This window comes from Magnolia sinica, chromosome 1 (assembly GCF_029962835.1).
Source record: "Magnolia sinica isolate HGM2019 chromosome 1, MsV1, whole genome shotgun sequence".
Classification (NCBI taxonomy): Eukaryota; Viridiplantae; Streptophyta; class Magnoliopsida; order Magnoliales; family Magnoliaceae; genus Magnolia; species Magnolia sinica.
Window position 1 is genome coordinate 135,399,114 of NC_080573.1, and position 57,944 is coordinate 135,457,057.

Below are 57,944 nucleotides of genomic sequence, written 5' to 3' on the forward strand. Positions count from 1 at the left end.
ATTGGGTATGATAATGGTGTGAAAGGTTACAGGTTATTCAAGAAGGTCACACGTAAGGTCATTACTAGCTGTGACGTCAGATTCGATGAAAGTTTCCTATTTCGCAAGAATGATCAAAAGGAGCAAGAGGAACCAAAAAGGGTGATCGTAGATGTTCAGATTGATACAGATGATACATAGGCAGAGACAGATGCGAAGACATAAGTATAATGTCAGGTGGAGCAGCCACCTGTGAGAAGGAACTCACCACATGATCGCAAGTTACCGGCAAGATACAGGGACGACTCTAATATTGCATATGCCCTCATTACAGATGAGGGGGACCCGTCTACTATTCAAGAGGCTCTTGATAAGCTTAATGCAAAAAAGTAGAAGGCGGCTATGGACGATAAGATGGACTCGTTACACAAATATCACACATGGAAACTGGTAGAGCTTCCTGTGGGCCGAAAAGTAATCGGATGCAAGTGGTTGTTCAAAAGAAAATAGGATAGATATAAAAGCAAGGTTGGTAGCGAAGGGTTATGCTCAGAGAGAAGGAATCGACTTCACAGAGATATTCGCGCCAGTAGTTAAGCAAGTATCTATCAGATTCGTGTTGGCGCTGGTTACCCAATACGATATTGAGTTGGAACAAATGAATGTGAAGACTGCATTCCTGCACGGGAAATTGAAAGAGCAGATCTACATGAAGCAACCGGAGGGCTACGAAGTTAAAAGAGCAGAGAAAAAGGTTTGCAGGTTAATGAGGTCGTTGTACGGGCTGAAACAGTCGCCTAGGCAGTGGTATAAAAAATTTGATTCTTTCATGATGAGTCAGAAATATACTCGGAGTGAATACGATCACTGTGTCTATTACAAGACACTGAGTGATGGAAAGTTCATCATCCTAGTATTGTATGTTGATAATATGTTGATCAACTATCATGATATATCTGAAATCAACGTACTGAAGACTCAGTTATCAGGGACATTTGAGATGAAATATCTGGGGGCTGCAAAAAGGGTTCTCAGCATAGATATTCATAGAGACAGAAAGAGGAGTAGGCTTTGGTTATCACAGGCAGAATACCTTGAAAAGGTATTGATCAAGTATGGGATGGATCAGGCAAAGCCGATGAGCGTTCCCCACACGACTCACTTCAAGCTTTCCTCAGAACAATGTCCTAAATCTAATGAGGAAAAGCAGATTATGTCTCATATGCCCTATTCGAATGCGATTGGCAGTTTAATGTATGTCATGGTCTGTACGAGACCGGATATTTCACAGGCAGTCGGTGTTGTGAGCAGATACATGTCAAACCCTGGTAAGCAATATTAGGAAGCGATGAAATGGCTACTTCGATACATTCAAGGTAAAAGGACTACGTCTTAACTTTTGAGAAAACAGGGACAAAGTTGATTGGGTATGTAGATTCCGATTACATAGGCAGTATAGATTCCGAAAAATCTACTTCAGGATACCCGTTTGTACTAGCGGGTGGAGCAATCAATTGGATGTCGAAGCTTCAGTCCGTGGTGGCTCTTTCCACGACCGAAGCAGAATATATGGCAGTGATGAAAGCGTTTAAAAAAGGTGTTTGGCTCAAAAGCATGATAAATCAATTGGGACTTCAACAGGAGGTCGTGCTTGTTAACTGTGATAATGAGAGCGCTATCAATTTAGCTAAAAATTCTATTTATCACTCACATACTAAACACATTGATGTTCGTCACCACTTTATCCGACAGATACTTGAGGAAGGAGGCGTCACAATGGAAAATATTCACACTAGTGTGAATCCAGCAGACATGCTCACCAAGGTCGTTCCTATAGAGAAGTTTAAGTTCTATGCAACTTCTCTGGGCTTAGCGATGATATAAAAGAAGGACGGAGTGTACACGAGAAGCGTTGATTGAAGCTATAATGCAATACAGAAATAGGAGAAGAGGTCAAGCAGCTACACGGCTGAAGATTAAAGACTTGGTGGAGATCGTTGTCAGAAAAGCCTTCAATTTTTAAAGTTTTAGGTTGCACGACCAGTCGTGGCCCTTGCACTATCGATCGTGGGAGCGGCTCGACTAGTTGAGCATTACACGACTCAAAGTCCAGCGAACTCAGTTTTTTGGTGTCCGGGATGCTCGACCGGTCGAGGGGATGTCACAACCGGTCAAGGGGGTCCCTCGACCAATCGTGGCTATCCTTTGACCACTCGTAGTTACGCAGATTCGATTCCGAATTTGATGCGGACTGTGGATTTTTGTGTCGCCTTTCGCAAGGGTACGAAAGGGAAGTTGCCTATGCTATAAATAGGTGTCACTAGCGCTTTTCTATTGTATGGAAAATAATTCTAAAGCACTCTAAATGGTTCTGGGGTTATCAAAGGGTGTAGCAAGGGTAGGATTCGAGGCTATTCGAATCGAGTAAGTCCTCTCTCTTGTAATTACTATTTCATAATGGATCTCTGTCGCTTTGTGCCGTGGTTTTTTCTCGTAAGAGTTTTTCACGTTAAAAACATTGTATTCTTCTGTGATTACTTGTTACTATTGAATTATTATCCTAGATCTAGATCTGTGTGATTCCGCAGCACAAATCCCCAGCAACTTTCATTTCTAACAAAGTGGGATACATAGTTTGATAGTCCGAACCATTGTTATGATACTTCTTATCGTAGATGGGCCATGGGCTATAAAAAAATCGTATAAAAGAAGATCCTAGCCACCAATCTTGGTGCATTTTTCAGCTAAATTTGGAATAATCTAGGATTATTCAGGGAATTTTTGGGATATAAACCATCCATGGTTGGACAGAATAAACCCAGGTTATTACTGAGCCGTGGGGGCATCATCCCGTGGTTAATGTTCTGAGCCAATGTGGAAGGATCATGTCACTCAATCTGAAACATTCATTCTGTTGAACATGTGGCGCCTACTTACTGTTTTTTTTAAGCCAGAGATGGGAGTACACCACTTGTACTTTGATCAATATTAATTGAAGATTTAGATAATAAATCCTAAGGATGACCAAAACCTCACGCTACAAAATGAACGACACCAAGATATCTGTAGCCCACCTGATGATCATATAACCCAATTTTGGAGTATTGCATCTACAAAGTCTTGATCTCCTGGTGAGCGGTTCGGATCTTGCACACATGTTCATCATTCCATGTGCAAGGCAAGGCAACTTGGAAATTGCACTCCATCGAATGTGCTTAACTGATCTCTAACACTGCATTAGTGGAAGCGGATTGCGTCCTGCCCCTGCCTGGACCATAATCCCTCCAGTCAGGGCTGTGTGGGCCCAACATGATGTATGGGTTTTATCCATACCATTCATCCATTTTTTCGTATCATTTTAGGATATGAACCCAAAGATGAGGCAGATTCAACGCTCAAGTACATGTCCTGTGATTTACACCAGTGATGTTGGCCGCATGGATGAGAATCCCGGATGTGCACGCAAATACAGGTTCCATTTCTTGCTTATCGAACACGCGTCAGATGTCACATGCACTGGAATCCAAAGACGTGAACAGGCGTCCACGTCTACTCTAGTTTCGTGAATATCTCTTTTTACATTTGCTTTTCCAATGATAGAACTTTTCCTAAATCAAACTTTGCTGTCAGCTGAGAAGGATTAGGTGGGATGGGATTTAAAAAACACAAAATCATTACATATGGCAGGGATTGTCTCTGGGATAAGTTTAATTCCATGTTATGTTTGTAATTAGGTGGTACATTGAATGGATATACCCACCATCATTTGAAACTATTGAGAATAATATATGTCATGTCCAAACTATTCATCTATTTTGTAACCCCATTTTATGGCACCGGCTTAAAAATGAGGCAGATCCAAAACTTCTGTGGCCCTAAAGAAGTTTTCAACCGTAGGTATCCAATCCCCGCTGCTTTCTATGGTGGGGTCAACCTGAGCTTTAGATCTACCTGATTTTTTGGCCTATGCTCTAAAATGATCTCGAAAAATGGGTGGACGGTGTAGATATAGCCCCCACATCATGGTGGGACCTACACAACCTGCTAACATTGAGTGGAATTGGCACGGGACCCAATGCAATTCTATCTAATCTAATTCCAAGCTTTTCCACTCTTTCCAAACATTGAGTGGAATTGACATGCGACCAAATGCAATTCCATCCCACCTAATCCCATCTAATACCATGTGCCAAACGTCCTCTAAAAGATATTGCTGAGGGATTTGGTTGGTAAGTTACTTGTGCCATGAGTAACTTATCTAGGTTTCAACTCATTAAGAGGGTAAGTATATTAATATACTTATCAACAAAAAGAAAAAGAAAAAGAAAAAAGAAAATCATGTTAGGTCACAAGTATTTAGTCCTCAAGTCTGCATGCTTCGTCCCCCTCATAATCACTGTTTATCATGTTGGGCCAATCTTTGATATGGATTGTTTCTTGTGTGGGCCCCACCTTTGATTTGGATCGTCTATCATGTAGGTCATTCATCATTAGGAGTCAACCTTTAATACACATTGTCCATTATATAGGACCCACCTTTGATGTTAGCCATCCATCATGTGTTACTCATCATCAATGTTATTGTTCATCAAGTGGGGCACACCTTCAATATCCACTAGCTGTCATATGGAGCTCACCTTTTATGTGGATTGTCCATCATGTGGGCTCCACCTCCGATGTGGGCCATCCATCATCCGAGGCCACCTTAGATATGCGACGCTCATCATTAGGGCCGACCTTTGACGTGAATTGTCCATCAAGTGAGGCCCACCATTATTAATTGTCCATCACACGAAGCCCGTCCTTAATTTGGGACTCACCTTCAATATGGGTTGTTTATCATATGGGGCTTGTGTAACACCCCGAAACCCAACACTCGAGTACGAAGACTCAAACCTTGTGTACTAGGGTGTTAATAGTAAAATGGTGGAGTGCATTGGCAACGACACTGACAACAAACCAATTTTCACTGCTTGAGTATGATGTTCTACCTGTGCAAACCCAAGTGTCGCTTGGGTGAATGCCACACATGAAGAAAATCTACCACAAGTGTACTTAGTCAAATTAACGCTCATCCCATAAACAAAATAAATGAAAGTAGCGTGCGGTTCATGGAAAAATCATATTTATATATGAATAACCAAAACGAAAAATGACTGACTAACATTCAAAATATAAAATACATTTTCTCAAAAGGAATCCCACAACTGAGTACTCAGAATCCACGAAAAAAACCAAATCTAAGGAAACATAAACAACAAAATGATAAATAAAATAAATATATTGACAGGCCCTAAAGCTCAACTACTACAACAAAGCTCCATGACCACTAACTCCCCAAGCTATCATAGGTCTACCATATAGTAATTGTATGATTGGTTGCAATTACACATAACAAATGATGAGTGGTCAACTCAGTGATAAATATCATCAAGATTACACAGTTGATATGTTAATCGAGTACAATTTCGAGAAAATTATGTAAATAATTTTAGTTTATATGCATCTTATTTAAATGCATGAATGCATAAAAATACTACTCACACTAGGAATTCACATTCAATCAAACAAATTGTAAAGATTGAGTCTTTAAAACGGTTAACCCATCTTAACAGTAAATTGATCATTCAAACAATGGTCTAGAAGTAAGTGAAAATACTCTATGAAACAGTGCCTGCTACCATAGCATCTAGATTAGCCACCCAATAACAGTCGCATACCATGAATGCATGATTAATTCATCTTTTATTAATCTGATTGGCAAACATTATTTAATGAGTCTTCACAAATAGTAGCCAACCTTGATCCAACAAGTTGATTTCACCATCATGATTATATAAATCCAACAAACAAATTCCTCACAACAAAAGCCACCAAGACTAGCCAATAAGTTACAAACACGATTCCACCCAAACGAAGTCAACAACATAGCCAATAAAGGCACGGGAATTCACAAAGATTATAAGCCTACAATCTAATTTCATTTAATCTATTTCAAGGCGGCCAATAGTTTAAGGTATAACTCATATATGTATTCCATTCATACAAACCACATATACATAAATGGGGGCAATGTGAACCTTCAGAAGCTATTCTCTACCTCACATACTTCCACATAGGAATTCGATTTCCACATTTCATGAATTTAATCATTTGAGCACGCACACAAGTGAATTATGTTAAAGAATATTGCAACTCGGTGCCCATATAACTAATACAAGGCAAGTAATGGATTAAAGCAAATTTAAGCATATTACAAAAAGGAATTATATGGTACCCATGGCTCTTGATCCAAACCATTGATACATTGCTTTTCATCATGGATGGACCACGCGTCAAAACAAAATCCTAGCATGGAAGATCATAGCCACTAATCTTGGTGCGACTTTCAGACGTGTATATGTAGTCATCAAAATGTTAAGATTATTCCGTAGTTTTTGGGATATGATCCATCCATGATTGGACACTATAAAACCTGTCCTAGATTACTGAGCCGTTGGGCATGGTCCTATGGTTATATGTTCTGACCCACTGTGAATGGATGGACCATATTCCTGAATTACCCCATAATGAAAGATCTTAACCGTTAATTTGGTTTTTTTTTTTTTCAGTTGAATGTGACCTTTTCTGCGTTCTTCCTCCAATCCGTGTCGATTTGGAATGTCCAATGAAGGATATTTCCACTGAGTAGTCCATCCATCGTGAGCCCTAACGAACCAATGGCCTAGATCAATTAACCAAGGGTCTCATTTATCATAACTTAAAACTAAGGATACTGCACATGCCTCGATCCCGCGTGAAAAGCAAGGAGACACTTCTCTTTCTTAGAAGAAGGAACAAGAACCTGAATGAGGAAGAGCCATCTCTTCTCTGTACACATGGAGAATTTATGCGTGATCAGGACCGCCCATTCAGTGCGCCCAATCATGATTTGTCTTTTTTCTCGAAAATCAAACCTGTCATACCCACAGTCTAGCTCTTATTTTACTTTATTTTCCATCACTTGATGTTTACCATTAGCAAGTTTCGTAATCTACAGTTGGTTTGAAGGCCACGGATCTGATTGATAGAACCATCCAATCTGTTAGCGTCTTTGAAAATTTACAATCCCTATATGACCCACACTAGATTAATGGTCCTGATTGGTACATGAACCTTCCATGTATAACATGGAGAGATGGCTGTACGATGTTCCGGTACTTCCGAATCTACCTTAACATCTCCCTCTTTTGGACATCCAGCCATGGTGGTACCAACTTCGCACATGGGTGGGCACTCAAGGTCACATGTTTTCTGAAAGAAAGAGATGATAAAGTAAGAGTACAACCACCCAAAGAAATTTCCGGTCTGTCAGTGGCCCACCCTCACATGTATCAGGACCATTTATGGAACCCAATTAGCTGTACGGATTGGACAGTTTGGCAATATTATCTCTTGGCATTGTGATTTCTAATAAGCTATGTTAAGCAGAAATAAATGCCAGGGGCTAAAAAATCAGACCAATCCAAAATTCAGGGGGCCACACCGAGAGAAAACTTTTTGTTGTATTTCTAGTGTTTCAAAATAAATAAATAAAAATTTAATAATTTGAAAAAATTTCTCTAAATTTTTAAAAAGGTTTAGTTCCGCATTGAATGTTAAAGAAGTAAATTTTAAATTTATAAAAAGAATATTTGCATAAAGCTTTCACCCCCCTTTAAAGGGGGCATATGAATTAGGTCATTTGCGAAACTCCACTATCATTCCCAATATAAACCATGCCATCAGTCCTAGTACATGTCATGAAAGTTTGTTTTATATGGAATTTTGTACATTGATTATGTCGGCGTGATGAGCCGATATTCCTGTTACACTACATGCCAAACTTTTGTCGTGCATCCAATTAAATAAATTTTCTCTCAATGAAGATTTTAAATTTTTTTACAATTAATTTTAATTTTAATTTTTCATAATTACAAATTTACTTATTGAAAAATACCTATGCTCGACGTCAATTTCACCCCTTATGAGTTTTAGAATGGCCTGATTTTTTAGTTGTCCCATCAGGATGGGTCGGGTAAATAGATTGGATGGCGTATACAAACATGTTGTAGCTCACATGCAATCAACGGTAGTGGTCTCCTCTCAATGTTCCCGTGATGTGGTCCACCTGGATTTTGGATTGGCGTGATTTTTTAGCATACGGACCAACGTGAGAGGATGGATATGATGGACCAGCAGGACGTCAGGCTTACAAAGCATGGGGCCATTTGAAGCCGTTACCACATGGTCATGTGGGTGCATGCGAAGGGTTTTGAATTGCGATAGAATGCAGGCCCCATGTGTGTGTGTGTGGCCCGTCATGTTCATTTTGCGTTACGTATTGAATGGCCTAGATTTTTGACACGCATGCCATCCAAAGGTGGAACCAGACCCGTCATGGTAGCCGTGCCACCCGCATTCTATCATAATTTAGATTTGAGATACCGCGTCAGATTTCATGATTGGAATATAGACCGTTAGGTGCACGTGTCATACGTGTGTCCAACTTGAACGGTTGACAGAAGAGTTGCGTGATCCTACATTGTTTTAAAAAATGACGGTATGTAAAGTTGACTGATAGATGCTTCGATTTGCAGTTTGCACGGCTAGCAAGTGAGCCACGTGCTTATCGTGGCTGACAATGACCGGAATTCTCTACAGCACCTGTTTTACGCAACTGTATAAAACAATCAAGTTATTTGGGGCCCACCGATTGTTTATGTAAAATCCACTCCGTCCATCAGCTTCTTATGGTCGATTGTAGGCACAAGGAATGAACATCAGCAGATCCATGATTCAGGTGGACCACACCAACCGGGAAAATGGAGATAGGCTGACAGCAGTAGGTTTTTGTGTGGGGCCACATGGTGCGCATCTTTCATGAAACCCGTTAACCAGGTGTCACTCAATTGGATATGGTAAGAAACAGATCAGCCTTATCCAAAACTTAGATGGGACCCACCATGATGTATATGTTTTATCCACACCGTCCATCCATTTTTTCCAGGCCATTTATGGTTATTAGCTGAAAAATGAGGCAGATCAAAACCTCAGGTGGACCACACCACACGAAACAATGGTGATTGAATGCTGACCGGCGACCACTAAAAACCTCGTGAGAGCCACCAGTTTTGGATCAAGCTGATATTTGTGTTTTACCTTCGTCCCGTTCTGTGTGACATAATCAACAAGTTGGGTTGCAAATAAACATTCCAGTGGGTCCTAGGAAGTTTTTAATGGTGGTCGTTCAATCACCACTGTTTTCCCCGTGGTGTGGTCCACCTGAGAATTGGATCTGCATCATTTTTTGGGTCATGCCCGAAAATAATGATCTAAAATGGATGGACAGAGTGAATAAAACAAATGCATCTTTGCGGGGCCCACAGAGCACTGTCCAGTACGGACGTAGCTACTGGCAGTGTCAGTAGCCAATCCATGTCCGTTTTAACCAGGCTGATATCTTATATGTACGGCTCAAATAAGGGTTCCTACCTGATGGACGGATGGATGTGGTGCCACCAAAACTTATGATAGCACGAGCTATTTGGGAGTCCACGTGATGTGTACAACAGATCCACTCCGTTCATTGGAGTTGTCCTTCGGTGTTAGATCATAGGAAAAATTAAAGCCCGATAAAAAAAACTAACGTGGGTCACAATACCTGAGCAGTTAGGAGGAGGCACCCAACCAATAAAACCTTCTTAACTGCTTTTGGGGATCACCTTGTTGTATACACGCCATCCAAACCATTCAACGACGCGACCCATTAGGGTGAAGGAACACCAAACATCGGGTCATTCTAAAACTTAAGTGAGCCATACCACGCAAATTTAGATGTTCCATGCATGATTTTACATTTTTTTTCATATGGTGTGGTCCACTTAATTATTGGATCCGCATGATTTTAAGGATGTACGGAGAAAATGATTGATGATGTCGATCTGATGCATACAACATGTGGGTTCCACATTAGTCCTGTACCACCACAAGTTGTGGTGGCATCGATGTCCCAACACCACTAGAGCTGTACATGAACCAGAGATGGCTCCGTTTACTTGCTCAACCTAACTTGGTTTGAAATTGGGTTCTATCGGATTTTTTAACTTTAAAAAAAATTTGAATCAAGTCAGAGTTAAACCGAGCTCGATTCAACTCAGCTCGGGACGTGACTCGGTTCATATTGTTTAGACTTGGATCAGGTCCACTTAATATAAACATTTGTAAATATTTATATATATAAAACTCTAAAACATAACATAAGCTTAGCTCGTGGGCTCAAACTCAAACTCAGCTCAAAAGATCAAGCTTAAGTTTGGTTTGAACTTGGTTTGAGCTGGTCCAAGTTGCTAATCGAGTCGAGCTAAGCTGGCCAGTTGGGCTCAATTACTGAGACAAGCTAAGTTCATGCTGGATAGTTTGCTAACCGAGCCGAGCCATGCTGGCCCAAGCTCAACTCATTTCGGCTCATGTCATGTTGGGGCTCATGAGCACCAGTAACCAGTTGCTATTAGCAGTGTCAGTAGCCAATCCGTGGACCACCTACTTGTTGTAATTTTAATAGGGCTATGAATGGGCTGGGTAGTCTTGACGGGCCTTCGGGCTTGGGCCATATTGTGCCGAGTTCGAGGTGGAGTATCAAGTCGGAAGGTCGGGTTTGAGCTTAAAGCAGGAGCCTAATTATAATTTGAGCTGAATTCAGGCTTAGCTCCCCAAAGCCCATAAATCCAACCCAGTCGATAGGTCTTTGCTAAACCTATCTTTCTCCTTTCTAAAAAAAAATAAATTTATACCTTATTTTACACATAAGGCATACCAAAATATCATTTATCCACATAGATATTCGGGGCTTGGACTTGGGCTCAGGCGAACTCAGATCGGGCTTTGTATAAATGTCCGGGGTTAAACTCCGGCTAGACTATTTCAAACCGTCACCGGCCCGGGCTGGTTTTGGGCTTAGGTTCAGAATTACAAGCCGAGCTTGGACATAACTCAGCCCGGCCCTAAACCGGCCCATTAACCGCTCTAGGTTTTAAGAAACAAGGGCGCAGTTTGGTTGGATCCATGATGCCTACCTCTGAGGCCATTGTGACGCAGGTACCTTACATCCATACCGTTCATCCATTTTGAAAGCTCATTTTAGGTCATAATACGAAAATAAAGTAGAGCCAAATATTAAGTGGACCATATCATAGGAAACAATAGTGATTGAATCCCACTATTAGAAGTTTCATGGGGTCGTTAGAATTTTTATTTTCCATCCAACCTGATGATAAGGTCACAAAGACCAGGATGAACAGACCACGAAAATATTAGCTTGATCCAAAACTTTTCCGGCCCACGATAAGTTTTCAATGGCTGATTACCACTGTTCAAAACGGATGGACGGCATAGATATAAAACACATGCATCACAGTGGGGCCCACGGTCAGGTATCCCACCCACCTCGGTGGATCCGGGGATCCACCAAAGCCCCACCTAGAAATGCGCAAGTTCAACGGTTGTGGTCATCCCAAAGACGGTGGGTGACATTTCAAGATGGCAAAATTTTAGGTTCGCATGGCGTGCACTAGCAGTCGATGCGCACGTTTCTCCGACCACGCAACTGCAGGACGCGGTTTGGCTCGTGACGCTGCCATCAGCCAGGTGGATAGTTGTCGGTGCTATTAGGACCCCACCATGATGTATGTGTTTTATCCATGCCTTTCATATATTTTGAAATATAATTTCAGGGCTTGATCCGAAACATTAGGCAGATAGAAATCCCATGTGGACCACACCATGGGAAAACAGTAGTGATTGAATGTCCACCATTAAAAACCTCCTAGGGCCCACTGTAATGGTTATTTGCCATCTAATCTGTTGATTATGTCATACAGACTTGGATAAAGGAAAATGAATATATATATATATATATATATATATATATATATATATATATATATATTATCTTGATCCAAAACTTTTGTGGCTCCCAAAAGTTTTTAATGATGGGCGTTCAATCAACACTGTGCGGTCCACTTGAGATTTGGATCAACCTCTTTTTTTGGGTTCATATCCGTAAAAATGGTTTGATGAAATGGATGAAGCACATACATCATGGTGGGGCCCACCGAGCACGGCCACTAGCCATTGTCCAGTGGCAGGTCAGGGGAGACCCGGACCTCATCCAAGATGGTGCGGCCCTTACTGTGGGGCCCACCTTGATATATGTATTCTGTATCCACGCTGTCCAACAGTTTTTTTTCAGATCACTTTAGGGCATTATACTAAAAATAAAGCACATCCAAATATCAGGTGGGCCATACCATAGAAAATAGTGGTGATCGAATGCCTTGCCATTAAAAACTTCTTAGGGAGCACACTTTAATGTTTTAGTAATATTTATTTTCCATCCAATCTGTTGAAGAAGTCACATAAGCGTGGATGAAGGGTAAAGAGCAAATATCAGCTTGATCCAGAAATTAAATGGATCCACTTCATTTTTTGGTCAATCACCACCAATTCCTACGGTATGGTCCACCTGATAAATGGATCCACTTCATTTTTTGGATAATCCCGTAAAATTATCTGGAAAAACGAATAAATGGCATGGATATACATATGTCAAGATGGGCCCATGGCAAGGGCCGCACCGCCTATGGTGAGTCTTGGTTCTCACCTAATCCGCTCCCGTACAGAACAGGAGAGATTAGCATTTGATAGAGCCTTCCAAGAATTCAGATGTTGAAAAGTTTGCTAGATGATACTCCAACGGTCCAACCGTCGTTATCGAGCGAGGATAACGTGCGCACCAACTTTCCGTACACACAGTATGCACCGAAGTTATGCCCTCTGAAAGTTTTGTTTTTTTGCTTTTACTTTATTAATGCCTTTGGATACTGCACGCGGATTTTCCTGATTTCCATTTCGCAGGAAATCAGCATTTAGATACTCGGCTTTATGGGGGCTTGATATGCATGCATCCTCCGTGCAAGTGCATGCAAAATCAACCATACATTGGAGCGGCATACGTTCACATTAGCTAGATTTGGGATTGATTTCCATCAGAAACAGCACCCTTTGTTTGGTCCGGAAAAAAAATCAGCTGGTTAACATCAAATCTTTTATGCCTAAAAAATCCCTAAATTCAAGTGGTGTCGCCAACGCAGCAACGAAATCATATAATTTTATGATAATTCTTTTATTATCGTAATCACATCAAATGAATGATTTGTCGTAGACGTCAACAATTCAACTATCACCGCGGCTAAAGCCAAAAAACCTACACAGAGCAGAGTATGTGCGCAGCGTAACAGAGAAGTTTATAAATGTAAAGAAAAATTAACCAAATAGATAATCTCATACCAACCAAGTAAACCAACCATTTTATCTTTCATCAGCGTAGCTTTAGTTTCATATGAGTACAGATAATCTTTAGTTGAAGTCTACGCTGATATGTCAGACCTATGATGAATTATAAGTATTTCCTTTGTGTGTGATTGTTTCTAATTATCTGATATATCAAAATTTCTTTCGTATGAAAGGCAAAGTGTAACCATTATTCGAAGTAAGAACTCCAAACTTTGAGAACCCATTTGACAATTGCCTAACCGTCTTATGACAATTTTGAGTGAATGGTTGAATGTGCGACTAATCTTCTCAAATCACGGTAACATATAATTGCATTGGCTGTATCTACTTATCTTGGGTTGGAAGTTAATTGGTTTAGATGGGGTTGCACAATCAATCATGGGACACTACACACACCGCACGTAACTAAAAAACACAAACAGCATGATTGAATGGTACATGAATACAACCTAGCTAAAACTAATGGTGAGTGCTCCATCCCAACTATTCCTCTGTTGTGCCCTACCCAAACTATCAGGACTTTTGGTTCGATGGTTAAAGCGTAATTATGGATGGCGTGGATTTCATGAAAGTTCAACCATAAATGGATCTCATTTCTTGAAATGAACCAGAAGAGTACCTAACCCTGAGGTACTCTCCTTCCGTTCTTTTATGGCCACCCAATGCATTTTGTCGGTTAGCTATGGCTCACATCAGTTGGCGTGGCCCATCAAGACCTAGCTTGGGACAGACGATTCTGTCAACCGTAATATATGTGTTTTTATCTAAGCTATCACTCATTTTGAAAGATTATTTTAGGGCATGAGCCCATAAAAGAGGCAAATTTAAGGATCCAGTGGACTAGCAGTGGTGACAATGACCCCACCCCCAAAACCTTCCTAAGGTCTACTGCAATATTTACTTGACATCCAACCTATTCATGAGGTCACATAAACGGGGGTGAAGGGAAAATATAAATATCAGCTTGATCCAAAACTTCTATAGCCCTAAGATGTTATTGGCAGTAGGCATTCAATCCCCACGGTTTCATCTGGTGTGGTCCACTGACAATTGATCTATCTCATTTTTGGGCTTATCACCTGAAATGATTTTTCAAAATGGACTGAGGGTGTGCATATAACACATACATCAAGTGGGGCCTAGAGAGCCCTGACAAGACTGTCGGTCTTTCGCAAGGTCAAGTGGGGGTAGTACCCAATCTCCACCCTAAGTCAGTGGGGCCACTTGGTGTGGTTTGTGTTTTAAGACGATGTGCCCTGGTTCTAAAACAAAAGGCTATGGACCCATCCTGATGTTTGTGGCATCCGCACTGTCCATTAGTTGTTAAGAAATGAGCCCAAACTCAACTGGGCCACACAACAGAGAACAATGGGAACGAGTACACATGCACATAAGGTGAGCACAACCTGGATGAAAGGGAAAACAAATTTTAACCTGATCCAAAAGTTTGGTGGGCCCTGAAAGCTTTAATGGTATGCGTTTCCATCGTCGATGCTCCTGGCAATGTTCCACTTGAGTTTTGGATTGTCTTGATGGACTCATCTCTTCATTTGATTTACCGCAAATGATGGATGGAGTGAATATCACGCCATTTGGCTCAAATTTAGTTGTATGTATTGTGTGTGAGGTGGGTATGCTAGAGCCAAATGCAACTCTAATTGAACTGGAAGCTTATGGCCCCAGGCATCGAAATAGACAAAAGAACTATGTCCATACAATTTAACCATTTATCCAACCATCAACATAAGAGATTGGCTGATTTACGAAGTAGATGGCTCGTTCTTCTAATAAGTTTTTTTTGCCTTTTAAATAAAAAAGTGTGACAACAATTATATTTTAACAATGATACAATAAGAATAAAAGTAAAACTAACTTAAAGTCGAAAGTATTTTATTAATATTTATTATAGAGATGGTTATAATCAACTAAAAAAGACACAATGATCTATTTGTCACTTGATAGAAAATTGTGATAAGACACAAGCACATAGCAAAAAAGGCCAAGGAGTGACAATGTATACAAGATTCTAGTGAGAACTAAGTTCGTGGCAATACAACCATGATTCAATTATCTACTCATTACTTCAATTAAGGAGAGTCAGGCTTTATAACCAGACAACCAACAAAATCACTTAACACATAGTGGAAAAGTCACATAAACCTCTACTAATTCAGTAGTGTGCTCTTGATCATAGGGTAGATGAATAAAAAATCTATTAAGTCGACGCTTTTTATAGCTTTAAGCTGACTAGCAATTGAGGAGTTAGATCAAAATTAAATTAAAGGTGTTCACAGGCAATGACAAATAAGTAGTATTGTGTTGTAAAGTATAGTAGTGTTGGATTGGCATAGGCTTAAAGCTTTTTGCTCTTTGCTTTATTTATAATTGTATAGGAGAGTGTTGGCATCAATTTAGAGAATTATCTCAATAAATTTTGTTTTAATCTATTAGCCAATAGGCAAATATGGTCAACAATACTTTCTTTTTAAGTTCACGTTTCACACTATTTACGTAATCAACTAGCCATCGAAAAAGTATGACTGATCATCTTTTACCATGTGTACCGAAAAGAATCAACGCTAAATAGCCTTTTGATCATGCACAGTACCATTCAAAACCATCACGCCATCTATAGCCGTTCTTGTTTGGCCACGTATCCCTAGGACAGCTGCTCACTCAAATTTACGTGTCATACGTCATTTGGCAATAATCGTCTTAACTTCCTTCTACTGATCATATTGACACAAGGATCCCATCGTCATCTTCCGTGTAATTTGTACTACCACGTGTTGGCTTTCTAGCCGTATAATCTGACAATGTTAAATCAGCTGTAAACGCAAACGGATATCACAGCTGCCTCACGAAACTTTCTATTTCACATCCTCGTAATGAGAAAAGGACACATCCATTCCTCGTAATGAGATGGCGCAGCCCTCCGTCACTCGAAAATGATAGAAAATTGCTAAATTGCAGCTACCGCCCAACTAATCTAGCTCAAAAGAATGTGTTCAGTTGATTATTATTTATAGAGAGATTGGCTAAGTCCATGAAAACTTTCAGTGCACGTAACTGTATTGGCCTCATGATATATCTAGACCGTCCATCAAGAACGCTCTACTCCCTTCCTTTCTACTAGACAAAAAATCAAAGCGACCATATGGTAGCAAGCATCCATATGATTGGACTTATCTTCTACAAACTATCTTTTCAATCCACCCTTACTGTTAATTATTGGACCATTTTTGGATCATCTGATTAATATAATTTTTTTCAAGGCAGCCTACATAAAGTGGGTTGAGCAAAACTATGGATTGTCTACATGTCCAAGCCTTTGCTTGCACTTAGCCCATGTGGCATTTGACTATGATATTCTAACAGAGTGATAGACGACCAAGAACACACTTGAAATTTACTTAGAAATTGAATACATGGTGTATAAGTAATTCAATTTAAATTATTCAAATTAGGAGTCCCAATTTAGATGTATCATGAACCAAAAGTTATGCTTATTTGATTCTCTAGTTATTAGATTGGCGAGCATTTATTAAACAATTAAGAAAAAATTTATCTGATAGTCGTATTTCAACATCAAGTAATTGGAATAACGCTTATATAATGATGATGACAACAACTATAATTAAAAGCAATCTTAATAGAAAACAATCATAATCTCTAATACATAATTACTTAACTAAATAAGAATAGCTCATTTTTAGACATCTACCAAACTTGCCCTCATGTTTCTGCTCAACTTCCCCACAACATTATGAGATAAGATTGATTGCATGTTTTCACCCATTGTTTGATAAATGGAATAGACCAGGAAAACCACTTGCACTTAGGGGTGTACATTGAGTCGAACCAAGTCGAGTTGGCCTCAGTTCGACTAGGCTCGGCCACTAGCTGACCTCAGCAAGAACTCGGCTTGGCTCGGTCCTTGAGCCTAACTAGCCAACTCGGCTCGGTTCGGTCAGCAACTCGAGCTAGTTCAGGCTAAGATCGAGCCGAGTTCGTCATTGCAACATTTTCACAAACACCTGGACTGCACCTTCAAAATCTCACTGTATTTGAGACAAGAACAATAAATTTATAGGTATTTTATCAAACACCTTCTAGGCAACATAAAAATCAAGAGAGAAAAAAAAAAAAAAAAAAGGGCATTGGTTTCATATACATACTTTCCTTGCCACCGGCCACACTTCTTTGAGTCATTTCATCAAACACTTGGTGAGCAACATCAATATCAAAGTAACTAAGTCACCAAACTGGTTCAATTCGAACTGGGTTTGATCCAAGTCGAGTCGAGCTAAGGCCAGCTCGAACTCACTTTCGAGCTCAAAAAATCAGCTCGACTCGACTCGACTCGAACTCAGCTTCGAACCAAGTCGAGTTGAGCTTTTTCGAGTCGAGTCGAGTCGAGCGAGCTAACCAAGCTATCTCGGTTCGTGTACACCTCTACTTGCACTGCATTAGAAATTTTTTATTATTTATTTTTAAAGTGAATAACTTTGATACTTTGGCCATGTGATGGATGTTGCATAGGCACCTAACAATTACTTAGATATTGCATACACACAAATAACTCAAAAGGAGTCCAAAATATGCATCCCGTGTTGGATGTAGCATGATCTAAAATTTAAGATTTCTTTTAATCTAACTTCGGGGCCTAATGAAATTTATTGTGGAAAAAATGGATCAACTAATAAGAAAATGTAAGGTCATGACCCTATTGTGCATCTCACCAGATTGAACGACAACAGTCACAACTAAAAATCCAACCCTGGCCTCATATCGAACAAGAAATGAGGTCGAGCTCGGTATCTCGTCAGCAGGTTGAAAGATACACTGATCCCCAAATTGAGTCGGAGACGAAGTTGAGCTCGGTACCTCATCGACAAATCTGAAGTTTCGCTAGTCTACCCGGCGTGGAAAAAGCTCAACTGCTTGCTAGATGAGACAGGCGCCATAGCTCTAGATCGGCACAATTCCAGGTTGGCACAATCCACCTTCTGTCAGTTCCAATTTGATCCCAACCATGTCTATCCAAAACCATAGCCGTGAATATAAGAATTCGACTGCAATCCATATCTACCAAAGATCCAAGTCAAGAATCTAAGAAAATCCTCACAACTTGTGTAGGATCTGAATCTACAACACATAGCTGCTAAACAGGGATGTCTCTCCTATGCCACCACTACTCCTCACCTATAAATAGGAGCACCTCCAATGGTGAAAGATACGCACAATCTTTAGTCCAAAACTCCGTTTACGATTAGACCCAAATTCCCTACCTAATTTAGGCATCGGAAGGTCTCTGTATAAGCCAGGGTCTCATTTGCCCGTTTCTTGTGTAGGTACACGAAGGTTCAAGGAAGGCTAATCAGATTCTTGCATCAACAAAATTTATGGGTATAAGAAGAGTAGATATAAGAAAAAGGCTCGTCAAATAGAAATTTTTTTCTTCCGACTGTATTTCGATTATCAATAGGATAGGCAGACACTCATCAGATGGTAAAAATTGAAGAAGAAAATAAAATTCAATGGTTGTATATCAACGAACGAGAAGTAACGATTGCTCAACGAATCTGATTTTGAGACTCTGACTTAGAGATGGTAGGTTTTATAATTTAATCATTTTGTTTTTAGTTAATACATGCCATGTGCATAGTTAAAGACTGCCCGAGAATGAGGTGAGATGGGCTGACTGAGTATTACTAGCTCTGCTAAAATAAAGTAAGATGGAATAAGAGGTCATTGGAGGCCATTTGTTTTTATGGAATCCAACAAGTACAATAGAGTCATCTCACCACCAATACAGCTCGGAAATCAAGTCAATCCAACCATCGTGTGGGCCACCACGTGTATTTGGAGATCTTTGAGTGGTTCTCAATTGTCAATTGTTTACTGTGGTGGGCCCATCTAATGGTTGGCTGGCTTGATTTTGGGGAAGCCGATCATCACGATGGGGCTCACCTAATGTGTAGGTTAAAGGGCACAGAAACAACAAAAGGTCCCCACATGGGCAAGAGTACGTAAGCACGGCAACGAATAATTCGCAGAAAAAGCCAATCGCATGGGGATCCGTACAGCAATCAATCTCATAAAGTAAAGGGATTTTTACTGCAATTTTATTTAGAATGCCATTTTACTGCTTCAAGGGGTGAAATGTACAAAATGCGCGAGAAATTAACGACTGTAAGACCCATTTATGGCCCATTTAGGAGACTAAACCCACCTCATTTTCCCTTGCGAGAATACGCCCCAGTTGTACGGATGGCTTGCCAAAGGTCGAAAATGCCCCTGCTTGTTCCGTCAAGCGGATCGTTGGTGCTCGAAGACGAGCGCTGACACTCCTCGAACTCCGAGTTGTACGAACGGTTCAAAAGATATCAAAGTTACATGGGCCCCACAGTTACGTATTTATTATATCCACAACGTTCATCCATATTTCGAGATCATTTGGGAGCATTATCATTAAAAAAATCATATCCAAAGATCAACTGGACCACACCACAAAGAGTAATGGGAAAATTGATTTTCACCGTTAAAAGTTTTGTAGGGCCCACCATAACATTTATTTTCCATCCAATTTATTAATAAGGTCACAAAAGCCTGGATGAAGAGGGGAAAAAAATTTCATAATGATCCAAAACTTCTGTGACCCCTAAAAGGTTTTCAATGGTAGACGTTCAATCCTCCACAACCATTTACAGAGTGGTCCACAATTTTGATATATAAGATGATATTACCAATAGCTACTGATTATAACCATAGCCATAAGCGTAGTGCCTGTTTTGTTTATGATTTTTATTTTTTTTATTTTTTTTTTTATTTTTTATTTTTTTACATAGATAAATTTATTCAACGTACAATTTTCTCTAATACATATTTATATAAATATGTATATATAAGCATATAAAAAAATTTCTCTCTTTTTTTCATTTATTTCTTTATTCATTTAACAAGAATATCTCCTAAACCAAAATTAGTTACTTGACGTACCCTATATGATTTTGGGGTAGGAGAAGCTACTTTAGCCAACCAACCTAGTTATTTTTCAAGATTCCATAAAGTTTATATTCGAAAATTCAATTCATTCACTTCGCAATCAATTTCAATCATTGCGTCAATTTCATTCATTTCATTTACTTGCGACCAATTCATGCATTTGGCCAATCCAATCCGTGATTAGTTCTTGATTCACGGCATTTCCATGCATTTCATAGTCAATTCCCTTCACTTCACTTGGCATTTGCATGCATTTCGCGGCCAAATCGCTTAAACAATGATCATTCCCATGCATTTCATGGTCATCCCAAACTATTCCGTGTTGATTCACGTCGTTTGAGGCATTTCGCGATCAATTCCCTTCACTTCACGATCATGTGCTTTGCGGGCAATTCGCTTCAAACCATGATCATTCTCATGAATTTCACGGTCATCCCAAACAATTCCGTGTTGATTCACGGTCATTTCGAGGCATTTCCGGCAATTCCCTTCACTTCACTGGCCATTTCATGCATTTCGCGATCAAATCGCTTCAAACCATGATCATTCCCATGCATTTCGCGGTCATCCCAAACAATTCCGTGTTGATTCATGGTCGTTTCGAGGCATTTCGCGATCAATTCCCTTCACTTCACGGTCATTTGCATGCATTTCGCGGTCAAATCGCTTCAAACCATGATCATTCCCATGCATTTCACGGTCGTCCCAAACAATTCCATGTTGATTCACGGTCGTTTCGAGGCATTTCGCGGTCAATTCCCTTCACTTCACGGTCATTTGCATGCATTTCGCAGTCAAATCGCTTCAAACCATGATCATTCCCATGCATTTCACGGTCATCCCAAACAATTCTGTGTTGATTCACGGTCGTTTCGAGGCATTTCGCGGTCAATTCCCTTCACTTCACGGTCATTTGCATGCATTTCGCGGTCAAATCGCTTCAAACCATGATCATTCCCATGCATTTCGCGGTCATCCCAAACAATTCCGTGTTGATTCATAGTCATTTTGAGGCATTTCACAGTCAATTCCCTTCACTTCACGGTCCATTTCATGCATTTCATGGTCAAATCGCCTCAAACCATGATCATTCCCATGCATTTCGCGTCATCCCAAACAATTCCGTGTTGATTCACGATCGTTTCGAGGCATTTCGCGGTCAATTCCCTTTACTTCACGGTCAGTTGCATGCATTTCGCGGTTAAACGCTTCAAACCATGATCATTCCCATGCATTTCGCGATCATCCCAAACAATTCCATGTTAATTCACGGTCATTTCGAGGCATTTCGCGATCAATTCCCTTCACTTCATGGTCATTTGCATGCATTTCGCGGTCAAATCGCTTCAAACCATGATCATTCCCATGCATTTCACGGTCATCCCAAATAATTCCGTGTTCATTCACGGTCGTTTTGAGGCATTTCGCTGTCAATTCTCTTCACTTCACGATCATTTGCATGCATTTTGCGATCAATTCCCTTTATTTTTAGAGGACTGATCACCTGCAACCGAGATACATATGCACATACAAATTTCTGAAGGCAGAAACTAGGCTGTGGCGTACCACTGGTTGTAGGTGGTGATCGTTTCCCCTATTCTCTTAAGATTATAGAATAATTGTACAGATATCGATATTGGTTTCAACGGCATCACCTTAGCAAACGTTTAGTCTGACTTGAGAGAATATACACGGGGCACTTCTCTTTCAAGTATTTCAATCAATTACTATATCATTTCACGCTCATTTCCTTGCAATGTATGGTCAATTCCGACGATTCCACTTCACTTCACGGTCATTTCCATGCATTTCACGGTCAATTCCCTTCACTTCACGGTCATTTCCATGCATTTCACGGTCAATTCCCTTCACTTCACGGTCATTTCCATGCATTTCACCGTCAATTCCCTCCACTTCACGGACAATTCCATGCATTTCACGGTCAATTCCCTTCATTTCATGGACAATTCCATGCATTTCACGGTCAATTCCGACAATTCAGTGCATTCGAGTGTCCAACCTTCCGACACTTGAAAGAAATCAAAATTGTCTATGATCAACTACCTCCTGTCATCCAATGCCTTTGTTGGTTAGATTGGGAACATTTCCTTGGCTGTGCTACCACACCGTTTGTGGTTGCTAAATGTGACCCAAGTTCTTCGATCTGCTGATGATGGCCCACCTTGTCAACTTCACTTCCTGTACTAGGCAACGGTTGGGATCCTTTCCCATTTGATGTATTGAATGATGCACTCTCTCGCCCATTGACATCTCTTGTACCCCCATCTGTATGTAAACCGGGTTCCTTGCTAGGCAGATGGTAGGGAACCTCCGCCACTTGGAATCCTTCACCAGAAGATGATGGCGGCCCTTTATCTATGAATCCATGGAGTAACATACCCTCCAGTGCATTACCATTTCCTTCTGCCCCTTCATGTAAATCAAGACCCTTGATTGGTGGATGGTGGCTTCCCTCCGCTTCAAATACTTTTTGAGATGATGATAGTGGTTCGTTCTCTATCGACCCATGGAATAACACACCCTCTAAATCACTACCATCTCCTTCTCCCCCTTCATGCAAATAGATATCCTCAATTTTAAGATGGTGGCCCACCTCCTTTACTTCAGATCCTCCACCAGATGATGAAACTGGCCCTATCTCTATTGACTCATCAAATGATATATCCTCGCGTTTGTCATCATCTCATACCCCTTGTTCATGCAAATTAATCCTTTCGATCGGTGGATGGTGGTCCACTTCCACTTCAAATCCTTCACCTGATGATTTCTCTATTGACCGATGCAATATCACATCCTCCAGTCCATTATCATATCCTTCTTTGAGCACTTCGATCAATAGAGATTCTTTACCAGATGATGATGGACAATCATTCTCAATTGACCCATACAACAACATACCCTCGATTCCATCACCATCTCCTCCCCCTTCTTCATTTAAATCGAGCTTCTCGATCAGCGAATGGTGGCCCACCTCCTCCACTTGAAACCCTTCCCCAGTCAATAAGATTCTGGTTGCTGGACCATTGAGGTACATTTTCGATATATCGATATTTACTCGATATATACTTACTTCGATATATCGAAATATCGGAGATATAATCGATAATTGCACTAAAAAAGCAGTTCGACGCTGGACATTTTCTGACAATTTTCGATATATCGAAATCTAGTCGATATATCGATACCCCGATATATCGACATCTACTCGATTATATCGATAATACAATTTAAAAAGCATTTTGTCGCTGGACAGTGTGTGACCATTTTCGATCAATCAAATAATAGTCGATATATCGGTCGGTTGTAAGGATGACTTACTACTATTATATCGACTAGATTTCAATATAATCGACAACTTACTCTACCATTAATCGATTAGGTTTCAATTATATCGAAGAGTTTCGATATATCGTGTTCTATTCGATATATCGAAGTGTAATTTTTTTTTTTTTTTTCTAATGTGTTTTTTTAAAATTATTTTTATATATATTTTTTTGTTTTGCTTTTTTAGGTTAGCTTGTTAGTACACACCCATGTCGGTACACACTCCATGTTATCCAAGTTGTGTTCATAGTGTGCTTCTTCTAGTCTCTTAAGTTGCACGGTCATTTGCATGCATTTCGCGGTCAAATCGCTTCAAACCATGATCATTCTCATGCATTTCACGGTCATCCAAAACAATTCCGTGTTGATTCACAGTCGTTTCGCGGCATTTCGCGGTCAATTCCCTTCACTTCACGGTCATTTGCATGCATTTCGTGGTCAAATCGCTTCAAACCATGATCATTCCCATGCATTTCGCGGTCATCCCAAACGATTTCGTGTTGATTCACAGTCATTTCGAGGCATTTCGCGGTCAATTCCCTTCACTTCACGGTCATTTGCATGCATTTCGCGGTCAAATCGCTTCAAACCATGATCATTCTCATGCATTTCGCGGTCATCCCAAACAATTTCGTGTTGATTCACGATCATTTCGAGGCATTTCGCGGTCAATTCCCTTCACTTCACGGTCATTTACATGCATTTTGCGGTCAAATTGCTTCAAACCATGATCATTCCCATGCATTTCACAGTTGTCCCAAACAATTCCGTGTTAATTCACGGTTGTTTCGAGGCATTTCGCGGTCAATTCCCTTCACTTCACAATCATTTGCATGCATTTCGTGGTCAAATCGCTTCAAACCATGATCGTTCTCATGCATTTCACGGTCGTCCCAAACAATTCCGTGTTGATTCACGGTCGTTTCGAGGCATTTCGCGGTCAATTCCCTTCACTTCACGGTCATTTGCATGCATTTCGCGGTCAAATCGCTTCAAACCATGATCATTCCCATGCATTTCGCGGTCATCCCAAACAATTCTGTGTTGATTCATGGTCGTTTCGAGGCATTTCGCGGTCAATTCCCTTCACTTCACGGTCATTTGCATGCATTTCGCAGTCAAATCACTTCAAACCATGATCATTCCCATGCATTTCGCAGTCATCCCAAACAATTCCGTGTTTATTCACGGTCGTTTGAGGCATTTATTGTCAATTCCCTTCACTTCACTGGTCATTTGCATGCATTTCGATCAAATCGCTTCAAACCATGATCATTCCCATGCATTTAGATCATCCCAAACAATTTCGTGTTGATTCACGGTCGTTTAGAGGCATTTCGCGGTCAATTCCCTTCACTTAACCGTCAATTGCATGCATTTGCGGTCAAATCGCAAACCATGATCATTCTCATGCATTTCGTGGTCATCCCAAACAATTCGTGTTGATTCACGATCGTTTGAGGCATTTGCGGTCAATTCCCTTCACTTCACGGTCATTTGCATGTATTTCTGGTCAATTCGCTTCAAACCATGATCATTCTCATGCATTTCACGGTCGTCCCAAACAATTCCGTGTTAATTCACGGTCGTTTTGAGGCATTTCGCGGTCAATTCCCTTCACTTCACGGTCATTTGCATGCATTTCGCGGTCAAATCGCTTCAAACCATGATCATTTCCATGCATTTCACGGTCATCCCAAACAATTCGTGTTGATTCACGTCGTTTGAGGCATTTCGCGGTCAATTCCCTTCACTTCACGGCCATTTGCATGCATTTCGCGATCAATTCGCTTCAAACCATGATCATTCCCATGCATTTCGCAGTCATCCCAAACAATTCCGTGTTGATTCACGGTCCTTTTGAGGCATTTCGCGGTCAATTCCCTTCACTTCACGGTCATTTGCATGCATTTCGCGGTCAAATCGCTTCAAACCATGATCATTCCCATGCATTTCGCGGTCATTCCAAACAATTTCGTGTTGATTCACGGTCGTTTCGAGGCATTTCGCGGTCAATTCCCTTCACTTCACGGTCATTTGCATGCATTTCACGGTTAAATTGCTTCAAACCATGATCATTCCCATGCATTTCGCGGTCATCCCAAACAATTCTGTGTTGATTCACGGTCGTTTCGAGGCATTTCGCGGTCAATTTCCTTCACTTCACGGTCATTTGCATGCATTTCGCGGTCAAATCGCTTCAAACCATGATCATTCCCATGCATTTTCGCGATCATCCCAAACAATTCGTGTTGATTCACGGTCGTTTGAGGCATTTCGCGATCAATTCCTTCACTTCACGGTTAGTTTCATGCATTTCGCATTCAATTCGCTTCAAACCATGATCATTCTCATGCACTTCATGGTCGTCCCAAACAATTTCATGTTGATTCACGGTTCGTTTGACGCATTTCGCGCAATTCGCTTCAACATCCATGATCATTCGTCCCAAACAATTTCGTGTTGATTCACGGTCGTTTCGAGGCATTTCGCGGTCAACTTCCTTCACTTCACGATCATTTGCATGCATTTTGCGGTCAAATCGCTTCAAACCATGATCATTCCCATGCACTTCACGGTCGTCCCAAACAATTCCGTGTTGATTCACGGTCGTTTCGAGGCATTTTACGGTCAATTCCCTTCACTTCACGATCAGTTGCATGCATTTCGCGGTCAATTCGCTTCAAACCATGATCATTCCCATGCACTTCACGGTCGTCCCAAACAATTCCGTGTTGATTCACGGTTGTTTCGAAGCATTTCGCGATCAATTCCCTTCACTTCACGGTCATTTGCATGCATTTCACGGTCAATTCGCATCAATTCATGATCATTCTCATGCACTTCACGGTCATCCCAAACTATTCCGTGTTGATTCACGGTCGTTTAGAGGCATTTCGCGGTCAATTCCCTTCACTTCACGGTCAGTTGCATGCAAAAAAAAGAGAAATAAATAAAAATAAAAATAAAAGCATTTTTTTATATGCTTATATATATATACATATTTATATAAATATGTATTAGAGAAAATTGTAGGTAGATTAAAGTTCTCCATGTAAAAAATAAAAAATAAAAAAATAAAAAAAAATTGCATAGACTTTTACGGACTGCAGTTATAGCTATGGCTATAATCTATAGCTATATCTTCGATACATATCGAATATACTTCGATTAATCGAAAATTGCAGGATTTTTTATACAAAGTTGCTGGACAGTTTTGGACCTTTTTGTTTAATCGAAAGACATTCGATATATCGAAGTACATATCGAAAGACCTTCGATGCATAGTAGAGGACATATTTAAAAAGCATTGGCTGCGGTTATCTCTACGGTTATAATCCGTAGCCATAGATATCAGGCTTCTTTTTTTTTCCCTATTGTAATCCCCGCCGCCTTTGTGGGTCCTTTTATGAGGTATGTGTTATATCCAAACCGTCCATTTATTTGGGAAGAAAAATAAGATAGATTCAGCTATCAAGTGGACCACACTGTAAAAGGCAGTGGAAGATTGAACGTCTACCATTAAACCCTTTTAGGGGTCCCAGAAGTTTTGGATCGTTACAAAATTTATTTTTCCTCTTCATCCAGATCTTTGTGGCATTATGAATAGAGTGGATGGAAAATAAATGTTATGGTGGGCCCTACAAAAGTTTCCACGGTGATAATCAATTTTCTGCTACTCTTGTGGTGTGGTCCAGTTGCTCTTTGGATATGATTTGTTTTTGCTTGGATAATGCTCCGAAATGATCTCGAAATATGGATGAACGTTGTGGGTATAATAAATACGTAACTGTGGGCCCATGTAACTTTGATATCTTTTGAACCGTTCGTACAACTCGGAGTTCGAGGAGTGTCAGCGCTCGTCTTCGAGCACCACCTCTCCGCTCGAAGGAACAAGCAGGGGCATTTTCGACCTTTGGCAAGTTATCCGTACAGCTGGGAAAATAAGGTTGGTTTGGTCTCGTAAACAGGGCCATGAATAGGTCGTACAGTCGCAAATTACCCTTTTCTCATCTATGAGCACTGTGGGTAAAATTTCAGTTCAAGGAGCAGTGACGAATTTTGCAGTAAAATTCCTAAAAATAAAACACACTTTTAGTACCGTACATGGCATGAGGAACTATGCATGACATGGTGGGGCCCACAGCCATCGAAGGCAAAAGATAGGTGACGTGCTTGATGGTCGCTGATGCCAATAGACAACTACCAAATAAAAGTAAAATAAAATAACTAAGAGATATCTTCAAATGGAAGATCCCAGGCTTCCAATCTTGCAAACTTTTTAGTGATTTATTGTAGATCGTCTATTGACGGCCTATGATTGTCCAAATATGGGTAGTCTTGGAATATGGTCCATACACTCCCAACCCCATCAGATCCGCAGTTTGGATCCCCAACGATCAATGATACCATGTAAAAGTGGAGCTCTAGATTAGGAGAGATCCTTCCAGGCCATTGGTCTGAAAGACTTACATTATAAAGAAGCCCTAGGATTATTCAAAAAATCTAAGATTTTAGCCATCCAATCGTTGGCCACTTTTCTAAAACATTGTCTTTTTCCTAACCTTATGTTCTCAGACAATATACTAAAGCATCCAAACTAGGATATTTTTGGGCCATCTTTTATCAATGACAAGATGCATGTGTTGGACGCCCCAGAATTCGCACCCATAAGCCCCACATGGGTTCATGCCCCTATTTCAATGATAGGCAAGGAATATCTGAACATTGAGATCTCATGTTCGAATGCCTAAGTATGCGTTTGGTTGCACCAAATTTCATGATATTTCATCACTAACTAGTCTAATTGGGTGTAAATTGTAATGATATTTTATAGTATTTGGTACAACCAAATGCAACGCAGCCTAAAAATATTTAAGAAAAATAATAAATAAATAAATAAGCCCCACTTATTGCTATTGGCTTTCAAAGGAAAATGGAAAGTGAAAGAACACTAGAAAATAAATGGGCCCCACATATACTGATGTTGGCATTGGATTTATTCTGCATATTTGAATGATGGTTCCACCTTCTTTCAAAAGACAACGGAAAGCCATTGAAATTCTAGCATTTCCCAGTAATTTCATCGTTCCACGTACAGAATTTTTCCAAATGAAATTTTGTATAATAAAATATATTATATTCTCAATTATTAACAAAAGTACTTCAAATTAGTTTTATATTTCATTGACTGTTTAGGTAGCCGTCGGCCTAATGACATCACATTTTTATTAAATTTTTAGCATTGTGAGTGTTTGAAATGATCAATGAAAATTAACGATTCAAGAATTCTTTAGAGGCAAAGACTATTTAAGTGGGACCAACATGATGGACAATCAAGATCAATGAGTGAAGCAAGCTTGTAGTAATCTGGAACGTCTCTTTCATTGACTTTCATCCAAATAAATTAATTGGGCAAGTAATGAGATGAGGCAGATTCAACCAGTTATTTGACTCTCTTAACCAGTCAATCGATGGATAGGATATGGGTACGTGGTCCATAAATATTATATTAAAAAAGGATCAGTAGGTGATCTAGACCATCCATCATGTGGAGCACACCTTTGATTGCCCAACCATCTTAAGTCACTTTGATTAAATAATCATGACCAACCAATACACCAATTATGGCTATGAAGCTAAATGGTCCATATGGATTATACTAGAAAAGTTATTCTGATTTATGTGGATCATTCAGTTGTAATAGATGTTTTAAATCGAGTCTGTTATTAGGCATGTCGATGCAATTAACAGACTGTTCAATGACATCGAATAGTACTCGATCCCATCGAGATTTTTCTCCAGTTGGTCGTTGACCTATCTTAACATTTTTTCGATGTTATCGAAAAGTGTTCGATTGCACCTTCGATAACATCGAACATGGCTCAATGCAATTGAAATATTTCAGAAAATTGGATTTTGTCTCAAGACTATTTGGGTGTTAGTTTGATGCCATCGAATGACAAGTTAGTGTTAGTTCGATGCCATCGAATGACAAGTTTGATGACATTGAAGGGCATTTGATGACATCAAAGGGAGTTCAATGCCATCAAACTGATTAGTGCAACTTTTCGCTGGGTTGTGAATATGCGAGATTAGTTTCCTTTTCTGATTGGGTTTCCTCCAAAGGTTATATATTGCAATGCAATCAGAATTAGGAGGTAATGCAAGTGTTTTAGTGTTTTCAAGGGTTTTAAAAAGATGTAACAAGGGTGAAATTTAAGGTTATTCGATATAATTCTATTTTTATAGTGATCATCTATCGCTTTGTTTTGTGGTTTTTTTTCGAAAGAGTTTTTCTACGTTAAATCATCGTGTTATTCTCTCTTTTGCTTGTACTTTTGGATTGTTATCCTTGATTCATCTCTATTTGCTTTCACAGTTTACCCAACACATTCATCATACGGCCCCCACCTTTTATTGTCCACCCTCCCTAAAACCACTATGATATAGTGATACTAATCATTCGATCAATGGATAGTGATACTAATAATGTGATCATCTATCGCTTTGTGCCTTAATTTTTTTCTGAAAGGGTTTTTCCACATTAAATCATTGTGTTCTTTTCTCTTTTGCTTAGTGCTTTTGGATTATTATCCTTGATTCATCTCTCTCTGCTTCCACAGTTCACCCAACACATTCATAATCCCCCACCTTTTATTGTCCACCCTCTCTAAAACCACTATGATATAGTGATACTAATCATTCGATCAATGGATAGTGATACTAATCATTTGATCAATGGATAAAAAGTGCATGGTTCACATTTATTTATTACAAAAGGTCTATCGACTAATTTAGACCGTCCAACATGTGCACCTTTTATTGTTGATTCCTCCTTAAAGCCATTTCAGTTGGATGGTCCTGACCATATAATCAATGTATAAGAAAAGGGAGAGTAAATATTCAACTTGCTAGGAAAGGTCCCATCAATGATTCATATTGCCCATCATGCCCACCTTTGGTTTGCCATCCATTAAGAAAATCATTTATATCAAATAATAATCTTTCCAAGATAATCATCAACTGTTTTTGGTTGGTTTTCAAGTTTCATTTCCTATAAAATCCAATAATCCTCGCCTCTATGTCCTTTGGTCTTTTAGGTTTCATTCCCTACACTCCCATTCAAGGAACTTAAGCATGCAACAACTTTTCAAGTTAGGCCATAAAGAGTTATCAGTTACTGTAGGGACTTTTTAGACACGCTTTTCAAAAGAGAGTATCTGCAAAAGGAGTATCTATACTTGCTTTTGAGTCGATTCAACAATGTAATTGATTCTCATTGAAAATGTGGAGAGGGGGGAGGATGCTAAAAAGAAGAGAAAAAATCACAAAAACTACAATGGAATAAGCTTTACCAAAACACACTTTTACTTGTTCAAACTTAGAATTGGATTGATCAAACTTAATTTTCCATTGAATTTGATCGATTGAATGGGTTCTTCCCATTGCCCTTCTAACATAACTTCTTAAAAAAGTTTATCTACATACATCACTTTAGTTTCCAAAAAGCATGTCAATCACATAAAATTGCATCAAAACCACATAAATTTAAAACAAAATAGACCTAAGGTTCTACAAAGCCTCTCACTAATAAAGTTTCTAAAGAAACACTTTTTTCCTATAACATCTGTTACATGCATGCTTAGGAAATGCGGTAAAACTTATTCTCTACAAATTTTCAAGTGAAGAATCATATAGCTCTCTTTGGGATATTTAATCTTCCAACCTCTTGTACTTGAAATTGCTAAGTCATACACATTGAGCCCCACCACATCTTGCACATGTAGTCCACTTGTAGTAAAGGTGTGCCCTACCATGTGTGCTACATTAGAGAGTCAGTTTTCTAGTACCTGTTTTGCAGAGCTATGAAAAAAATGAAATTTATGAAAACACAGTATACAATGAGAATTGAGGTTCGGCTCAAAAGACCGGTTTAAACTTCAAAAACTCTCTCACCAGGTGAGTCCAAGCCCTTAAGCTTTGAAGCTAGCCAGCTTTAAAACACTTAATAAATCAAAAGCAAAAGCTAAAAACAGGTTTTATGTATAATCATTAAGCTGGCAAGGTAGCTTTTTTCTTTGAAGTGCTGTGGCAAGGTAGCTTTTTACTTTTAAGTGCTGTTGATGCGGGTGGTAACAGCTAAGAGCTGCAAATATTAAAAGAGGCCAGGGTTTTTTTTATTCTTATTTTTTCCATTCCTTGAAGAATCAGCCGAAAGAGCCGTTTAGGTGACTTTCTTATGCCTATTTATGAGGATCTTCTGTTATCAAATTATTTCTATACAGATAAGCGATGCTTCCTTCCCTTTCTCTAATAAGCTTAGCGTAGTCTTATTCTGCATCTGGACAAGGAAATGCACGATTGATGTTATAAAACAGAGAAGGCCTGATTACTGATTTGGACCGTCCATCGAAAGGGCAGGGAGCCCCTTTGATTGCCCATCTCTTAAATGTCACCTCGATTGGTTTATCATATCGTCCATCACATGTGGCCCACCTTTCATTGCCTACCCTTAACAAAATCACTTTGATCAGACAATCCTAAGAACCTAATCAGTGGCTAAGAAAATGGATTGGTCCACAATGATTTAATAGAGGTCCGATCATGGATTTCGAAGGCACGTAATGTGGGCGCCACCTTTGCTTCTCAAGTATTACCACGTCTCTTCTTTGAAGTAAGTTTAAAATAAAATAAAAAGTTGGGGGTATTTGCTGCTTTCTCATATTAGATCAATGGTTGGAGTGCATGGACCACGTAAAATCACCCAGTTGTTTATGCCCGGTATTTTATCGATGATTGCGCATGACACTAGAGGTGATTGTATGCAAAATGCATTAATTCATATGGCCGTACGCAAGTTCAGCAAGGAGGACCAACCAACCAAAGAGAAGAAAAACAAAGCTCATTTCCTAGGGAAGCGGATTGCGTACTGAGTAAACTCACTATGCTTAGCGAACTGTAAACTATTTAAGGTCCACCTTGATTTATTTATTTTATCCGATCCGTCTTTCCTAGGTGGCCAGCATCTGTAACTTGGAAAGGCACCAATTGAAGCAATACAAATTGTAATGCGGATTGCTTGAATGGCCATGATACAAAATGGCAACATAAAAGACAGCAAACCTTTCTTTTTTAAATGTTCTTCCTCACAAATACAAAAGCTACCATAACACAAGAACGAGTAGGAGAAAATGGATAACATCAAATGGGAGAAAACACCAACTGACAACAAGAAATTCCAACAAAGAATGAGTCGGTCTGATGCCCACATATGGCAATAGAAAGTAGGATATCCAATGATGGATGGATGGATGGGTAATGATATAGCTGTTAGCTTCCCTAAACCTTTTCTTCCCTCATTGACTACAAGGGCATATATGATTTCACAGCTTAGAAGAGAACCCACATGATTAGAAAGTCATCAAAATACAAGGCTCTGCCTGCTTGGGTTTTCCTGGCTGGGATTTGCTTGTCCTTGGGGATTTCTTTATTTTCCTTCTTTTTTTCTGGTTTTTTGGGCTTATCTGGGGTCCATCTCCAGATGGGGTTTTTGTTCTTCAGGAAGTAGCTTTGGATACATCTTTGCTTGATCTGTTGTATTTCATGTGGCTCTGGACAAGCTGGCCTGCTGCAAGAGCAGACATGAGGGAGAGCTCTCCCGCCAGAACTGAACCAGCAATGATGGTAGCCAAGAGCCTGGCATTTGCTCCTGGAGACTCCATGCTTGCACCCTTCACACCAAGTAGATTCAGACAAGCTGATTGGGATGCTAGTTGGGTCCCACCACCAACTGTACCAACCTGGAAGAGAAGAAAAATAAGAATCTGAGCTGTGATGTAAGTATGAAAATAAACCCAAGTTCAAAAGAAATCATACACTGAGAGATTTCCCAGAAACGGCTGTCCCCACATGAAAGGTAAAAGACAATTAAAAAATAACTGGGAAATCAGAGGACATTTAAGTGGATAGAACAAGTTAAGAGCCAAGGTTTAAAGTTCCAACGTTTCTGATCACAATGACCAGGAACGATTCCGTTATGCCCAGCATATTGGCTGATACCTCTTATTTAAAATTATGTTAATAGAGATGTATATATTGAGAATCAGGATCGCAGATAACTGGACAATATCTAGGCAGCTATCAATACATATCAAGGGAAAATTATAAAGAAAATTGTACCAAATGCAATTGTTAGTTAAAATAAAGTTAATTATCTAAATAATTTAATAACTTAAGGGCCTGGTTGGCAGACGCCTAAAAATGAATTCGTCTAATTTCAATTAATCATAATTATGTATTAGAGATCATATTTCTTTTCTGTAAGATTACAGATAATCTTGATAACAAACAACCATGATCTCTAACACACAATTATAATTAATTAAAAGGAGATGGAACCAATTTTTGAGGTACACCAAATGGGCCCTAGTTGTTTAAATGATATATAGAAATAATGGACACAATGAAATGAACGTTAGGGGAAGTGCCTGAGGGAGAAGGCAAGTTTCTAAAATGGGCAAGCATTCAGATCAGCAAGTCATATTGGTTTCTTGTTATTTTTACCAGACACCCATTTATTTTAGGGAAGAAAGGAAAACAGCACAGCAGCAGAGAACAGCCATGAATCAGTATTGCACCAGCTGTATTCCAGGTATCTGTTTCATTATGCATTACAGATGTGTAAAGGAAAATAGATCAACCTGTTTTTTAGAATGGTGGAAATTGATTGACATACAGATACAGAAAAGAAAATTCACCTCTGCCATGAATGTGAACCAGACATCAAATGAAAGGAAACTAGGAAAAACAAACTTCCTGTTAAACCCACTAAACCCAACTAAAATAAATTGGAGAAACAATCAAAAGAGTAAGAGAATTCTGTATCGAGATTTCATTATAACACACAAGTTAATCTTCAAAAATTCTAATATAGAGCAAATCTTCGCCAGCACAAAAAAGAAATTGAAAACCCAGTCGAACAAAAAACACTCACAGGATTATTCTTATATAATAAAAACACTCATATAATAGAATAAAACAGTTTGATACTGAGTGAAAGTAAAGTTAAAGAGATAGGGATTGGAAGGAATGAAGTTACCTCAATGGAAGGCATGGTAACAGATACATGGAGATCTTTCCCATTATTAATGGCTTCCATCATGGTGATGCAGTGAGAGCTCTCCACATTCTGAGCGGGATCTTGGCCGGTGGCGATGAAGATTGCAGAGACAATGTTGCTGGCATGAGCATTGAAGCCTCCCAAGGCTCCAGCCATGGCTGACCCAGCAAGGTTCTTGAGCATGTTTAGCTCCACCAATGCAGGTACATTGGTCTTCAGAACCGTCCTTAACACCTCCTCCTTGATGATCGCCTCGCAAACAACCGATTTACCACGCCCTTCGATCCAATTCACTGCAGCTGGCTTCTTGTCTGAACAAAAATTGCCTGCCCAATTCGGGAAAGATAACCGAAATGTTCAGTGAGAAGATGCATTTGAAGAATTAGAAGAAAATACAATTTTTATTTGGAAGAAAAATAGACAGCATTGGTTTTAGAGACCCAAATTTGCGATGGTGAATAAAATTCATTTAGAAAATTACTTGAAGAAACAATAAAAGAAACTATTACTTGTTGAATGAGATTCATTATAAGGAAAGCCACAGCATGAAAGAGTTACTTTATTAAGATAATCCGAAATTTAAAGCCTGATTTTAGTTGGAAGAGGATGCGTACTTTGATTACAAAAAAAAAAAAAAAAAAAAACCTCACTTCACCAGGATTACAACAAAATTCATAGGCTGCAAGCAAGAACAAAGCATGACAATAACAATGACTGCCTCATCTCCACTGTCTCAACAAAATGGAATTTCTTTTAGAGGGATGAATCCAAAATAAATAAATAAAAAGAAAGAAAGAAAAAAAAAAAAAAAAAAACAAACCATTTAATTACACTCGGGATCCGTGAAAAGATAGATAAAGTCGAATCCAGATTCTCTACAAATCCAGTAACAGGGAGATGAGACAAAACAGACAGCACCTCCAAGTACACAAGTTCGGACAGCCTAAAATTCAGAATCAATTCCACAAAGAAGGTAATTCAATCAATTAGGATGTATGAGGGTCTAACCCGAGATGCTGATTATATCCATGTCAGGAAAATCGGTGTGGAGGAAATCCATGACGTTCTGCACGCCTTTGGATACCATGTTCATCCCCATCGCATCTCCGGTGCTGCAGGTGAATCTCATGTAGACATTCTTCCCCGCCAACGAGCATTGAATCCCTTGAAGCCTAGCAAATCTGCTTGACCTACAGCCCACGAAACCACAGAAAAAAAAAAAAAAAAAAACCCCATAAATGAAAGAAAAATGGAATGAAAAGCATGCAGTATGTTGAAATGATAATTAACCTGAGAAAAAAAAAAATCCTGAAAATTCAATTCCATATGACCAACCTATAAAAATCCCAAAAAAAATCAAATCCTTTTTTCCACCAAAACAGATAAATCTAGATCCCAAACAAAGCAAAATACTGACATAATCAACCCATAACAATTTAAAAAATACAAAAATACATTTCTCCACCAAAGCATATAAATCGTAAAAAAGTAATAAAAAAAAAAAAAAATCCCCACATAAATACCCACCAAAAACAAGCACAACAATCAAAATTTCCACCAAAACCCATAAAAAATGCCCAAAAAGAAACAAATAAAAAAGGACAATTTTCCACAAAAAATGATAGAAAGAGGGGCGGAAAGGAAATCTCGCAACTCTACCTGTTGAAAACCACAGCCAACGTATCAAAATTGATCGGATCCTCCAGGAAGAACTTCAATGCAGCTGCCCTCTTCACCGTCCCGAACCTTGCCACCGGGGCCCTTGTCATCCCATCCCTCATCAACACACTCGTCGCCCCTCCCGACACATATATCGCCTTACACCCCCTATTCGTGCTCGCGACAAGGCACCCCTCCGTCGTCGCCATCGGCACAGTGTACTCCCTCCCATCAAGCAGCAGCGGGCCTGCAATCCCCACCGGCAGCCGCACGTACCCAATGGGCATCTCGCAGCACTGCCCGAGGATCGACTCGTAGTCAAAACCATCCAGCCCGAGCCCATCCAACGACCGCCTGGTCTTCATCTGGAGCGCGGCGCGCCGGATGGCCACAGCGCGCTTGCAGTCTCCAAGCTTCGACTCGAGCGAATAAGAAGGCATGGAGCCCGAAACGACGGCACTGACGAGGTCGGCGTCATCGGCGGGGAATGGAGGGGAATGGACGGCTGGGATGGGGTTTTGGGGTGGTTGTGGGGATTGGATGAAATCAGCCACATCGTCTTCGGCGGGACGGAAGATGAGGGATTGGACGAAATCGATACCGAAGAAACCGAGGAGGTATATGAAGGAGGCGAGGAGAGCGACTATAGCGGCCATTTCGCTGAGGGTGAGGAGATGGAGAGGAGTGGAAGTGCGGATCTTCTCGCGCCAGCGACGCATGAGAAAGTAGGCGGCGACGAAGAAGAGAGGGAGGAAGAACTTGTTGGTGACGCGGAGGGGGAGGAGGAGAGCGTCGGTGGCTTGTGGCGTCGGTGAGGGTGGGCCATCTCGGGGTGGGGCCGTGGAGAATCTACGGCGGATGCTGGCCGTTGGCTCGGGATCTCTCTTGATGGGGGCCATGGATATTGGGAACGAGATGGAGATGAGCGATAGGGAGAGAGAGAACCGGCTTCGGCCTTTGAATGCGGAGGGTTTATATGGAGAAATTGGGGGGATTGGGGGAGGCCAAAGCAAGGACACACGTATGGTGTGGCGTGCGGGATTTAAGGGGGAAGTTGGGACTGGGAAGGCGCGTGCGGTGTGCGCGTGCCGGGAGGGGAGAAGCTACTCGGTGTGGATGCGGATTGGGTGCTACCCCACCAGGACTCGAACGCGGATTGCGTCCTACCCCCACCCTGTAGGGCCCACCGTGATTTAAATGTTTATCCAATCCGTTCATCGTTTTTATTATATTATTTTAAGGCATGGTTATAGAAATGAGATATGTCCAAAACTCCAGTGGACCACATAAATGGAAAAAGCAGTGATAATGACACCCACCATTGAAATATATCCAAGTGGCACTTTGATGTTTTTTTACCATCCAACCTATTCATAAGGTCATGTAGGCGTTGATGAATTGAAAACACAAATATCAGCTTGATCTGAAACTTCTTCGGCTCCCAAAAAGTTTTTAACGGTGAAAGTTCAATATCCACTTTATGGTTCACTTTAAATCTTAAAATGCCTCATTTTTGGCATCCTATCTTTAAATTATCTTATAAAAACTAAGAATGGAGTAGATAAAAAACATATATCACGTTGAGCCCCACGGATCCCTGCTCGGACGGATTACAGTCCGGCCGGGGTAGGACGCAATCCGCGTCCCCAGGATTCACCCAGAGGCGGACGGTACTGTCAGGGGCTCTGTGGGGCCCAAATTGATGTATATGTTTAATCCACACCATTCATTCAATTTTATAGATGATTTTAAGAATGAAAGATCATAGGCCCAAGTGGACCACACCACGGGAAGTGGTAGGAATTGAAAGCCTACGGTTGAAAACTTCCCAAGGGCCACATAAGTTTTGTATCAAGCTAATATAATATTTTCTTCATACAGGTTAATGTGATATTATGAATAAGTTCGATGAAAAATAAACTCAACGGCCAGCTTTAGAAATTTTTAAACGGTTGTAGTCTATTCACCAGACCTCCATGTGGTGTGGTTCAATTGATCTTTCAATCTACCCAATTTTTGGACTCATACTCTGCAATGATATTTAATAGTAGACGGGCAGTATGGATAAAATATATACAACAAGGTGGTTCCCACAGATCTCTTGACAGGACAGTCGGTCTCTTACTTAGTTCTTAGTGGCTGTAGCATCCCATCCGCCGGGGAGTTATCCAATACTCTGCATGCGTGTCACGCGTGATGTGCAAGCACCCCTATACTGTAGGCTTGGTGCGTATCAACTCCAAATAAAATGCAATATTTATTTATTTTTATTTCTTGGACACTCAAGAGGATTTGGTGAGACCCCGGATCCACCGAGGAGGGTGGAAACCATGACTGTGGGGCTCACTGTGATGTATGGGACTACATGCACGCCCCCTCCATCCGTTTTGAAAGCTCATTCGAAGGTATGTTCTAAAAAAAAATGAAGCTCATTCGAAGGTATGTTCTTAAAAAAAATGAAGTACATCCGAATCCCAGGTGGACCAGAATACAGTAAACCGTGGCAATCGAACATTAAAAACTACTAGATATTTTTATGGTCTCTTTACCTCTGTCTTTCTGGCCTTATCAACATGTTGGATGGAAAATAAACATTTAGGTGGCCACATGAAGTTTTTAATGGTGGGGATTCAATCACTACTATTTCCTGAGCTATGATCCACATAAGATTTGAATCTGCTTCTTTTTTTAAATCATACCCTAAAATGAGCTTTCAAAGCGACCGTATGGTTTGGATTCAAGGCACATACATCACGGTGAGCCCCACAGTCAAGGGTCCCAACTACATTGGTGGATCACCTAATCTGCTCTCTTTCATGAATCAAAGCCGTTGGAGTTTTTTTTTTTTTTTCAAAACCATCCAATCAATGTCAACCAATCCTATAGTAAGATCATCAAAGCATCATTAAGGGGTGTCAGGGTTTCATGATGCCCAACCAGGGGCACAAAATCCTGAAAGCTAGCCCAAACTTTGCCCATTAAAATAAAATAAATCCCAATTGCACATGCTTAGCTCGTATGACATTTTATGTGCCCATAACCAACTAAGCTCGGTCCATAACCATTTGTACAATTCGAATTTATAAAAATAAAATAAAGATATTAAAACTCAAATATGAATTTTAAGTTATTTGGTCTTAAATTCTGTTTAAATCATGTACCTGGTATAACTCATATACATTTCATACATTTGCACAAATATGATCCAAAAGGTCAAGATCTTATTTTAAGAGATTCAGACAGCCAATTCCACCAAACTCCATGCATCTATCTCATATGTTTATCATTTTATTTTATTTCAAGACAGGCGTCTCAACTCTGTTTGAGGCAAGACTATTTATTGTGAATACACCCCATCATCGACCACTACATGTATTAGATGATGCTGAGAAAATAAGTCAAACCCATGTCCGCAAAGGACAAACCCATGGTAATGACCGCTCGCCCAAACTCCATTGGATCATGTTCATTTTAATTGAAATGCTTTCTTAAATGTGTAATCTCACGCTAGTTGGACAATTTAAAATGCCCAACTAGTTGTGTGAGCATCTCTCTCTATATATTCTATTATCTCACGTGTTCATTTTAATTGAATTATTAGTAAAATCTTGCTTAAATGTGTAATCCCAGGTAATCCCAGGCGAGATGGATAATTTAAAATATCCATATATCTCTCTCTGTCTCTCCACATGCTCGTGATGAAGCCATAAGAAGGGTTGACGAAACTCCACTCAAAATTTCCAGGGTTTTATATTTAAGCCCAAGCCCATCCTATGGGCTTTAAAATATGTCTAAACCTTACTTAAATACCTACTCAGCGTGAAATCCCACGGGTTTGCCCGGCCCATTCACAGCCTTAAACCAGAACATCTACAACAATTAATGTATAGACCCTTTGCAATATAAAAGCTTGGTGGAGCCCACAGTGATGTCCGGATGATGTCTACTCCTCTCATCAATTGCTCAATCATGTTAGAACTCCATCCCAAAAATCATTGGGATCCATAAGTTAAGTGGGCCACACCTTGGGTCTGGCTCCATGGCCTAGTAGCATACAGGCCTCTTTTTCAACACTAAGACCAAAGATCAAGCTCCCATGTGGTGTGGGTGGGTGTGTGGCTTTTAAAAAAAGTGGGCCACATCAAAAGAAACAACAAGGATGGGATGCCAGCCATTGAGACCTTCTTAGGCCCACCTGAATTTGAATTAGGCTAATATTTGTATTTCCCTTCTTCTTTGGAATCATGTGAGAGAATCATCTCATGAACAATTTGGATGGCATACTAACATTGCCAGTACGTTGGAAGAAGGTTTTAATTGTTTTTGTCCCATCATCAATGTTTCCTCTGGTGTGGCACACTTGAGTTTTGGATCTGCCTGATTTTTGTCCTCCTACCCTAAGCATAAGCTGGATCAACTGATGGACGGAGTGGATATAACACAGATATCATAGTGGACACCCTGGAGCTTTTTGTTGCACAGGCTCCCCACACCACTAGCTGTAACAAATTAGCGCCGCATCGCATCCTGCGAGTCTAGACGGTGGATCTTCACTTTGGCTATCATTGCCAGACAGTTTTAATCGCGAACTACGGTGTCCCTTTTCCTAACCGTCCATTAGATGTCCCTCCATTTGATTAGTTTGGACATCAATTCAATGTATTTTTTTCTTTATAACCCAAGTAGTGATGGACTCATAATTTGGACGGTTTATTTTGAACTAAATATATGTTAGCTGGAGAATTTTTGAGAGCATGTTAATGAAACAATCCATTCCACCGTATCATGGTTTTTCTTTTTCCTTTTTTATTTTTTTTTAAATTATTTTTAACATCTTGCTTTTTTAATGATACGGTGATTTGGGTGGTGGAAAATGCACACATGTGAGAGTTGGAGCCCACTGTAACTTAACAACTTTCAAACCTGCTTTATGTCGCCCATGTCTTAGACCACAGACCTATGGTCTATCACCCCTTGGCATTTTAGGGTTAGATCGAGCTTTGTCAGGCCGGTAGTTCGATCCATTGGGTATTACCCTACTTGTACCACATTGGTATTGGCACACGGTGGTAGGATTTGATTGGACAACAAATCGTTATCGGAAATGGGACCTACGACAAGATAAGTTTGTTACCTATTCAATTATACTTGTACGCGACCAGGCCCCATCTTTAATGGGGTATTGTTATCCAATCAAAAGCTCGTACCAACATAATACTGGCGGACATGGCTTCAATGGATCTTTGATTGTGGGGGCCATTATGATATATTTTTCTTATATCTATGCCGTCCATCCATTTTACCAGCTCATTTTAGGGCATGGGCTAAAAAATATACCGAATCCAACTCTCAGTTGGACCACACCACGGGAAGCAATGGTGATTAACCATTAAACACTTCTTGTGGGCCACAAAAATTTTGGATCACGCTGATATTTGCATGGTCCCTTCATCAAGTCCTCGTGACCTTATCAACAAGTTTTGATGGTAAATAAACATTTTGATGGCCCCAAGGAAAATTCTCATGGTAAGCATTCAATCACCACCGGCTCCTATGGTGTGGTCCACTGAAAATTTGATTTTGTAGCATTCTTTGGATCATGCCCTAAAACAAGCCGGTGAAATAGTAAAAATACATCACAGTGGGCCCCATAGTGAGGGATCCACTGAAGCTGTGTGAGTGTAAGTAAGGTATTACCCATCCCCATCAAGATGCAGAATCAATGGATCCAAGGAACACTGAGGTTAGTGGATCCATGATTGTAGGGCCCACCTTGATACGTGTATTTTATATCCACTCCGTCCATCCATTTTTCCTTCTCATTTTAGGGCAAGGATCCTCCCGAGAGCTGAGAGCTGATGTAGATGGTTGAGGCTGCATAGATTTTCGAAAATAGGTCCTTGTATCGTAACTTTATGGCATTTTGGTCGTGGAGATGTCTCGGTTGAGAGTCGATGAAACAATGGCAACGACCAATGTAGTCTTCAGCTTATTTATTGTTTGGCCAAAAGTTGTGGCCGACTGGGGTGCTAATTTTTCTTCTGCCATAGTTCTATGGATGATAATAGTTGAGCAATAATGAATTGGGGACATTTATTAATTAATCGCTTGTAATATCTCTCCCACCAATAAGAAAAAGTGTCCACCATCTGAGGTTAGTTCGGAAAGGTGGGAAGCTCCAAAGTCTTGCTGGTCGACTAGAAGATAGAACGAATGGAGCGGTAGAGATCAACCTAATTGGTAATCGGTCAAGAGAAAGGAGATTGATTATATGTTCTTTCAGTGAAGGGACAAGGAATGCATTGAATGGGACCGAATTGACAAGCGAGTAAATTCAAACAATATTGCTCAATTTCGACCTTGGCATTCTTGCTAGTATCTATTATGTCATCATTGGGGAGATCCTTGCAAATGAGATAACTCTCCCAGACAAGGTGCATTTGAGTTATCGACCGATCATTATTATTTTCGTATTGGCCGGTGAACCAAGCGGGGTTGAATTCTTTAAGATGGAGAGGAGTGAAGGTTGGGCTATCCTTACTTTTATTAAGAGGAACAAATAAGGAGTCCATATAGTTAGAAAAAGTATAGATCTCTTGAAGAGAATGAATAACACGGTGACCGTAAGAAGTATAAACAACATCGGAATGATTGAAGCATGTACAAAAGAGGAAAGAACATATTTATAGATCTACATCTCGAGAAGGCATAGTGGTCCTCCCCCAAGATATAGATCATTGGTGGTAATATCGAAAATACCTCTGTACAGGTGGCCGAGTACAAAAGGCATCAAAGCAAGTTTTCGACCATATACGAGCGCCTCGGCCAGTTGGATGTACTCGTTGGTGATCTGGAGAGCATTCACACAAAGTAAGTGTCGATAGATCCAGAGATGTAAAAAGGTAATGCGTTCTTCATACTCAATTAGACCTTCATGTTTGCGATACACTTTGCATAAAGTATGAATAGGTCTTGCCGGCTTTATTGGTGAAGTGTCTTTATTCCTTCTGAGCAAAGCCGGGGAATACTGCATCCCCAAAGAGAAGAAGTTGTGTAAGAGTAGCAATGTCCAAGATTGTTGGACTTATAGAGCCACATCTTAAGAAAAATGTGTTGGTGGATGGGCTCAAGAATGTTGACACTATTGTAAGAAGAACGGGATTCAATGAATAGTCGTATAAGGAGAGTTTGATGCATTCATAAATGCCAGAATATCTACATAATGATTCATATTGAGTAGTGACACGATCGAACCAGTTGTCCCATTCTAACAAAGGTTTCAACCAGGATCCTCAATTCTTTAGAGCACGAGATGGTTTTGGAAAAATTCAGATCGAATTAGTATTATTTTGCATGGACAGTTAGGGAATAGGGAATTCAGCATGTTGATTTCTTCATATTCAATTTCAAGGAGGAATGCCAGTCCCATACATAATAATCTCTGATTGATTATTTGAAGATTATTTCGTTGGAAAGCTTTTCAAAGAGTGCATCCAAGGCATTAAGCATATCGTCTTGATGAAAGGATGGAGCAAAAGACAAAGAAACAATCATTGCTAGGATCGGAATTTAAGGTTCGAAAGAGGAGCAATATGGAGAAGAAATCATGGAATGAAGAATAATGTTTGAAACAATACATATCAGCCGAGAATATAAGGCATTAATTAGGGCATCATTGATTTTTCATTAGGCACGATATTTGTACATGTGTCATCACAGGGTTAGCTCTTCATTCGAAAAAGGGTAGTGTAGTTGATGTGCAAGATATCCGCGGTCAGAGGCGGTAACCGTAGCGTTGCCACATGTCTTGAAGAACAACTGCATTTATGAGGGGTTATACGTCGCTTTCACTTTTTTTTCAAAGGCAAAGTGACGTGGGGGGTAATGTTCATCTCTATTGTCGTCAATTTCTGTGAGAGTCAATTTATAACGCCCTGGAATTCGAGGGTCGCACATGCGCTCAACTCCTGAGTTCCCGAGAGTCACTTGTAACCGACTTTCATTAATGAGCATTTAATCCGGTTTAATTTGCGCAGCCTGGAATTTCCTGGAACATGAACATAACCACACAAGTCTACTGAGATGAAAGAGATCTATCATATATACAGGTCCAAAAAACCAATGAGTCGCACAAGCTTTGCCCAACCAAAACAACAAAAGAATATTGTGCAAAAAATAATAAAGCTGAGCCCACATCCCAGCAATCCCGATCCTGCCCATCAAGCCGATAGAAAGCCGCCCATCAACTGGAAATAAGATAGCTCGTCCTCCTCGTCGATGCTCGCCTCGCCAGGCTCCTCCAGTCCTGAGTCACCTGTATCTATAAACGGATCTGGTTGGTGTTTTAGAACACCATCCCAGAGTGGGAGTGAGTGATCAACTCAGTGGGTGCTATTAGTCATAAGTTATCACAGGCATCAATTATAATATGATCTTAATGAAAAGCAGACAATCACATAGTCTAAGTAATCTTATTAATGCGCATGTATGCAACATGACATGATGCATGCTCTCGCCACAACGCTCCCTCGAGCGGCACCATCTAACGATCGCAAATGACAACACTCCCTCAGTACGACCTCGACTGCCGAGTCGCCACCCTAACTAGTACAATGCAATGCGATCGTGTTAGCCGAGTTATTAGTTAGGTCCATTCATCCAGCCAATTAGGGAATCAGGTACACCCTACGTATCAACACCCTAAACAGGTTGCGAGGCCAAGGCCCCCCCAATGCGTGAGGCCGAGACCCCGCGGTCCATGATCCCGTCGGCTTCCTCATCCACGACTTCAAGCACATGAGGAGTGCCAAGAGAAAGGGATCGCTCGCGGTCACTACAGGGAGGCGCGGTACCCCAGCATAGGCCGACAGCTCAGACACAATGTCTCATTCCACCATGCCTGGCTCACGAGACTGTGGACCAATTACAAGTGGGTTATTGATGAGCTACCACGGTTGTAGGGTGTCCCAGGTTCCATACAAGTGTGAGCAAACATGGTTAACAATCACAATTGGCCAGTGAGTAGGCTAGACCGCACGAGTCAGGCGAGCGCGCGACGGACGACATCGAGCGCAAGAGGCCCATGTAGTCGAACTACTGCTGCCCATGCACACCCGTCCAAATCCACGGGTTTAGCCTTAGGGTAGCCCTACCAATGAGGCTACCGTCTCTCCTCATAGTTCCTAATCAACCCAAGGGTTTGAGAACGGATCATTATATACCAACATCAAGGTTATCAATAAGCATAACAGTATCATGTTCACATATATCGCAGCATATGATTCAAAGACTCCTATCGAGCAAGCTACAATATCATGAATGAGGTGTAAGTGAGTAGTGTGGATTAGGGAGGAAGTTAAGCACTTCCTACGCCTCAAGGGATCAAATACACATGAGCAATGAATCCTGCACACTAGGAAGCAAACACATATGAGGAAAATCAACCAAACATGAGCATGAAATTATCCATATATGAAATCATGTGAGAGGCAATATCAATCATTAAATGAGGACCAAGCATGCAAATCCATACAATTCCAACGACATGTCATTCCTAGGTTTCCTCTAGATTCTTTAATACAACATTCCAAATAAACGAAATTATTAAACTCCTACTATAATTGGTATTAGGCCACCAAAGAGTAATAGTCCGCACCTTCGGATTCGTTGAAGGCTTAAGAACGACCTAGGAGCGGGGATTTTGGGATCGAATTGCCGGAATCCCTAAAGCATACATTTGTATGTTAGAATCCCATGTAAGACTCTCCTCTACACAAGGGTTTCAAGCAAAAGGGATGAAGGATCTTACCTAGACGATCAACGGATGATTCTTGGGGTTGTAGTGTTGGGTTTTCTCCTTTGGAAAAAAGATAAGGAGATGCAAAATCAGCTTCCTTAGTCCCCACCTTGATCTAGGGTCCACCTTGAATCTCCCTCCCTCTCTCTTTCTTCCCTTCACTCTCCTTCACTCTCTTTTTCTCTTGGTGGTTGTAGCAATTGAGAGAGATTTATGGGAGTTAGAGTTAGGGTTTATTCCCTAGACTTGGGCCTTTTGGCCTTAAGTTTCCTCAAATTCCCAAAATAGCCAACTAGGACTCACCTTTGGGGTTGGAGTGGCCCTAATACTCCTTTAGCCACCAAATTTGGTGGGTAGGTGCCCTATGGCCCGATTAGGGCCCGCGTAAAATTTGGGAACAAACAGATGGACGGTTGTGGGGTTTGAGTCAAGGGTTCTGATCTTTAAACGGCCTTAAGGGGTCCATTCTAGTGATTGGGGTGGTTCTGGTGGCCTTCTGGCTATGAAATTCCTAGGATAGATGCTTCATGGCCTGATGAAGGGCCATGCAAAATCTGGGGACGATCGGATCTGGGGTTTGGTCGTACGGGTTCGATTTGTGATCAACGGTCACCGTTTCACGATCGGGTCCCAGAGTTGGTGGACGGGTATAGGAAAATTCATTAGACCTCCACCGTAAATGTGGAAGAGATCCGACGGTCGGATAGCCTGGTATCTCGGTTTCATTTGCAAGCGCCAGATTTCGGTCTTGGCATTGGTGGGGTGCATTTAGTCAATGCCAGATCCCACTTCTGGGTGTCCGCTGGGTCCATGGTCCGCGATGGTCCACATGCCCAGTGAGATTTATGGTTCCCTTTATTTTTAGAACTTTCTGACCTTCCTATGTCACGGTGTAGCCCATACGGGCTGTCGCTAAGGCAAATGAGTCATCTGGCTTGACGGCTCACACCGGGTCTTGTCATGACCCGACCAGTTTATTCTAATGGGCTAATCGTAAGTTAATTTGCTCGTGGTACCTTACCACGCATGGTTTTAAATGATCAGTCCTACGGAAAATCCTACGTAGACTCCCCAGGACACTGTACTGGTTGGACGGGTTGTTACACAATTAGAATGGGTTACGTGTAATTAGGAGAGATTTACATGGTGTATTTGAAGATCTTTGAGATATACAAAGAGGATTATGTGGTAGTACAGTTGACGCTTATCAGGCAATGCCATGTATCTACTAATTGGTCAAGTGAAGAGTGATCGTGGTAAAGTAGTTATGGAACAAATGGTAAGTTTAGAAGTAGAAAAGGTTAAGTAGTGCCGAAATGGCTATAGCAACCCTCAGAATGTGGGAAACATCCAGATGGTCAGGTTGAGGGTATAAACAACAAAGGAATTTAAGAAAGCAAAAGGTCTCATACTAACCAAACTAAACCAAATCTATCTTTCAATTATCCTTTCAGTTATTTGTCATTTACATTCCTTAGTGTAAACGTTTTTCATTCACAAATTAATTACATTCCGTAGTATAATTTGCTTTTACTTACTATTTACATTCTTTAGTTTAATCTGTAACGGTAATCAAGTATCTAGTAAACCTTAGCTGTAATTCGAATTTACGCTCATACACTGGACTTAGTTTAAGTATCAAGCAGAGTTCTCCATTCGAGAAGGTGTTTTACGGCTATTATTCATGACTGACTATAAGGATTCCTTTCTTATTGTTCTTTTATTTATTTCGAAAAGTCATTTCGTATGTAAGGCAAAAGTGTAATCCATTCCCTCTGACTGTCACCTGATCGTTTTAAAACCCAGTGTAAGTGGTTGAATAAGTAACCGATCTTATTCAATCTTGATTTAAATTGAGCCACACATTCAATTTTGACGTGCCCGCATTTATCGCGTGACCAAATTTGTAAATCGAACCACAACAAGCATATGTGATTCAATTCACACATCTTGAATGATTAAGTCTTTGTCACCTACGCAATCATTATGTAGGATCCTTCCGATCAACCAATATCCTCGTTATAATATATAGGCTTACACACTTTGACTAGTACGAAGTATGATCATGTTGATTTGTATAATCTCATCCTCATTATCTCATAAATCAGGGTGGATATACATATCATATCTACAAGCATCTCAATATACATCATTCTTATTATACATACTTGCATAATGATCTACACGAAACAAGAAATGGGCCAAACTTTTAGTTGACAAGTGTTGGCCATACCTTAACCAGTATGAATATTTATATGCACACATTATCATGAAACATTCACATCTATTCATATAAACTCAAGTATAAAACAAAATTCAATATGATCACATGAATAAATATGTATATGTTTTAATAACGATTTGATTGGCCATAGAAAGTTTGACAATCTCTTACTTTGTTTGAAGACAAACAATGTCACATCCTCTGTAGTCCCATATCCCCTGACATGAGCCATAAAAGAATCACGGAATGAGTTAGCCAACATCTCTTGTATAAAGATAAGACTAATGTTGATCCATCCTCAATAACTTACTCCTTAACAAGGTGATACCTCGTTTTGATATACTTTATTCTCTGATAAAACTTGAAATATTTTAATATTGCTACAACCAAAGTATTGACGCAAGACAAAAATATGTGCTCTCAACCATTACAACAATACTCAAATAGGTAAGAGATTTTCTCAACCATATGGCCTCTTGTGTTACAATCTATGGGAAATATACATGAACTCCATATATGGAGTGCTATAGAGGTATGTTTCTTGCTTGATTAGGATATAACTCTAATAGTGTCATTATCTCATTCCCAATCAATATAAGTGAATCCACATTTTTCTGCATTACCTTGTTATAACATAACATGAAGTCTATAATACTTTACGAATAATGAAAAATTCTCTCGACAACTTGCTAACAAGAAAATTCTAATTTTGATTTGAAGCAACTGACCAAACCAACAGCATGACAGATTTTCTTATTACAATGCTACAATCTAATCGATTAGAAGCTTGATTGGTAAGCCGACATGGGGATTACCCATGACCATGATCTCCATCACAAACAACTAGGATAAAGAGGGCAAACAACTAGGATAAAGAGGGCCTCATGACCGTTTATCTACCAATCCATGTGTGATTTTAGGGCCACTGTTACAACCATGCTTAAGTAACATTCTGTCGAAAGAGACTTCGATATGCATCGCATGTAAGAACTCTATAAGGTGGGCCTTGTTAATCAAGGGTCTGGATTATCCTAAGGGTTGGATAATGTAATCAATCGTACCAGTGGGCTCCACTAAGTGTGATACATCCAAATATTCGTATAGGGGTGGGATGTTAGAACTATAACATATATAGTATTATATTGCAACTAGCATTGCAATTCACATGGAGCCTTTAGGGAGAGGAGTTTTGATGGATTTCAAACTCCTCTGCTCTACCATGCTAGGTCCCCAATCCAACATAGCTTCAACAAAACTTCTCTGCTCTACAATTCTGGGTCTCCTATCCAACATCACAGAAGCTTCAGCTCCATCTCACTTTCTCTAAAGGGTGTAAAGGAAAGGAAGACCTCTGCATCTTAATCTACAGCGATGGCTTCACAGCAAGATAAGCCATCTATTTCTATGTATCTCCATATCCAATGCACAGCAAGGTCCTTTACAGTTCTGTATTAAAGTTTACATTGCATGCTTGCAGGTGAAATGAGAAGGAAGATTTGCATTTTTATGCAAGGAGCTGTGCAAGGCTGGACGGCACTCTTCCAAGACCACAAGTAAGAGTAAGCTTAGAACCTGGTCCTAGCCTGCGGGCCTCTAGTCTCAACAATACAGACCTGTTACTACACAACTCAATTGCAGTCCTATCAAAAGCCATGTCTACAAGATGAGGTTCCACACCTCCAGATTGCAGCATTGTCATCTTGCCATGTCAATATGTCTGCTTCATACTGCACAGCGTCACTGGCCGCACAGTTGCAGTGATGTTCGATGTGGCTTTTTACTGGTTTTGTCCATTAGATGGCCGTTTTAAGTTCTATAAATCGGAGAAAATTCCATTTAGTTTAAAAACAGGAAAAATCTCTTTTTGAATCTTTTCACTTTAATTTAATATTTAAAAATTATAAATGAAATAGAATTGTGTCAATTCAAGGATTATTATTTTTATTTTTATTTTTTTATGAGTTTTCAAACTATGTTGTTTACCGCATTGGATCTCGCCGTTAGTCCAATCTACTTTGATGGATCTGATCCGCACACTTAAAACCCATTGAAATAACATATACACTCCATGCTTTTGAGGAATTCACCCCAATATTCTACTTTTGGTAATACAGTAGTAGCAAGAATGTACTATTCTTATTTGGCGAGATTTTATGGAGGTAGACGAAATGAAGCTGAGTTAAGATAAATCAATGAGTTGTCGGCTCTCTTAAATACTTTCAAGAGACTGGACTTCAATCAATCTACAACCGACCTAAAGAGATCTTATCATCATTACTGGTGGCAATAGGTTAAGCCTGAATCAGTCCAACTGTGACCTGCAGGCCAAGAATTCAAGCCCAAACCTAACCAAGTTAATTGCAGTAGGACCCGCCTCAGGTTTAAGAATAGAAAGTGTGGGGGTATGCTGATCCAATAATTAAATACATATATAAATAAATTATCTATACTTTTCTTCTTTATTTCCCAACCCATCCGTACTTTATAAGGTTAGTTTGAATCAGGCAAGGGTTCAACCCATGCTTGGTCCTTTTATTTAAATAGGTCACACTTCTAGCCTAGGCCTAACCAGCTACCATTTAGCTTGACCTAAACCCTCCTCAAAAGCAGGTGAGACCAGTTGACCTATGGGCTAGTCTGACCTATTGTGCCACCCCTAATCATCACCATCACTGATGTTATCATTAGAGCCTAATCCCAGCTATCTATGACTACATTCTCATGATTTTCTTGGCAAAGGTTTGACAATCAGCTGCCTACCTGAAATCAACTTTCCTCCTTCATCTAGGATTAGGACTGGCCAGTAGCTTAAGTGTGTTACAGCTAAGTGTGCCATAATCAAGAGTTGAAAAGCAGAAGCTTAAGGGACATCATTTTCATCCAGCTAATGTCATAGATTCAATCCAAATTTAGCAGCAGTGTGCAGGTAAATCTTTTTGGGGCATTGGTACATCGGCCTTTACACAAGATGTGGGTGTTGAACGTGTGCCAGTCGGTCATTTTTCAGGTACTGTGCATTATATAGCACACAAGAGTGAGGGACATTGTGCAGCACTCAAAATTACTAGTGCCATGCCACAATCATTCATCAGACAATGTGCACTACACAGTGTATGAGAGTGTCGGACACTGCAGCACTCGTAAGTACTCGCAACATTCCATTATCCTGTAACGGCACAGCTGAGCCCCTAGTGACTAGACCATAGGTGCTGTTTGTGCTGCAAAATCGAGCTATGGGTTCTCATTTCCTTCTTTCTTTCTTTCTTTCTAGAGAGAGAGAGATTCTTTTGCTATAGAGCATTTCTAGTGGGACCTGAGTAGAAAAATGAAATATTAACTATTCAAAATGGGTGATGTTCATTAAAACAAATCATAGAGAGGGTGTCATGAGATTGGTGATCGCGATGGAAGGTTTGATCTTCCAGAGCCTGGGTTTTGTTGGTTTCCACTTGTATTTTCTGTGGGATCTTGAGTCCCCTTTTATAGAGCTGAAAACTCAATTTCGTAACATCTAGATTTTAATATCCCAGCTGATAAACGTCCCTACCCTATTTATAACGGTAACCAATTTCTTATTTGGTTTAAAAACAATTTTTTCAAGAGTACTTGAGTTACAGTGCCCCTAGTTGCAATAGGGGCACTTAGACAATCCAATCCATTGATCTAGACTATTGATTAGGTCCGGTCTACATTTCATGGGCTACCAGGCAAACATCACACTGACTTGACAAAATTAACCATATAATCAATGATTTTAATATGGATGGTCACCATTGTTTACATCAAATAGGTTTAATTAACAATTTGATTCACCTATGTGTTGGGGCCACCATGGATTGCTTGTGATACTAAAAAATCACTTGTTTTATGCATCGTAACCATATCATCCATGGCTTTGAAAAGGGATGGCTGTAGAAAGTAAGGTCAAATCATCGGATGTTTTGGTCATCTCACTACATTTATTTTTGCATGGTTACCTATGAAAGTTGGTATGGAGTCAACGGACAACTCATATATATGGATTGAAATGTTTTAGGGTTCTGATGGAACTAAGGGCATAGTGAGTTAATGAACAGTTCATATCTATGGATTGGAATGTTTAAGGGTTTGAATGAAAGTAAGGGCACTATAAGCATTAGAGCATCTCTCTGCCTGTTTGGATCTGTGGATATAATAAAAACATCATTATGGGGGCCATGTAACTTTGATCTCCCTTGAACCGTTTGGTATAGCCCGAGCTCAGGAAGTGTAAGCGCTCATCTTTGCATGACATGTATACACCAACCAGGTCGATGGTGTGTGGTACAACAGTCAATCCGTTTCCTTCAAAAGAGTTGCCTAATCATGAAAGTGGGATGCTCCAAAATCATATCATTTTAACCATCATGTGGGTCACCATGTAAATTTAAAGGCTTTGGGTTATTATTGAATGTTTTTTGAAACGTAGTTGATTGATGATGGTATGATACCACCCCCATCACAACCTGGCTAGAGATGGACAATCCTGTCACGGTCGGCCCACTATGATGCGTACATTTTCTCCACACAGTCTATTAATTTTGATAAATTATTTTAGGGCATGAACTAAAAAGGAGACATTAAATGCTCAAGTGCACCATACCACATAATGCAATAATGGGGATTGAGCTTGTGCCATTGAAAATTTCTTAGGAACGAAGTTGATATTTATGTTTTCCCTTCATCTAGGTTCATCTGATCTTATGAAAATGTTGGATGGCAAATAAATAATAGGTCAAACCTTAGAAAGTTTTCAACAATAAGAGTTCAATCCCCATTTCTTCCAGTGGTATGGCCCACTTGAGCATTCGATCTACTTTCTTTTTCCGGCTCATGCCCTATGATGATTTGTCAAAATGGATAAACAGTGTGGATAGAACATATACATCACAGTGGACCCCAAGAGCCCTTGATAGGACCATCTATCTCTAGCTAGGTCCTAGTGAGTTTAACACCCAATCAGCGTCCGATTGTATGAACCTGATCTTTTGCAAGTTCCATCACATTGTAGGATCACTCAATGAATAGGTAGGTTAGCATAAAGACAATGAGGTGGGTCACATCATAGAAGAAAATAGAATAACTATCTGAAAAACCTTCAATTTACATGGTGACCTAGGCGATGGTTAGATTAGCTTAGCTTTCGAGGCATTCCTTTTTTGGTCGGCAGCCCTTCTGGATGGGTAGGATGTCATCAAAACATCATAGTGGGCCCACACACATGATCTGGAGAATAAACTTACATTTTCAAGCAAGACCAAATACAAAAATACTCATTAAGATTGCCAATGAGAGGTCCACCTTTCTGGCACGGTCCAATCCATTGCCAGTGGACCCTCTAATGAACTTGGAATCCCAAACACTAGTTCAAGTGAGCCCAAACAGAAGCCGAGATGGCTCAACAGTCCTACTGCCAGATTTTCTATTATTGTATTTCTTTCATACTTTCTTTACAGAGATATTGTACAAATATATAGGGAGGTCAATAACCCTATTCTTGGCTATATATAGATATTGTACAATCACAAAATAATCTTTCTAATTTTCTTTTAATTGACAACTCATTGATTGATTTGACAACTCACGCCAACACTCCCCCTCAAGTGGAAGCATCCAAATCTTCAATGCACAACTTATTTAGTGAGTTGTAGAAATCCTTACTTGATACAACCTTTGTAAGAATATCCATCAGTTGGTCTTCAAACTTCATGAATGGAAACCGAATTATTTTAACTTCGAGATTTTCTTTGATAAAGTGTCTGTCAACCTCCACGTGTTTGGTACGATCATGCTAGATCGGATTGTGAGCAATGGCGATATCTGTCTTGTTATCACAAAAGAGGTCCATCTCGGATGTAGGAGCAAACCCAATTTCAATTAGAAGTCTTTTGAGCCATAGGAGTTCACAAAGTCCTTTAGCCATTCCACGGAACTCTGCTTTAGTACTTGATAATGCCACCACTTTTTGCTTCTTACTTCTCCATGTAACAAGATTCCCTCCAACAAACATGAAGTATCCTAAGGTGGATCTTCTGTCTATGGTATTCTTCGCCCAATCTGTGTCTGTATAACCATTAACTCTGAGATGGTTATTTTTCGAAAATATAAACCCTTTTCCCGGAGAGGATTTTAAGTATAGTAAAATCCGGATTACCGCCTCCATATGATCCTTAATAGGTTGATACATGAATTGACTTACTACACTCACTGCGTAGGCAATATCTGGACGAGTATGGGAGAGGTAAATAAGTTTACCAACTAATCTCTGGTACCTTCCTTTATCCGTTGGCATTTGACTTGGATATTCTCCGAGCTTGTGGTTCTGAATGATTGGAGTGTTTGTTGGCTTACAATCCAACATTCCAACCTCACATAGTAAATCTAATATATATTTTCGCTGAGAAAGAAATATACTTCGCCTTGATGTAGCAACCTCTATTCCTAGAAAATATTTGAGTCCTCCTAGATTTTTCATCTCGAACTTGGCCACCAATTATTTTTAAAGCTTAGTGATTTCCTCCTTATCATCCCCTGTGATGATCATATCATCGATATATACAATTAAAGTTGTTGCCTTGCCCCGTTGGTGCTTCAAAAATAATGTATGATCTGAATTACTTTGGTGGAAGCCATACTTCTTCATTGCCAAACTGAACCTCTCAAACCATGCTCGAGGTGATTGTTTTAATTCATACAGTGCTTGCTGCAATTTGCACACAACTTCAGCTTTTAAAGATGTTGTGTAACCTGGAGGAGTATCCATGTAGACTTCCTCTTTAAGATCACTATGGAGAAATGTGTTCTTTACATCAAACTGGTGCAATGGCCAGTCCAAGTTGGCTGTGAGAGATAATAGGACCCTGACTGTATTTAACTTGGCTACCGGCGAAAAAGTTTCTTAGTAATGTATGCCATATTTCTGAGTGTATCCCTTTGCGACTAGCCTTGCCTTGTATCGTTCTATAGATCCATATGTCTTGTGTTTAACGGAGAAGACCCATTTGCGCCCGACTGTTTTTTTTCGTTTGGGTAATGGAACCAAGGTCCATGTTTGATTCTTTACTAGGGCTCCCATTTCTTCCTCTATTGCCTGTGTCCACTTGGGATCAGCTAAAGCTTCCTAAACTGTAGTGAAAATATGACATGTGGACAACTTGTGTGAGAATGTCTTGAGAGGTTCAGGTAGCTTTTCAGTGGAAACATAGTTGGCAATTGGATACCTCGACCTTCTTTCCTCAATGTCTGAATAGTATCTGTTTGGTGGCTTGTCACGGTTATGCCTGAAAGGTAAGGTATACCCAGTAGACGTATCTATGTTATTTGTTGAGGGTCAAATATTGCATATCAGACCCAGTTGATTGCATAGATTTACACGCATGATACCGCTTAATGGCCTGATTAATCGTGTTTGTAATGCAAAGTGTATGTACAAGCCTGGACCGAAAAGGGTGCTTAAAGCATGGACTTAACGCTCTAATGACACCAAAGCATGGGACGGACTCCAGGGACCCAAGATCAACAGAATTACACATCAGGGACCTGGAAAAATTGAGAAACTGAGGCTCAAGTGGCCTGAAAGTCAGCCAGAATGCAAGATCATAGGGTTCCCACCATCCGATCAGTTCGAAACTCCATAGGTGGCCTGAGGACCATAAATGAACCGTACACGTAAAATTTCAGCTCCTGGATCACTGTAAAAGTGGCCCAACGGACAGATCAGCCCTTGTAATCATTATGTGGGGCCCGCCTGATATCTGGATATACTTCAAAATTGGTATGGACGGTTTATAAGATATGACAGAATGGATGGACGGCACAGATTTCTCTCGAACATTACGATGGACCCATATGTACATTGCATGTACATAGGGTACATGTGCACCAGCAATGCACCGGACGGAGAGTCCGGTCAAAAATCCAGCTGACCCGAAGTCCGTCTTTAACAAGGAAACAACGACCGACGCTGTTTCGAAGGGCGCTCGATGTGGGCCCCACTCGCGCATCATTTCGACAATCCGGACCGTCCAGTCATTCAAGAGGATCCAACCGACCATACAAGAGGGGTTTCTCCAAACCCATACACGCATATGTGCGTGGGTCTCTGTTTAAATGCAGGATGGACGGCTGCGTTGCAATTCAATGGGCCGCATCAACGGACAACCAAAACCGTCCATCTCCAACCGGAATTCCGAGGCGAATCCAACTGACGGAGTGGATTTCCTCTCCAGCATCGTTCATGGCCTCCACCAACATCCCAGCGCAAGAACTGCGCAAGCCCTGTTACGCACAACCGGGACTTCGAGGCCGTTCCGTGATCAGGACGGTGATCGGATCAGCAATCCAAATCGTTCATTCTCATCAACAGGGATCCGTGACCACCACCAAGAAGTTCGATTTTGATTTTGGACGATCGGTCGTCCAAAATCTCAAGCCAAATGCGGGTTGATCCCGGGTCCTCCGCCTGTTGCTGCGAAAACTGTTTTATTCCGACTCCAACACAATCTCTGGTGCGTAAGACTTCCGCATGGAGGACGGAAATTCGTCTCCGACGAGAGTGCTATAAAAGGAGAGAGAGAAAGAGAAGGATCATCAAACGGAGGTCGACTGGAGGCAGACACGTGAAGGAGATTCTTTGGGGAAGAAAGCTTGGGTTGCTGGGATCGTGAGCTGAGCTTGGTGAGAGGGAGCTCAGTTGAGGCACGGCTGGAACGTGAGCTCGATTCTTGGCAGGGGTTGGCTTTGAAGGAAGGAAGAAAAGGAAGAAACGTGAGGTGGAAGCCGTGGGAGGTAACAGGACGGCTGGGTTTTCTCTCTCTTCCCTTCTTGTTCTTTTCTGTTCCTTTTTATTTTTATTTTGTTGTTTAATCAGCCCATCCATGTGTGGCTAATCCTCTTAGCTAGGGCTAAGAGGTGAAGCCTGTAGTGAGATGGGAGATACTACCTCAGGCGTTTAATTTGAATTTATAAACTGAACTTGATTTAGTTGATTATTAAAGGAATATTTTTTAGTCTTTTATGGTCTGTTGTGACTGAAATTACAATGGGTTTGCAATGGCTTTGAATATTTTCTTCCCCTTTTTATGTTTATGAAGTCAGGAAGCCCTGTTGTTCATCATTGCTCCATGGGCATGGTAGGATGACAGTACCCTTCCTGATCCTCATACATTGTTGATTGCTTGGTAATTAGTTTAATCCTGTTGTTTGCTTTGTCTCCTGGGCATGGTTGATGATGGAATCCATTCTAATTCATATACCTTTCATCTCTTGAAAACCAGATCAAGTAAGTTCAGTTTAAATTCAATAATTCTTGATGCAGGCATAAGATCTCCCTGATCCCTACAAGTGGATCCTCTGAATCCCTAGTTTCTTTCCTCTGAATTCCCTTAAAGTTTTAGATAATTATTCCACAATTATTCCTTAAG

The 57,944-nt window shown here is 40.3% G+C and overlaps 1 protein-coding gene across 1 annotated transcript; it reads right to left on the reverse strand.

Annotated features, from left to right (window-relative positions):
- Positions 1 to 32,819: 32,819 nt before the first annotated feature.
- Positions 32,820 to 37,489, reverse strand: LOC131219180 (3-hydroxy-3-methylglutaryl-coenzyme A reductase 1-like). The gene is made up of 4 exons (XM_058214194.1): positions 36,485 to 37,489; positions 35,834 to 36,015; positions 34,805 to 35,151; positions 32,820 to 33,506 (listed from the first exon to the last, which is right to left on the reverse strand). The coding sequence occupies exons 1-4, from the start codon at positions 37,381 to 37,383 to the stop codon at positions 33,264 to 33,266; spliced, it is 1,671 nt and encodes a 556-aa protein (XP_058070177.1). The 5' UTR covers positions 37,384 to 37,489; the 3' UTR covers positions 32,820 to 33,263.
- Between the last annotated feature and the right edge of the window lie 20,455 nt (positions 37,490 to 57,944).

Coding starts and splice junctions, on each gene's coding strand:
- LOC131219180 (XM_058214194.1), bottom strand. CDS start 37,383: ATGGCCCCCATCAAGAGAGATCCCGAGCCAACGGCCAGCATCCGCCGT. Junction 35,152..35,833: donor GGATATAATCAGCATCTCGG/GTTAGACCCTCA, acceptor CGAATTGGGCAG/GCAATTTTTGTTCAGACAAG. Junction 33,507..34,804: donor TTACCATGCCTTCCATTGAG/GTAACTTCATTC, acceptor CTTCTCTTCCAG/GTTGGTACAGTTGGTGGTGG.